This window comes from Echinops telfairi, unplaced genomic scaffold (genome assembly GCF_000313985.2).
Source record: "Echinops telfairi isolate 266 unplaced genomic scaffold, ASM31398v2 ScPeMD7_18;HRSCAF=68, whole genome shotgun sequence".
Lineage (NCBI taxonomy): Eukaryota > Metazoa > Chordata > Mammalia > Afrosoricida > Tenrecidae > Echinops > Echinops telfairi.
This window is the reverse complement of record NW_022103915.1, coordinates 10102187-10172072: the sequence shown is the minus strand read 5'-3', so window position 1 is coordinate 10172072 and position 69886 is coordinate 10102187. Positions and strand designations below refer to the sequence as shown.

General features: G+C 53.9%; 3 protein-coding genes across 3 annotated transcripts in view; all 3 read right to left on the bottom strand.

The window, feature by feature from the left end:
• Nucleotides 1-4879, bottom strand: part of SERPINA10 (serpin family A member 10) — a 10495-nt gene extending 5616 nt beyond the window's left edge. Inside the window, exons 1-2 of the mRNA XM_004699091.2 lie at nucleotides 4820-4879; nucleotides 783-1561 (exon numbers count right to left, since the gene is read on the bottom strand). Of these exons, the coding sequence (XP_004699148.1) occupies nucleotides 783-1464 (682 nt within the window). The 5' untranslated portion in view covers nucleotides 1465-1561; nucleotides 4820-4879. The remainder of the gene's footprint in view (nucleotides 1-782; nucleotides 1562-4819) is intronic.
• A 2690-nt stretch (nucleotides 4880-7569) lies between these two features.
• Nucleotides 7570-13403, bottom strand: SERPINA6 (serpin family A member 6). Its single transcript, XM_004699092.1, is given in 7 exon segments — nucleotides 7570-7678; nucleotides 7754-7797; nucleotides 8816-8963; nucleotides 10811-10997; nucleotides 11000-11080; nucleotides 12804-12941; nucleotides 12944-13403. Coding segments are annotated over 7 exon segments (1167 nt in total).
• Nucleotides 13404-37231: 23828 nt separating this feature from the next.
• Nucleotides 37232-51052, bottom strand: SERPINA1 (serpin family A member 1). The gene is made up of 5 exons (XM_004698779.2): nucleotides 50961-51052; nucleotides 44285-44922; nucleotides 41246-41516; nucleotides 39203-39350; nucleotides 37232-37496 (listed from the first exon to the last, which is right to left on the bottom strand). Exons 2-5 carry the CDS (start codon nucleotides 44916-44918, stop codon nucleotides 37305-37307), a joined length of 1245 nt encoding a protein of 414 aa, XP_004698836.1. The 5' UTR covers nucleotides 44919-44922; nucleotides 50961-51052; the 3' UTR covers nucleotides 37232-37304.
• Between the last annotated feature and the right edge of the window lie 18834 nt (nucleotides 51053-69886).

The window sequence follows — 69886 nt, the reverse complement described above, 5'->3', positions numbered from 1 at the left end:
AGCATGCGCATCCTCCCTTTTTGTTGCTGGCCACTCTGAAGATCAATCACATGATGAGCGTCTTAAAAAGTCGATGGGGAGCTAACAATAACGGCAGGGGAGGAAAACGTCCCAAAATTGATCGTGGTGGCGATCGCTCAAATCTTCTGAATGGGATTGAACGTGAAGGGCAGACCAACTATTTCAGAAAGTTATCATACTTAGTACCTACAGGGTGCCATGCAGGAGTTCTGGTGGCACGGTCGACTAAGCATTGGGGCGCTAACCACAAGGCTGGCAGTTCAAACCCACCAGCCGCTCCACAAGAGGCAAACGAGGCTGTCTGTTCCTGTAAAGATGTACGGTCTCAGAAACCCTAAGAAGGAAGGAGTTCCACTCTGTCCTATAAGGTGAATTGACCTCATGGCTTTGGGGTAAGGGGCAAGACCAAGGAGGCACTGGACACATGACCTCATTTAAGCTTCATAACCGGAGGAAGTGGGCGTGGCCTTATTTTCTAGATTAAGATTAGGGAGACAGAGTACGTCACTTGGCTCAGGCTGCAGATCTGAATGTCTGTGATGACAGAGACCTGGGCGTTGGATGCCCTGGGCTGTGGCCCCACGTGCCTCTGAGCTGTGGAGCGGCCCCTTGGAGGACTTAAAGGACCCATGGCCTGTAGCGCTAGGGCTTCAGGCTCAGCAGGTCGTGTTGCGCAGCATTGCACATTCAGCGAGCGTTCCCATCTCCAGAATTGGAAACCAGGGGACCCAGCTTTAGGGGAGCTGAGGAGCATCACTTACCTCTGAACAGGATGTAATCCATGAGGATTAATTTGGTGTCAGGGTTAATTTTATCAAAGAGCTTGGGGATTTTGCCCTGGGTCTCTTTGCTAATGTAGTGATTCATGAGCCCTCTGGCCTGCGAGGCATTGCGGAAATTCACAGGCACGCATTCGGTATCGAAATACCTCTTGGACAAATTGCGGAAGGTCTCTGTGACATCAAAGTCCTTGTGGATGAAGGCCCAGCTGCCCTGGCTGAGGCCCAGCTCCCGGGTGTGGGTCAGGGTCTTTCGGAGGTGTCCAAAGAGCTCTGGCAGGGGCTGGGTCCTGCTCAGGGTCTGCAGGCCCAGCCCGCTCAGGATCTGGGCGTGGGTGGGCCCCGAGGTCCCCAGCATCAGGGTCCCCATGGCGAAGGACAGGCCCAGTGGTGAGAACATCAAGTTGCCTTCATGCCGGGCAGTCATTTTGCGCAGTAAATCAAACCCCAAGTTGGAAGTCGCCCGAGAAAGTTCGAACCCCCCAGCTACCAGCCGGGCCTCCTCTTCCTCCTCTTCCTGGGGTGGCTGGTTCTGGGGAACCAGGGTCTTCGGAGTGCTGGGCCCTGCCTCAGTCTCTGACTGTGGGGGGCTCAGGGTCGAGCTGGGCACCAGATCCCCCTGGGCTAGGAGGACCGGGAGCAGCAGGCTTATCATCACCTTCATGCTCTCTGTGCACCCCTGGGGGACTCCTCTCGACACAAGAAGAAAGAGAGCTCAGTGGTTCCAAAGGGCTTCCTGGAGTGGGACAGCCCCGGGCAACCTGAAACAGAGAGGGCCCTCATGTTGATGCCAACCTTCTTTCCCCAAGTGTCCTGCCCAGGTAGGCCTGTACTCGGGCACCTGGCCAAGCAGAAGGCCAGGTGAAGAGCCCCGAGCAGAGGCAGCAGAGAGTCATTGGGAGGGTGGAGCACCCTGCTTTGTCCTCGCCCTTTGGGAGGGTGGGTATACCCACCCAGCTGAGCTGTGGATATTCCCTTGAGCTGGGAATTTAGAGGGCCTCCATTGGCCTCACAAGGAGCCCTGGTGGTGTCGTGGGTTAGACGTTGGGCTGCCAACCACTACTAGGTCAGCAGTTTGAAGCCGCCAGCTGCTTTGAAAGAGAAAGATGAGGCTTTCTACTCCCATAAGGATTTATAGTCTCTGAAGCCCTCAGGATTTCCTATCAGGTTGCTGAGACAATTGATGGCAGTGAGTTTGTTTTTGCTTGAGATCAGAAGTTTGAAACCACCAGCCGCTCAGGGGGAGAAAGATGAGGCATTTTTCAGCACCGTAAAGATTTACATCCTCAGAAACCCCCAGGGACAGTTTTAACCCACGCTAGGCATCAGAATTGACTGGATGGCAGTGAGGGTGGTTTGGTTGGCTCTAAGTTGGACTCCTGAAGCCCTGGGTCTATGTGCTGAGCTGCTGGCTGCCAGCTGAAAGGTCAGCAGTTGAAACCCTAAGACAGGTGGTTCTAGGGAACCCTGGTGGCATAGTGGTTATGTGTTTGGCTGCGATCTGCATAGTTGGCAGGTCAAAACCACCAGCGGCTCCAAGAGAGAATGACGGGCCTTTCAATTCCCATAAACAGTTAGTCTTGGTAACCCACAGGGGGTTCCTGTGAGTCAGTTTTGACTCGATGGCAGGGAGTTAGGTCTGGTTTTGAGAGGGGAGGGTTCTACTCTGTCCGACAGGGCTGCTGTGAGTCAGGATCCGCTCACTGGCAGTGAGGTGTGGGTTTTGCTTGGTAGGGAAGGCAAGGAGAAGGGAACTTGCTGCAGTCCCCTGATTTGGGATCAAACTTTCCCCTCTCTGCCCCTCCCCAAACCCTCTCCCACAGCCTGGGCAGAGATGCTTGCTGTTAGGCCTTTCTCCCTTGGCTGCGGCGTCCCTGGAAATTGCAAATGATTCACGCGTCCGGTGACTAACGGAAAAGTTGGCGGTTTGGATCCACCCAGAGGTGCCTCGGAAGAAAGGCCTGGTGATCGGATTCCAAAAGCTCAGCCATGGAGAACCCCGCACAGCACACTTCTACTCTGGACCGGTGACAGAGGCGCCTGGCCCCGGAGCATGCGTTTCTTGGCCGCACGAGCAGCGGGGGCTCAGCCGTCTCCACACTCCGTGCCCAGCTGTGTACGACTGACATGACCAGGCCCCCTGAGGCAGACCCTCACCCTGACCTGCTCTCTTCTGGGCCCAAGGCACCAGGGCGCCTCAGTGCGACAAGATCCCCAGCCCAGTGTAGCCTCAGCCCTCACCACCTTCCTTATCGGCAGACCCCCATCTGAACCAAGGTTGCCCGTGGCAGAAAACGGGCAGGGGAAGTCCAGGCCTCTTCCTCTGTGCTGCGGGCAGCGTGTCCTCCCCTGGGCCCGGTCAGAAGGACACCCGGCCTTAGGACTTGATACCCCAACAGCCAGGACCATGATCTTCACCAGGAACTACTCTGCCATGTCTCCCCACCATCAGCATGTAGGGGATCTTTTCTAATTCTACAAGGAGCCCTTGTGGTACAGGGGGTGAAACGCTGCGCTGTTAGCTGGAGGGTCAGTGGTTCGAGTCCACCAGCTGCTCCTAGGGAAAGAGCCAAGGGCTGTGTGCTCCTGTAAAGATTGACAAACCTGGAACCCTAGAGGTTGGCATCGACTTGGAGGGATGGGTTTGGGTTTTGGTTTTCCAGTTGTGTGTGGCATCCCCGTGTTCAGTAAGTCACGCCAGTACGCTGGGCAAACGCTGCCACTCTGCCAGATGTGACCCCGTTTTATGCCTTCCTTCGTCGTCGTATAACCGTAGGGAGCCAACACCAAACTCCAAAACAAACTCACAGCCATCGAGTCATAGCAACCCCTGAGGACAGAGTGGGTTTCCAAGACTGTACATCATCATGTCCCCAGAAAGCCTCCTCTCTCGCCCATGGAGCAGCTGGTGATTTCGAACTGCTGGCCTTTAGGCTAGCAGCCCAACTGGTACCCCACTATGCTGCCAGGGCTCCTCCTGAACCCACGCCAGTTGCTAGGCAGACAACTTAGACTCCTGGTGATGCTCTGAGCCTTGGAGGAGAACTCTGGCCCCAAGGGTTTCAGTGGCTGACGTTTCAGAGTGGAGCACAGGCCTTGCTTCTGAGGGGCCTCGAGATAGGCTTGAACCTCCAACCTCTCTGTTAACGACCAACAGCATTCATTCTCTGCACCACCGGGGGACGCCCACCTCCAGCAGATGGCTGCCTAATTCAGGGTGGTTTCCTTTCACAAGGATCCCTGGTGGCACAATGAGTTCGACAAAGGTGGGCAGCTAACCCCAAGGTGGGCGGTTCAAACCCACCATCTGCTCCGTGGGACAAAGATGAGGCTATCTCCTCCCGCAAACATTTCCAGCCCCCAGCCGGGAGCCTATAGTTGAGCTGGAGGTGACTCAGTGACAGTGGTGGGTTGGCATTCCCTCTGTCACGGTTGGTGGTCAGGAAATTATACCAGCACATCAAATGCATGGATGGCGCTCCTTCTGAAGGCGGGTCTCAGCCCCGTTCCCTCCTGAGGCTCCTCTTCTGGCTGAAAAGCAGCACCCGGGCCTTCCCCACTGGGTCTGCACACTGTTGGTGGCACACTCTGCCTGTGGCCTCCCTAAGGGGACGGTTCATTACTGGACTGCCCAGATTCCGATGGAGGGGACACTCCCGCAGAGACTGAGGCGCCACCAAGCCCATGCCTTCTCGCCTAGCACCCCGGTGGTAAGGTGGTATGTGTCCAGAAGAGGCCCCACCATGTCCCTTTGCCCCTGGCCCTCAAGAAACCTGGAAAGAGGTGGTTGGCTTGAGAGAGTGGGATGGGGGATGGGGCAGGGCCGAAGTATGACCTGTGGCGTGGAAGGTGATGAGGTCTCAGCTGTAGCGCTCCAGCCCCCCTCTGCCCCCTGCCTCTGTCCTCAGAGGAGGTTTCCTGATTGTCCCGGGCTCTGGGCGCACCCTAGGACAGGGTATCTGCGCTGCCCATGGGCTGAGGCTTTTGACCCCCACCCCTCTTGCACCCCTGCCTCTTACCTGACGGGTCCTCGGTGCCTGGGATGGGTTGTAAGACAAAGGTGAGGGTTTGCAGCTGAAACCCTTCTGCAAATATTTGCTATTCCAAAGTATGGCCCTCTCCCCATGTGCGAGTTACTGATTAACACCCTGCTCGGAGAGGATGGCGTTTCTGGGAAAACCACATGGACCAAAAGAGAGGTGTCCCTCACCCTGCATCTGAAGTCAGGCCAGCCTCAGAGCAGCTGCTGGGCACCCTCAGGCCCTGCCTCGCAGGTCCAGCCCCCACCTTCTGGGAGGTGTGAGGAAGGGGCAGTGCCAGGCCCTAGGAAGGCAAAGATGAGTCAACCCTGCTGTCCACGCAGCTTCCAGGACGCGCCTGTTTCAAGGTGAACTTACTGCTGGATGATGTTCCCTAAGCCAGGAGGCTGGCGTCCTCAGAAGACAAGGACTCACCAGCCTGGCCAGCTCGCTTTCTTATAATAGTTTGTTATGTGCCCCTTGGACATCAGCAGCCATGGCCCCAGCCTCCTCGCTGACCCCTAACTCACGGGACCCCCATGCGTAGCACAGTTGAACTGCTGTGATTTCACAAGTGATCACCAGGACTTTCTTTCTAGTCTCATCTTAGTCTGGAAGCTCTGCTGGAGCTCCTCATCAGAGCACCATATGAGCCCCCACCATCTGATGGGGGCTGGCTGCGAATGAGAGGCATTAGCTTGGAGTCGAACCTGGGTCTTATGCAAGCAAGGCAAGAACCCTACTCCAGAGTACCGGCAGGAGGCACCCTGCTTCTGAGCGCCCCCTCCCAGGTGAGATCCAGGGACTTCTTGTGCAAATGCATCCTGGAACCTGGACCCAACTAGGGGGCAGTGCTTGACATGATCCGTGATCCAAGGGAACTGTGGGAGAGATGGGAGGGCCAGGGGGTTCCCCTGCATGGTGGGGCCATAGCAAAGGCTTCCCAGACATCCCTGAGTGTGCTCCCCTGTCCCCTCTCCCATTGGCCCTTGGCATCCCCGTTTCGGGCCCAGGCTTGCCCTGCTCAGCCTTCCCCAGCTTGAGGGACACCTATATGTCTGCACAAGCTGGACAGTGACAAGGGATGACGGTGCTGATGGAGACACTGGAAGTACCTTGGACTGTCCTGCCAGGAGAACCAACAAGCTGACTCTTGGGCAAAACGACAGCTGGGGGGGCCCTGGGAAGCCAGGACAGCGAGATTTCATCTCATGTGCTTTGGACAAGTTCTCCGGAGGGGCCAATGCTCAGCCAAGAACGTCAAGCTTGATAGAGAACGGGTCAGTGAGAGGAAGGCACTGGGGAGGGAGATGACTCGGCACCATGGCTGTCACCAGGGGCTGAAGCGTAACAAGGGTGAGGATGGTGCAAGACCAGGCAGCGTTGTGGTCCCGACTCCGAAGGCCCCTGACGATGAGGGCACGTGGCACAGAACTGCCCCACGGGATTTCCTAGGGCATCATCTTTCCAGGTGCAGGTCGCCGGCTGGCAGACCCACACCACCCACCTTTCCGTGAGCCGCCAAGAGCTCCACCCTGGCGGGATTTGAGGGGGAGGAGAAGGGAGAGGCTTTTCCTCGGAAGCACAGAGGCTCAGGGAGGCCCGCTAACCTGCTCGACGACCCAGCCTGTAGGCCGAGAGCAGACACGTGAGCCACTGGCTCCAAAGCCGGGCTTCATCTCCTAGTCTCCTGCCTTAACCAGGGCGCCCACCTAGATGGCGCCCTTTGCACTACCCAGGTGGCCCTGCCTGGGGGCGGGGGTAAGGGGAGGCTGGATTTAGAAGGGAGAGGATCCTTCTCAATATGGGGCACATGGTCTGCCTGGGGCTGGCAACTGGGAGCCATTGAATGTTTGGGAGCAGGGGAGAGGCAGGATCAGAGGAGGCCTTAGGAATCTGGAATTCCTAGTATTTCTTTGCGAAGGCCAAGCATCAGGACTTCAGGTTGACATGGGGAGTGGGGAGCGCTTCCTGATTGGGGATCAGCCCCTGGCTGGCAGTGATGAAGGAGAGAGAGGACGGCAGAAAATGCCCTGCCCAGAGGTACCCTTCCCAGCCAGCAGTTCCTCCCGCAAGGATGTGTCACGTCACGTGAGGCGCCTGTGGCCTATGATCCGCCCACCACAGCTGCGCATGCTCGCCGGAGAACATGCCAAGATGCCATTTCCAGGTGCTTCCAAAGCCGCCGTGCCCAGGGGCTGCCGGTTGTCCCTGCAGGGAGGCTGCTGCCCGAGGTTCAGGCACAGGGGAACCCCACCCAGTCCCTCTCATCATGGGGGCCCCCTGGTATACCCACACCAGCAGGGCACCTGCCTCTGTCTGGCCAGTCCCAGCGAGCCCCTAGGATAGCGCAGACCTGCCCCAGGGATTCCAAGCGGTCCTCTCTGCAGAGTGGACGGCCCCGTTTTCTCCCCGTGGGGCGGCTGGTGGGTTTGAATCACTGACCTTTAATAGCCAAGCGCTTAAGCATGGCACCACTAGGGTCCCTGCTGGCCAAATGCCTCTTCCGGATTCTCTCCCGCTCCCCTGCCATCCCTCCCCGCACAGCGCCTGCGCACACACCTTCAGGATGGTTGCAAGGATAGTTGTTTATTAAAGATGCTCACAGTACAAACAACCCTGGCTAGATGGCGGAGGACCAGACGTGTACGGGGGGTGCGCTCCCACTTCCCAGAATGCGTTGGGGGTGGGGCGGGGAGGTTTGCCCTGGGGCTCCCAGTCAGACGGTGCCTGTGTTCAGGGCTGTGATCTCAGGTTGGGCTTGTCACCTTGCCCAGGAAGAGAGTGCTCCAGGTGAAACTGTCGAAGATGCAGATGAGGAGGGGCTGGTTGAATTTGATGACGCTGGGAGGCTGGTCCCTAGGGGGCGCAGGTGTTAGGGCTTCTGCAGGAGCTGCAGCGGGGGTGGTCTTACCCCACCCCACCCCACCCCACCCCACCCCCGCCTCATCCATGTGTAGCACAGTCTTGTGGACCACCTGTGCGAGGGGTACCAGAGACAGGGGTTGACCTGTGCCAGGCTTTGATCAGGTGCTCAGCCAGCCAGCATCACCTTTAGGTCTGTGGGCGGTGCTGGAAGCCGGGGCTCAGAGTTGGCAGTCCCCCTGGGCTAGTGCCTGGGCCTCTTGCTCTGCACTCGAAGCTTTCTGGGACAGGTCTGCACTGTCGAATGGGGAGACTGTGAGCAGGAATCAGCTCAATAGGTCACAACAGCATAAGGCCACAGTGGCATTGACTCAGTTCACTCCCATAGGGCACCACTCAAAAAAGTCAAGGCCACTACCTTCAAATCCATTCCGACTGATAGTGACCCTGTGGGACAGAGGGAACTGCCCCCTGTGAGCTCCAGAGACTGTAACTCTTTAAGGGAGCAGACAGACAGCCTCATCTTTCTCCCACAGAGCAGCTGGTGGGTTTGAGCTGCTGATCTTGCAGTTAGCAGCCCAATGCTTAACCCACTACAGCATCAGGGCTCCTTGTCCAGCACCACAGGAGTCGCTAGGGGTGGCGATCAGCAGCGGTGACCATCATCCCCTGCCCCTTTCTTTGCTTTGTCAGGACTGGAAGGTTGAGAGGGCAGGGCAGTGTCTGTTGGCACAGGCATTAGACAGTCACGCAGCGGTGCTCATTTGTTCTCCAAATGAGTGAATGTCTAACAGCAGCAAACCCAAGGGGAAGACCATGGCTGTTGCTGGCCAGAAAGGTGGCCGGAGGCTTTCCCAGGCTGGGCCTTCAGAGCCCTGCTGTTGCTACTTCATCCTCCTCCAAGACCCCTCTGCCAGGTCTGGAGGGCTAGGGGGCCCAAGACAGGGCTTTCTCCTGTCACTTGCTTCCCATGTGACCTTGGGGAGGCCATGGATTTTTGCCAAGCCCATTAACCCTGTGATCCAGTGGAGAGCTGGCCGCGGCCGGGCTGGGGGTCCCCGGGCACAGTGTTGCTCGCCGTTCTTCAGATTGTGGGTTTGGGGAAATGGGAAAGGGGTTCCTGACACTGACCTTCCACACCTTCAGTGGGGCCTCTCCAGTGATGCCTGAGATGTTCGCCCGCTCAGTGAACAGGTCCAAGATGCCCATGCCTTCCAGGGTGCTCCTGAGCTCATAGGTTCCAGAGATGGGGATCTTCGGGATGGACACTTGAGCCTGGCTGATTGGAGGCAAGTGAGTGGGTTAGCTGGTTCTACACACTGGGGCTGATGCCGAGAGAGGGGCGCCCCCATCTTCCATGTGGTCCCTCCAGGCCTCTGCCCTTTTGGAGCAAGGGAGAGCACTGGACAAAACGCTAAACTCACTCCATCGCGAGCGCATTTCAACTCATAGTGACCTTGTAGGGCAGAGGAGAACTGACCCCGTGGATTTCTGAGACTGTGACTCTTTATAGAAAGCCTCATCTTTCTCCCAAAGAGCCCCCGGTGGTTTTGAACTGCCGACCTAGCGGTTAGCAGTCAGTCCACCACTTAAGGATCAAAACGCAAACACTTTTCTTCTGGCTCTTCCGTTGAGCAGATGTCACCTATGATACACGCAGGTCAAATCACCCTTCAGATGCTGCAGCTGAGTGAGGACTGCTGGGCATTTAGGTCAATGGTCCTCAGAGAAAGTTCCCCGAGTGCCTCCTACTGGAAGCTGGGGCAGAGCAGGGTGGAGGGAGCAGGGGCCTCGGGCTGCAGAATTAGATGGCATTGGGACAAGCTGCCACCAAGCCCCAGCTCTGCACTGAACCCAGGGGCCGCTGCCAGGCTCAGGAGGACAGAGTGCCCTGGGTGGACAGGCTTCCCGGGAACCTGAGGAATGTCAGGGTGTGTAGATGTGCAAGGGTGCTGCTGGGGACAGAGGGGCTTGGTGAGGAAGTACGCAGGGAGGAAGGCTTTGGGACGGAGCTGGAGCTCACCCCCAGTCAGGGAACGCAGCCCAAGGTACAGCCCCCGGATGTGGCAGTCAACCCAGCGGGGCAGTTCTGTTGTGTCCTACAGCATCGTGAGTCAGAGCAGACTCAACTACAGATTGGGGTTTCCAGGTTTTAGATGTACGTTTCACCCCAGATGTCTATCTCTGTAGCCATTTAGGACAAATGGCAGGTGTTAGGGATGAGTGCCATCTGAAGTGCGGCATTTTGCTGAAGAGATTCTTCTGTGTGTGAGTCTGATAATGGCAACAATGTACACATGTGCCTGACACAATGGCTGGATGTATGGATTGTCGGAAGAGGTGTATGAGCCCCCAATAAAATGATTTTAAAGAAAAAGAGAGAGTCCTCATCGCCCGCTTGAACTCAAACCAAACTCTGCCTCCGGGTCCATCTGACTCGCAGTCACCCCGGAGGACCCAGAAAAACTGTGGGTTTCGGAGGCTGTCCATCTTTACGGGAGCAGACAGCCTCATCTGTCTCCTATGCAGTGGCTGGTGGTTTCGAAGTGTTGACTTTATGGTTAGCCTCCCAAGGAGAGTGACTCACTACGCCACCCGGGCTCCTTTTCCAATGAAGGGTGATGTTTGGACTCAAGGTGCATTATCACCACCTGGTGGATCGTGGTTATGTGTCAGGCTGCTAAACACAGGCTCAGCAGTTCCAAACCAACAGCTGCTTCCCCAGGGAAAGACAAGGCTTTCTACTCCCTTAAAGAGTTGGAGTCTCGGAAACCCACAGGGGCAGTTCTACCCTGTCCTCTAGGTCTGCCAATAGTCAGCTTCAATTCAGGGGCAGTGGGTTTGGTTTGGGGTTTAATAGCTAAGTTACAAGCCCCCTTCTGGGAGGATGGGGACAGAGTGGTGGTGAGCTAAATGGAAGGCGTGGCTGGGCAATTGGACCTCTTACACACCAATCCCCGAACATAAGCTCCCCCGTGCACACACGCACCCTCAGAGGCAGGTATGAGCACTTCGAGGACCCCAAGAACGCCTCTCTGTCCCCAGCACAGGTGAGCAGGTGGGGGAGCTTGCTAGAACAATGGGGGTGCACTTGCTGCGACACTGCCTGGCTGGCCCGCGGCTTACCCCAAGCTCAGGGACTTGGACCACCTCTGAATGGTGTCCCTGCTGAGTGCGGCCATGACCTTGTCCATGTGGCCCTGGTGGGGAAGGATGCAGAAGGCCGTTCCATTGTTGGTGTAATCCAGCTGGACCAGCTGGCAGGGCAGCAGCGAGTCATTCAGCTGCTTGACGGCTCCCAGCTGTGACATCATGGCACCTTCACTAAGCTCGCCTCGCTCACCTGAACGTCCTCGTCCAAGGTGCTCTTTGGATCGAAGGGGATCGCCCATGTGCCTGGGGACGGGGACAGGGTCACAAAGCAGGGCCGGCACCCAGGGCAGATTCTCGGCTCAGACAAGCCCGGCTGCAGCCCTCCCAGGTTACCCCTCGAGAGCCGTGCTTCCTGGGAAAGAGCCAAGAGTCCCAAAGGTGTCCAGTGGGCCTGTCTTCCATCCCTGCTGGAGGGCGGGAGGATAGCTGGCTTTGGAGACCGACTTCCAACCTTGGAAGACTTAAGTGCCTTCGGATTCTTGGATGGGGGCACAGGGGCCCATCCTCCCCCTGACTGGGCAGGGTCCTGTGTTTGAAGATGCGGAAGGTGGTTTGGGCAGCCCTGGTGGTGCCAACGGCTCGCTGCTGGGCTCCAATGGAGACATGGGTGGTTCAGACTCACCCACAGACACCTAGGAAGAAAGGCCTGGCACCCCACGGAGCAGGGGGGCTCTGTGACCCAGGGGGAGCGCTGTGAGCCGGCCCTGGATCCCTAGTATTGGGTTTGGGCGTTCATGGTGCTGCGAGGGTCTGAGGGGCTGGGCCATCCATTCTATCCCTTCCCTTAGCATGGGGGTCTCAGGGACCCAGACAGGCAGCCAGACTTGGGAACAATTGCTCCCTTCTGCCTGGAGGCTTCTGACTACAGAGCCTTGCCCCTTGGGTACAAGTCACATTTCCTGTGAGGCCAGTCAGGATGAGAAGAACCCCCTTCAAGGTCACCTCCTCTAACCAGCCCCAGGCCCCATGATTCTCCATGTTGCCAGGCAGCCCACTGGGTTGTGCTGTGTGGAGGCCCATCCCCGCTCCTAGTTCACCTCTGGGGAGGAGACCAGGCTTCCTTGGTAATGCTTACCTGCTGAGTCCCAACCCCCCCCAAAACAAACTCACTGCCATCGATTCGATGCCAACTCACAGTGACAGGGTAGAACTGCCCGCGTGAGTTTCTGAGGCTGTAAATGTTCACAGGGGTACAAAGGCCCAGCTTTCTCCCTCGGAGCCACCAGTGGCTTCAAACTGCCGGCCTTGTGGTTAGCAGCCCAAGGCGTGACCACCATACCACCAGGGCTCCCTACCTGCTGAGCCAGGCCTAGGTTAGTCCCCCAAACCCTTCTTGTTGTCAGGCCCCAACTCACGGTGGTGCGGTCCACAGCAGGAGAGGACCTTTGTGGTCCATGGGAAGGAGTCACCAGGCCTTTCTTCCTAGTCTCTCTTAGTCGGTCAGCTCCATTCAAGTCCAGTCAGCATGACAGCAACCCACAAGCCTCCACGAAGGGACAGCTGGTGGCGGACAGTGGGTGAGGTGCACAGGAGTGTGGGAGGAGAACTCTAGCATTGAACCCCCCACGCCTAAGCCCTCTTAAACTTGGGGACACCGGCTGCAGGCCAAGGTCCCCTCCCTTTCATCCTGGTGCTGACTGAGGAAGCCCAGGTCCCAGGTGTCCGGGGTGAGTCCTTGTGGGGCCCCCACTTCCCAGCTGTGTAAAGGCGGCCAGAGAACAACTCCAGACCCCTTTCCCTCCCACTGCCGATGTCTCAGGATGTCTGGCCTGTGTTCAGAGCCAGCCTCAGACCCTCGGTGACAGAGGGTGACTGATGGACATGAGAGAGGGGGTGCCTGGTGGACGAGGGGAAGGGGCTGTGCCATCACGTGGGCTCTCTGACTCACAGCAAATGAGATAGTCCTCAGAGCTGGGAACCTGCCAGTGGGGCTCCTAACCCCGATGGAGGGGATGGGTAGGGGTACCTTTCAAGGAGATGTTATTAACCAGGGTGAAGGTGGCTGGGGTGTCCGGCTCTGGGAACTGGTCCGGAACCTTCTCCTGCATCTTGTTCTTGACGCACTTGCTAGGACGGCTGCTGCCTCGGACCCAGTCCTGGAAATGGTGGCCAAGGCCTCCGGTGCGTAGTAGCGCCTGGTGTCTGCTGAGAAGGACGCCCGCACGTCCAGATGGCGGTCCAGGAACAAGGTGTTGCCCGTGGTCATCTCCAAGCTGGTGTCCGCCTCCAGCAGCAGGCCTCGGAGGTGCTGGAAGTCCCTGTGGACCACACCCTCCCGGGCCGTCTCTGTGAGGTTGAAGCCCAGGCCCTGGAGAAGCTGGGTCCTCGTGGAGCCCCCGGCGCCCAGGATCAGCATGACCAGGGATATGGAGATGCTGATGGGGGAGATGAAGATGTTCCTGTCCGGGGCCAAGGCCACCAGGTGCTTATACAGGCTGAAGGCAAAGTCAACATTGGCCAGGGCCAGGCCACGGGGGTCCCTCAGACTCATGTCAGGATCGGGGTCCAAAGCCCGAATGCCCCAAAGGCAGGTGGACAGCCAGAGGAGAGAGGCATAGGGTAGCATTGCCCCAGAAAGCCAGGTCCTGCCAAGTCAGGAGTGCTGGTTAGAGGGGGCGACCACCCAGTATGAGGCAGACCTGGTGGGGTGGAGCCGGGCGGAGGGGGGCACAGCACCAGCTGGGGTGCCATTCGGCTGTCCCAATACCCCGGTGACAGGAAACATGGCAGGGCAGAGCTCTGGGCCTCAGGCTCGTCATCTAATGGTGTGACTTCCCACCTGGGGTCCGTGAGGGGTGCAAACACACTCAGCTGGGAATGTAAAGGTTGGCCGTTCAAACCCACCCAGCCTCGCTGCGGGAGGAGAGCCCGGGACCTGGTTCTGCGATGAGGACAGGTGTGTTGTTGTTGTTGTTGTTGTTTTTAAACAGCTCAAGACGCAGTCCTGCTACTCCGTCAGGGCTGGCTGGGGTTGCCACGAGTTGGCGTGGGCCTGATGGTGACACATTGGATTGGCTACATCAACTGCACAAGACCACTTTAAAGCACGTTATGCGTAAGTATGTGGTATGCCCATTCAAAAATTATGGTCTAGTGGGTTTTTTTGGGATGGGTGGGTTGGTTGTCTGTCCTCTCCTGTCCTGGTGCAAAGAACATTGTGGGGGTAAGGTACGGCTCCCAGGACTGAGCAGAACCCCCACTCCAACCTCCCTACCTCCTGCTCCTTCTGCCTTGTTCCTCCCCTCTCTACCCCCCATCCCCCACCCCACCCCTGCCTCCCCTCAGCAGCCCAGAGCAGCTGCCTGAGGTGTCAGTGGGGCCAGACTGGGCAGTAGCCTTTCTCCTGGTGAAAAGCTTCCAGGGACTCCTCACTGTCCACAGCCCAGAGGGAGTCCCCGTACCATGGTCCAAAGGGTCCTCCCTGGTGAGAGCATGCCCCCAGCCTCCACTCTGGCCCCAGCCTCGCCACGCACGCGCTCCCCTGCCCCTGACATCAGACTTTCATCCCAGTGTTTGCTGAGCCCAAGCAGGGCCAGGCTCTGGGTCAGAAGGTGGGGACAAAGGCAGGCTAGCTCCACCAACCCAATGTGGTTCCCAGGCTGGGCCAGCCCTGGTGGAAGTGTGCCCTTCCGCCTTGCCCACCTCACTCCCTCTTGTCCTTTGGGTCCTAGGTCTTGTCCGGGAGAAACTGCCTCTGTGGCCCTGCCCACACTCTCTGGTTCAAGCCGCCACCACCGCCACACCCCAGTGGGCTGTTTGGGGCCACGGGATATAAGACCTCCAGATCCCCTTGGGCAGGGGCAGCTGGGCAGTGGGGTGTGCAGCTCTGCTGAGGGTCCTCTGAGCTCCAGCAGGGACACTGCATGTGCCAGGGCATGGCAGCAGCAGCCTGGAGCCAGGTGGGCCTGTCACAAAGGTGGCTCCTTCCCCTTCCTCCCTCTCTCTTCCTCCCCTCCCCATGGTCTCTGGAGAGATTCTGTTCCTCCTTCCCATCTGTGCCAACTCCCCGGGGAGCCCGATGCTGCAGTGGTTAAGAGGTGGGCTGTCAACAGAAGGGTGGGTGGCTCGTTGGCTTCCTTGGAAGTCCTCTGGGTCCGTTCTCCTGAGTCTTGTGGGGCCCTTTGGGCAATTGGCTTAAAGCTCTGCCACCTTCAACGTTTACTGGGGATGCCAGCCACAGCTGTTATAAATGCTTGGCTCCTGTGGCCTCCTTGAATGTGTCACTGTGCCCATTTTATGGAGGAAGAACCCGAGGTGAGGAGTGAGCCATCCAGAACTGGGTAGACTCGAACTCTGGCATCGGACACCTGCCTGTCTTGCTTCATGCTGACCGAAGCAGCTCCTTGCCAAGGACCCAGCAGGCCAGGCATGCGGAGCATCAGTGCTGGCCACTAGCTGAGTTCAGGCCTGCTCTCTCCTCTCCTTCCAGAAGTTAAACTCCCCTGCCCTGCGTGTTCACAAACACCCCCACGGGCCACGCCAGGTCCTAGGTGGTTGACATGGGCTGTTTGGGGCCACGGGATGTAAGACCTCCAGATCCCCTTGGACAGGGGCAGCTGGGCAGTGGGGTGTGCAGCTCTGCTGAGGGTCCTCTGAGCGCCAGCAGGGAGACTGCATGCGCCAGGCCTGGGATGCTCAGACTTCTGTTCTGAAACAGGGTGGCTGTTTGGCTGGGCTTAGGAGTCTCCGGTGTGGCAATGAATGGGAACTGCTCTTGGTGACAGCTTTTGGGGACAGCCCCCAGTGGGGCAGGCTCCCAGGAGAAAATCTAGGTCTCTGTGGAAATCCTCCCTTGATTGCCGAGACCCCCACTCCCTCCCCCATATCTATATCTATATCTATCTCTATCTATACATTTGCACACTGTTCTTCTATCCATGTTTCTGTCCATCCATCTACCTACCTGCCTGCCTTTGAAACAGAGCAGGCTGCTCTCATCGACTTAATACAGGGTCTTGCCTGGAACAGAAAGGATGGCGGGCCCGGGTGTGGTTACTCACAGCCGGCTGCTCCTGCTGCCTCGGTCTCTCTGTCTTGGCTCCTCAGTCCTGGATTCCCTCAGGGGCATAGTCAGTCAGCTGATGCAGCTGCCAATCAATCCGGTTCCCAGCTTCTTTGCTGGTTAATGGTTAGAGGGTGGTCCATCTGCTGGCCCCCTCCCCCCACCATGAGCCAACGGGAGCCTTTTCTGAGTCAACACGGCGATGCTGTCCACCAGCCTCGTCATGCACACGGCTCCCTGAAGTTTCATGTATTTCATATCAAAATGTGGCTTGGCTTGCGTCGGGGTTTGTAACTGCCCTGTGGCAGCTGGCACAGAAGCCACTAAACCAAAGCCACTGCCATCAAGTCCATTGGACTCGGTGACTCCGCAGGATAGAGCAGGGCTTCCAAAGCTGCCGTCTTTATGGAGGCCGATTGCCACGTCATTCTCCCGAGGATGGCTGATGGCTTTGACTCTCCGTTAGCAGCCCCAGGCTTACTTGCCACCAGAAAACCCCCAGCCAAACTCACTGCCCAAAGGACAAGGTGGAACTGCGCCTGTGGGCTTCTGACACTTTCACTCGAGTACAAAGCCTCATCTTTCTCCCATGGAGCGGCGGGTGGTTTGAACAGCTGACCTTGTGGTTAGTGGCTCGATGCTTAACCACTATGCCACCACGGTTCCCCAACCAACCAACCAACCAACCAACCAACCAACCAACCAACCAACCAACCAACCAACCAACCAACTAACTCACTGTCATCGATAGTTGATGCGGGCTCATGGCGACCCTAGAGGACAGGGTAGAACTGCCTCTGTGGGTTTCTGAGGCTGTAATGCTGTGCGGGAGTAGGAAGCCCTGTGTTTCTTTATTACTAGGTTGACCCCTGCTATGAACCAGATGCATATCTCAGGCTAGGATGAGCCCGGCAAAATGCTGCCTTCAGGGGCCTTGGTCTGTAGGAGAGACAGACAGGGGCGCCTTCAGCGAATCCTACCCTGGATTGGCCTATGGGTCTCCCACTGACCTCAGGCAGTGGGCAGAATGATGCCCGATCTTCTTCAGAGAGAACATGGGACCACAAAGGTGGGGGAGTTCTTTGTTCCCTTGATTCAGATCTCTGACACCCAGGACCATTCGCTTGGCTTCCTCATGGCTGCATTCTTTAGCTCTCTTTGGGTGGCAAGTGACAAACTGCGTGTGTGTGTGTGTGTGTGTGTGTGTGTGTGTGTGTGTGTGTGTAAACAAAACCAGAACCCAAACTGGACTTGAATGGGAGCTCCAACAGGTGGAAGGGGCTTCAGGCATGGCTGTATCCAGCAGCACCAGGGGGTTGTCAGAGCCCTTTCTCCCCCTCTCTGTCTTTCTCTGTTCTCTTTCCTGCTTCATTCTCAAAAGGTCACTGGCGGCCAGCCGCAGCTCCAGGTGGTTGCTTGCTAGTTTTTGAGAGTCTGCGTTAAGAGTACATGTTTCTTTGATTAGTATATTCTCTTGTTCGGTTACTCATTTTTTCCCTTGCATCCTCTACGATACCTTTTCATCTTCAAATGTATTTTACCTGCATGCTTTTCTAACTTTATTTTGGTTCACCTTGGCCTGACTTATCATAGTCCATCATTTTATTTCCAACCTGCTTAAGTGGCTTTGATTCCCAAAACGTCTGTGTGCAGAGCATTTGGGGGCTTTATATTCCTGATATTCCAACATGAGCAATAAGCATCTGCTGCCTTTATGTGGACTATAATGATTATATTAGGATGTATTTATGTCATCTCACCTTTTAGTTGTTTGAAATGAACTCACTTGTCACTAGAGGCTCCGAATCCATTTCAATGTTACTTATTCTCCTTTTCTTAAATAAAAAAAAAAAAAAAAGAATCATCTCACTCAATACTTTTCATTTCCTGTTATTTCTGTTTCTTTTCCTGTCTTTCAGTTAAGGTATCTGAATTATTCTTTTCCATTTATTTTCCTAAGAAGTGTAGAGGTCCTATCAAAAGATAAATGTAAGTACCGATCCAGTTTCATTCTCTTGTAGAGTGATCTTTTATGAAAATATAACCAGAGTATTTTTTTCCTCCCTTGATCCCATATGTTCTTCCCATGAAGTGGAGTTCATTTCCATTCTATGACATCTGACCTCACTTTCTTTCTCTCAGGACACTCACCCCGAGAACCGGCTACAATGCTCTGACAAGAGCCAGGCCAGCCCAGGAAGAGACGTCCATGCAAGAGGAACTGAGGCCCAAGGGCCAGACAGGATCAATTGCCCATAATATGAGCATATGAGCCCTCAGACGAGTCAGTCCCTTGAGCCTTCCAGGGGAGCTCTTGGACACCTTGGGACAGAGACCCACCATTGGCTTGCTGCACCTTTACAAATCCCTGCCCTGAAAAATCCAGAGCAGGCTCAATGCTTGCTGTGAACTCCTACGCTTTGGGATACATTTAGGCAGTCAATTATCGACCTAACTGTATCCCAGAATGACTTGACCACATCCAGGACCCAGGAAGCAGGGTATGCTGTAACAGACCTACAGTTGTGGTAGTGGTTTCTGTGGGAATGGGAAAACCGTGAGGAGATATTAACAGAGGTTTGATGGCCCTGGAATTCCCAACAATGGACCGAGGGTTGTGAAGACGGCATGGGAATGGACAATATTTGATTCTGCTCTGTGTGAGTTCACCATGAGCTGGGTACAACTAGATGTCAACCCCCCCACTCCACCCCAATGACCTTCAGGAGACTGTTGATGAAGGATTAAAGGAAAGTAGGGGAGATACGACTGGAGGCTGAAGAAAAGGGAATTCTCTTTATGCCCCGGCAGAAAGTTTCGCCACACTGTCACCTGTGGGTACCATGACAGTAGGAAACGCAACACCAATGGTTGGCCTCACTGGTGTGAGGACTTGTTGGGATGACGTGGTGTGCGATGTATGAGAAGCTAGACAGGCTCAAAGGAGATGGCTCCATACAAAGAAGCCAGGACTTGGAGGGCTCAGAAATAAGAAGTTTTCTCTTTCTCACTCTCCCCAACCCCAAGTCTCATGGCTGCCGAGTTGATCCAGACGCACAGCCACTGCACAGGATGGGGGTCGAACTCCCCCTGTGGGTTCCTGAGAAGGTAATTCTTTACCGGAGTAGAAAGCTTCATCTTTGGCCCACGTCGCTCCAAGATTCTCCAAATTAAAAAGGACACCCAAGCCCAGTGGAACGGGGTGGCATGGTGAAGGCTGCTCTCGCATGGATGTTGTGGTCGATTGGGCGTCTCTGACACACACACACCAGATCTTTCTAGCGGTAACTCTCCACAGCATCTCTGACAACAACTGCCACGGCAGCACTTCTTCCCTTGACCCTAACCATCTAACTAGAGCTTCTGCCTTAGCATAAATGCTCACGTGTGGTCTGGGACTCCCGCCCGCTGGGGCATGCCCAGGGTTGAGAGAGAATTTCTCAGGATCCAGGCACAAAGACCCAATTTTCTGGACGATGTTAATTGTAGACCCTCCACCAGCTGTGTCACATGGTAGGTTTATATTGAGTTTATCCAAGGACTACTGAAATTGATACTTTCTCATTTTCCTTTCCATTTAGATAGCATCTTGAGAAGTGCCCATCTCCAAAATGCCTATTACTGTGTGTTAGACAGGGTTCTCTAGAGAGACAAAACCAGATTGCTAATAATGTTAGATAGATAGATAGATAGATAGATAGATAGATAGATAGCACAAGAAATAAACAGTTAAATTATAAAGCAGTACAAATGGCTCAGTACAATTCAAACGTGTTAGAGAGTTGTGAGGCACTGGCAGTCCTTCAAGTCTTGAGGGCCGCCAGGTAGTCCTCTGTAGAGAAATTCTGGCTGTCCCAGCACAGGCAGCAAACAGCAAGGCAGGTCACCAACCATCAGCCAGGTCACCAATTGTCAGTCCCAACTCCAGAGATGTACATTCCAATTGTGTGGCAAAGCAGGTCTTGAAGGAACTTCAAATTACAGCAACACAGTCCACAGGTTAGGTGTCCCACAGGTAGTGTAGCTTGCAAATTGAGGCACAGAACAAGCAAGGCAGCCGCACACTGGTCCGATGATCAAAGAGCGAGAAACAAGAAAGGCAAGGCTCGCTGAACCATTTATCTCTCCGCCCTGTAATTAATCCCACATATGTTTATCGGCCAGGGTGGCACAATAAACTACCTCATACTGCTAGTGGGACCTTCTTTATCCACTGGCAGGAATTCAACGTTTCTTTGTAGTATATATATGTATGCGTATTAAAAGACAGTTCTCTGTGGAAGAGGCTTGCCTTGTCATTTTCTTAATGGTGCCCTTTGATGAAGGTTGGCTCATGTTTCAATGAGGTCCAGCTTATTAATTTCTTCTTTTAGAGTTAAAACAAACAAACAAAAAAATCCCCACTGCCATTGACCCAATTCTGACTCATTCTGCTGTAAATCTTAACAGAAGCAGATACTAAAAAAAACAACCAACGAGACTCTCAAATTCACTGTCATTGCGTAGATTCCAACTCACAGTGACCCTACAGAACAGAGTAGAACTGCCCCTTTGGGCTTCCCAGGCTGTAACTCTTCATGGGAGCAGACAGACTCACTTCTCGCCCTTGTACGGCCAGTGGGTTTGAACAGCCACCTCTGTGGTTCGCAGCCCACATGTTACTCCTCCATCACCTGGCTCCTTCATTTAGAGCTAAACGCACTGCCGTGGCATGGCATGGATGCCGACTCACGGTGACCCTGTAGAGTTTTAGTTAGTCCAGTTTAGATCACGTTGCTTACTCCAGTGTTGTGAAACACATTATTTTTTCTTTTAGAGTTTTATTACTTTTATTTAGACCTCCATTTGGATTCAATCTTTGTGCATGGTGTGAGGTAGGAGTCAAATGAATCTCTTCCATCAACTCAATCCTGACTCAGAGCAACCCCATAAACAGAGCAGAACGCCCCCTTTGGGTTTCAAGACTCAATCTTTACGGGAGCAGACAGCCTCATCTTTCTGCCATGGGCTGGCTGGTGGATTCCAACTTCTGACCTTCCAATTAGCAGCCCAATGTGAAAACCACTAAGCCCCCAGGAAACAGAAGAGGAAAAGAGACCATCAAGGAGATGAGTTGACGCAGTGCCTGCAGCAGTGGGCTCCAGCGTGACGATTGTGAGGCTGGTGCAGGAGCAGGCGGTGTTTGCTTCTGCTGGGCGGATAAGGGAGGCAGAATGGTCAAGCGTGACGATTGTGAGGCTGGTGCAGGAGCAGGCGGTGTTTGGTTCTGCTGGGTGGATAAGGGAGGCAGAATGGTCAAGCGTGACGATTGTGAGGCTGGTGCAGGAGCAGGCGGTGTTCGTGACGATTGTGAGGCTGGTGCAGGAGCAGGCGGTGTTCGTGACGATTGTGAGGCTGGTGCAGGAGCAGGCGGTGTTTGCTTCTGCTGGGCGGATAAGGGAGGCAGAGCGGACTTGATGGCACCTAGCCACAGCAGCAATGAGGCGTGACCACGAAATGCAGCACCCGGGACCTTTCCTGGAGGAAAAGTTTCACACGCAAAAATATCACTGCCATGATTCCGATTCATAGAGACCTACAATCTCACAGCAGATAGACTCGGCTCTCTCCCTAGCAGCTGGTGGGTTTGAACTTCCAACCTTGTGGTTAGCAGTCCAACATTGACCTGACTTGTCACCAGGGCTGTAAAAGGCACGATGGTCTCTGGGAGGCTCAGCTTGTGCTCCTCTGCTAGCCTACGTATTGATGCTTGGGGCTCACCCAGGGGCACCGTGGGGGAAAGGGCTAATGATCTACATCGGGAAAGATGACAGCCCCCACACACACTGGATACCCCTCTGGAGCCAGTCCTCCTCGCCAACACTCGGGGCTGGACTGAAGGGCACCGAGCCCCACCCAGTTGAAAGCATTACTGGGCCAGATATCAATCGGGTTATGGACGCTCCATCAGGCACAAGGCTCATGGCAGTGTTGTCTCCTGAAGTTGAGGGCAATCCTAGAGGATGTCCTTGACCTCGGGGGCCACGCAGATTGTGGATCAGAGAGTAACCACTATGCCACGAGGGCGCCTATCAAAGATCGTAATGTAGTTCAATGATTAAAAACGATCTCCAAATGTCCCAATAATTTGTAAATGTACACTGAGGTATTATTTAGGGGCACCTTTAAAACTTATTCTCAGATGATTCTGAGAGACAAGGAGGGACACCCAAGGGGGAGCAAAGGTCAATGAAGGGCACTGCTACCACAGGTGAGTCTGGGTAAGAGGTATGCGGCTGTTCGAGCCTCTGTGTCATCCTTGTCTTCCATCTTTCCCATAAGCTAGGGGTTCTTTCCAAGGAAAGAGCTACCTACATCCAAACACAATCAAAACACATCTTGGACTGGCCTTGGCTCCACCAGTCCCCGCTTCTGAGTTGCTATGGCGACACAGGACTTTTTCTTTCGTCAGCACGCTCTTACCCCTTAAAGTAGAAAATGTGATTATGTTATTTTATATACTATATAATCATAACATATGTACTGGATGGATACTAAGTTAGACTACATACTGTTACATATATATGCATGTCAATACCATGAGTACTTTGGGGTCAAGCATGTCCCTGAACGGGACTGTGCCCACCGGCCAGGCCAGCAGCTCCGAGCAGAGTGGACCTGCCTCCTGCTTGCCCTGGGCGGCCAGCAGCTGCCTCGGAGGCAGGACTTGGTCCCAGACCTGCCTCAGTCTTCGCGGTCTCTGAGTCTGACTGCAGAATGCTGGGTCATCGTGAGTGAACTCCTGGAGGTCGCCCAAAATCTTGAGAGGAGCTTCCTGCCAAAGTCCTCCAAGAGCAACAACCTCCTCACCTGAAATCACCCCAATGGGCAGGCCTTTCTCGGGGTTCCTCTCGGACAGCTCCACCAGCCCCCCGGAAGCCAGGCCCTGCAGGGTGGCTCAGGACTCCTTCCCCAGGAATGCGGGGGCCCAGGCCTTGGCTGGTGTGAGGCAGGGATATGCCAAGCCAGAGCCCTTCAGTAACCCCAGGTTAGACGTGCCAAGGCCAAGCCTTGGCTGGCCGTGCAGCTGTTCACCTGCAGAAGCGTGGGTGATGCTGATGAAGGGGCCTGCCAGCCGATCTCTGTGGCCATGTGGGGGTGGCAGGGGCGGGCCACCAAAGGTCCTTGCGGGCCACTTCTCCTTGGGTGCCATGCAATCAATTCCAGCTTGCCACGCATCCCAGCCACAGCCTCAGTCTTGGACAGTCCTTGGACCCGGCTCAACCCCAACCCTCAGCCCCTCTCCTCCTGGGCAGGCTTGAGCACAATCCCCACCCCCACCCCCACCCCCACCCCATCACTTGGTTTTCCCGCAGAAGGATCTGCAGTGCCCCAGCCTGCCTTTTTATCAACCTTCTCTGGGCCCACCTGCCGATGCCTGGTCTACCTGGGGTCCCACCAGGATGTGCCAAGTCCTGACAATGACAGGGGTTGGCATTTGCTGGTCCCTCCCTGGTGTCAGCTCAGCTGTTTTGTGTGTATTGATCTCACCACAGCCCCAAGGGGTAGATGAAATCACCTGGTCTAGTGTGTGGACTCTGGGCTGCGTCCAGGCCTCTCCCTTAGCTAGGAGTCAGTGGGCAAGGTAGGTGAGCTCTGGGCACCTCTGCAGCTTCCTCGGAAAGACACACACATGGATACCTGGAGTCTCTACAGGTTATGAAACTAAATGAGCGTATGTGTAAGCAGGGAGCGCTGGTGGTGTAGTGGTTCCACCCTGGGAAAGCTCAGCAGTTCAAAACCACCAGCCTCTCGGTGGGAGAAAGACGGGTGGGCTTTCTACTTCCATAAGCAGTTAAAGTCCCGGAGACTCACGGGGCAGTTTTGTCTAGCCACCACTGTGTCAGCCCATCTCATCGAGGGTCTTACTCTTTTTTTGCTGACCAGTGATGTCATCACTCATGACGTCCTTCTCCAAGGACACAGCATCCACTTATCTAGGAGGTAGGCCAGAGCCCTGGAGAAGTTTCCTTGCAAGTAGACCAGGGCTATGACTGGAGTCAGGGGGTTGCGTTGCACCCCAATCTTCTTACAACTGCTTGACTTCTCACAGCAGACCCCATTGGGGACGTGATGACATCGTGCTAGAACACATCACAGGGGACTATTAGGCCTAAATTGCCACACCACTGAGAATCCTGGCCCAGCCAAGTTGACATCAAACCTGGCGACCACAGTTGTTAGACAGAAGGTCACTTGAGTCCACCTACACGCACCCAGGTGAACTTCTTCCCCCCAAAATCCTCCACTGAAAAGTCTATGGAACCCATTTCTACTCTGACACGTGTGGGGTTCCCATGGTCAGAATGGACGAGATTGCCACGGGCACTGATAAATACTAAATGTCCCTGTGACTTGCACCCCTCCATTATTAGGAGGCGCCCTCTCTCTTTGTCTTGTATTCATCTTTGTGTGGTACCAAGATTATGCCTCGTGGGAGTTATCGAATAGTTTGTCAATTGGAGGATTAAGAGTGTAGGGGTAGAGTCTTGCCTGTCAATCAGATTATAGCCAATGAGGCCTCTTATGAGCTTGGACTGGACTGGGTTGGGATGCTTTCTTAATGTACAATCACCCTTTATAGAAAACTCTCTCTTATACACATATGCGTGTCTACCCAGATTAACACATGCCTCCTGGTTTTTTGGGTGTGGCTTTTGTTTTTAATTAAAAAATGTTTTAACAGTTTTATTGGCACTCCATCCACATGTCATACCATTCAATACCTTAATCACATCAAGAAGAGCTGTATGATTATCACCACAATAAATTCTAGAACATTTTCTTCTTCTTTGCATCTATTGTTATTCATGCAATTATATATTTTTAGTTGTGGCAAAGATACAAACAACAAAACATTCTCCAATTCAACAACGTCTACGTGTATAATTCAGAGTCATTGATGATACTCTTCAGCTGTACAACTATTATTGATATCCTTTCTCAATTTATTCTACCACCATTAACATAATCTCAATGCTCCTTAAACAAAAACTCTTCCTCCTTCACCCATGGTAACCATTGGTCAAATTTGGTTTCTTTTTTTTAGTAGTTTTCTTGATATAGTATTCACATATCATAAACTTCCATAGTGAAATTGCTTTTTAAAAGAGTTGTATAGACATCACCACAATCAGTTCTGCTGGATTTTGTGATTTCCTCCCTTGCGTCTTGTATTTCCCTTTGGTGCGTTGCCTTTCTCTCCTCTTTCCTTTCCTCCTTTTTCTGTATTGCTGCCCTCATGTCCTGTATGACTCCAAGCAGCATTCTGAAGCTTTCTTCACATCGTTAGGTCCAGGACTTCTTCAAGCATTGTCTTCTGTTTCTCTTGCTTATTTCGTTGAGGCTGTTGGGGCTGGTTGCTGTTTACACGTTGTGTTAGAGGAGCCTGGCACCATCTTCCAGAGTCAAAGAGCACTGGGCTCTCTCTTGGGGGAATCATATGAGTGCTTCTTTGAACTACCTGCAGGTAGCTGCACTGGGAGGTCAGGCTACCACTATATCTTACTGTGGGTTCACGCTTACCCTAGCCAACCAGTGTTCTGTTATTTAGAATGTGAGTTGGATAGTCCTTTCATGGGATGCTGGTTGGGTGGTTGTGGGCCCAGGAGGATGGCGTTTCACTGGCTGATCTCTCAGGAAGCCCTAGTGGTGTGTGCCATGGGGCTTGGAGTGCCTCAGGCGGCATGTAGGGTTTCCCTCTGCAACTGGAGTGCCTCGGAGGACATGTGGGTGTGCCCTCCTTGGTGTAGAGCACCGTAGATGGCAGGTGGAATTACCCTGGTTGGAGAGATCGCTGTGGAAGTTGGAAGGATGTTCCCATGGCAGCGTGGAGCACCACAAAGTGTGGGCAGGGGTTCCCCCAGTCACTTGTAGGGGTGTAGGTGGGAGCTACCCCAGCCATTTGAAGGGGAGATCCCCCAGCTATTTGGGGTGTAGTGGAGGGCACGCATGATTTCCCCAGCTGAGTGTAAAGTCAACAAATTCAGATGGGAGTTCTACCAGCAGGGCTGCACTACCATCAGTTCTAATGGTCGCTCCCCCTTCTGCATTCATTGTTTGCTCCCCAAATCCCATCCCCTCCCCACCCCCACCCTTCATCCATGTCCCTGATAAACCATTGCATCAGTTATTGTCTGTATGCATCCACTCCTGTGCTTCACACACTGGGAAAACAAACAGAAACAACAAAAAAGAAAAGCAAGAAGAAAATAATAATATAAAGAGAAAAATAAAAACAAACAATAAGAAAGAAAAGACCACCACCAACATTTAAAAAGCCAAAGAAGAAATTTCTGTCTTGGAACAAGTGAGGCATTCTTGAGCCTACAGCAAATTCAGGTTGGGTGAACAAGGAGGCCAACTGGCCAAGTATCCTATAATACCATGATTGGAACCACTGTAATCAGGGTTACAATAATCACTGTCTGATTGTGAAGCTGTTTGAGTCCCTCGCCTGAGGCCAGAGGGGATCTGCCAGAGGCTTAATCTGACTAGATATTCTGCTGATGGATTTGGGGCTCCCACTGTCCCTTAGGCTTCTGAAAATTGGGTGTTCACAATTCAAGCTCTGATACTTTTCCCTTCATCATATTTGGATTTTGTAATTGTCATCTTTGGATCACACAGGCTGGTATGTTTCTTTAATGTGAACTTAGTGGACAGGTCACTGAGATGGCTGCTTGTTTGAATACAAGCTTTTAAGATCCCAGCCACTATTGCGATCAATAGCCGGGCACCATCTGCTTTCTTCACCATGCTTTTCTGTAGCCCTTTATCTTCAGTAATCTTGTCATGAAGGTGAGTGTCGAGCTGAGCCATGTTATGAGAACTAACTGTTCTTGGATTGGGCCTAGAATTAAGGGGGGGAGGGGGCCAGGATCCATCTGCTTGTCCACAGGTTATGAATGACTCTGGTTTACTTTGGCAGTTGAATTATGACAAAAACAAAAACCTACAAGCACAAAAACAAACAAACAAGGCAGAAAAGCAAAAAACCAGAGAAACAAAAAGCAAAAAGGAAAACATTGTCCATCGTTCCCCTGAGGTGTAAGGCGATTGCATTGGTAACACCAATAATCTCCCCAGTGACCTCGACTGTAAGAAACGGGACAGGAGGAGGAGTTTGTGTGAGTATAGTCCAACCATGAGCCGTGAGTTAATGCTTTGCAAAGATTGATTTCTTAATTGATTTGAGCTCTGTTTACACTGAACATGTGGCTTGGTGCTAGGGGGAAATTTCCTGTATCATTTCTTACCAGGGCAGATCCTTGCCTCCCAATTAAAATCTGTCATATTAATGCAAGGGGAGCCCTGAGGTACTAACTGTATAGTGGTTCTGGGTCCCCTTTCATTGGATACCCACTAAGGAAAGGGTCCCACTCAGGGTCCAGTGACTGCCATGTCCACAGTCGTGGGGTGACCCTCCTGTGCTTCCTCTCCCATCAGAGCACCTAAGTCCTGAGTCCAAGGGGGACAGGTGGTTGTGAGGTAGGGCCCACTTCGTTTAGTCAGGCTTGAAGGACATTGAGTTCGTTTGGTGGGGCCTTTAGGGGTGGCCATGTTCCCTGTAAGGCCAGCGTCTGGGGTCCTCACAGTGCTCAGTGCCGGTGCGATTGGATGTGCACTGTCCAGGTACGTGTTCATACCATCGCCTCTGTTCACTGTGTCTGCGCTGTGCTTGCATTTGGTATGCTCAGGTTGAATCTGGGCATCTTAGCAAACCCTCTTAAACAGGTATGTCTCTGTGTTGACCTGGTTGTGGGCACCCACACTCTGTCTGGCTCATGATGTTAGTGCTTCGGTGTGGAGGGCATCATTCAGTGTTGTGCGGTGTTTTCTATGCATCCAGTGGCACTAACTCCCCCTGCATCCACCCCTCCCCCCCACACACACACACCAAGCTTGTCATTGGCTGCTTCATGGGGCTGCTCCTCCACATGCATAGAGGAGCCCTGCTCAAAGCTCGGTGGCAAGAAAATTGGCTGCAGGAGGCCAAGTCCTAAAAGCTGCAAAGGGTGCGGGGCAGGCGGGGCACCACGAGACTTGGGTATTGAGATGCTCATGGGAAGGAAGGTTAGGGATGGAGCAATGGATTTGACCTGTGGTTGTGCAACTGCTCTGTATCTTGCACATTTGTGGAAGGGGGCAGCGGGGGGCGGGTACTAAAAAGCCAGAGGGGCTTTGTGTAGACATCAGAAGACAGGCCCGACACTGTGTGCTTGCGCCCACCCTCTCATGGTCATGGAGTTGCCTTTTCTTCGCGAGTCACGCAGCCTGCATTCAGCATCATTGCCTGTATTGCGTGAGTCTGAAGAGGAATTTACAGACTGGTGTCAGACATATGGGTTAATATCAGACTTATGGACTTGATCTGGACTGGGCTGGCATGTTTTCATAATATATAATTACTCGTTAATACAAAACTCTCTCTTATACACATATGAGTGTCTCTGGATTTGTTAATCAACCCAGACTAACACACCAGGGTTTGAGACTTGCTTAATGCACCTCAAGGACAGCTACCACCCATCTGTCCACGGAGGACTGTGTGTGGTTAGGGTGCTGACTGGGTTTCGGTGGAGCTTCCAGACTGAGATGGACTAGGAAGTCAAGCCTGGAGATCTACTTCCAAAAATCAGCCAAGGAAACTCCTGGGATCACCGTGATCTATCCGATCCACAACCTGCTAAGGGGATAGCGTTGGGCTGAACAGAGTTTGGTTCCATTGTCCTTGGGCTCACCATGAGCTGGGAGCCAGCTGGACAAGCGGTTATGGCAGCATGGATTTACTGTATGTCCATGAAGGACATCATCCCCTGGGACTTTATGCTTGTAAGTGTGTTAGACAGGGTTCTCTAGAGAGATAAAACCAAATTGCTGATAATTTAATATATTTATTTATAAAGATAATTAGATATATAACAAGGAATGAACTGTTAAATCATATACAGATAAATATATAATACAAGAAATAAACAGTTAAATTATAAAGCACTACAAATGGCTCAGTGCAACTCATGTCCGTGAGAGAGAGTTGTGAGAGACTAGCAGTCCTTCAAGCCTAGTCTGCTGCCAGATATTCCTCTATTTATAGAGAGAGCTAGGCTATGTCAGCACAGCAGCTAATCACAAGGCAGGTCACCAACCGCCAGTCCCCAGCTCCAGAGAAGTCTTAAAGGGACCTCAATTTACAGCAACACAGTCCACAGGCTAGGCATCCCACAGGTAGTGTAGCCTTTAAATTGAGGCACAGAACAAGCAAGGCAGCCGCACACTGGTCCGATGATCACAGAGCGAGAGACAAGAAAGGCAAGACTCACCAAGCCATTTATCTCTCTGCCCTTCAGTTAATCCCACTTGTGTTTATCGGCCAGGCTGGCACAATAAACTATCTCAGTAAGCAACGCTGCCCTGATGCTTCCCTCCAGAATGACTTCAGCTTCCTGTAGGGCCAAGAGTGAGGACCTGCCTTCCTCCACCCAGCACTCCATGTCTGCGCCTCAAAGCACACCAGGCGTCCTCCATTGATGCCAGCCCAGATGGCAAGTCCTTGCACCCACAGCCTCAGGGATCGCTGTGCATCAACAATGCACCTTCCCAACTTCCGTCTCCTCCCCACATCAACCACAAGCAAGGAGCTTGCCTAGCAGAAACCTGGCCCAGACAGGAGCCACCTAACCACTCCAGGTGCCTTCTTGTAAAAGTCAAACTTTGAGGCCATGGGCAGCTGGGAGCGTCCACTGCCCTCCATAGGGACAGGCCACTTGGATTGTGTGAGGAAGTTCTGTCAGAAGAAAACTTCAGCTCTTAGCTCTGTGTGGGCCATTACATGTTCAGTCAGACAGGCTTCGAAGGCACTTCAGGAGCCCCCAGTTCCTGGTTCATGGCCCAGAACAGGGGTGACCACCAGAGGTGGTTTCTGCCTCAGACAACATTGTAAGTTGAGGATACTGTTGGTAGGTCACACTCTAGGGTCAGGGGTGTGGAGACCCCTGGAATCAGTGGGGAAGAGGATGCTGCTGAACATCCCATAGTGCATAAGTCAATGATGCCAGATGAGGTGTTAGGCAGGGTTATCTAGAGAAGCAAAACCAGGAAACGTATGATTATAGCTAGATAGACAGATAGATGATAGATATATACAGCATGAGGGAATAGAACAGCCAATTAGTCCACACAGTGGTACAGAGGGCTCAGTTCAACTCACTTCCGTGGAACAGTTAATATGCTGGAAGTCCAATGAACGAGGGCTGCTGGGTCCAAGGTCAATGAAGCAGACAGCTGAATCTTCCCTAGAGCCATGCAGGCAGTCGGACCACGGGCAACAAACAGCAGGGTGGGTCACCAACAGTCAGCAGCTCAGGAGCTTCGTGAAGCAGGCCTGGATGGGATATATAACTTAAGCAATGTAAGACGACAGGATCTGACAGCCTCAAGCTCAAGCCATGTACACACCAGCAGTGTGGTGAAGCAGGTCTCAAAGGAACCTCAAGCTCTAGCCACACGATCCACAGGTTGGCTTGGCCCACTGGTAGTGTAGCTCACAGGGTGAGGCAGAGAACTAGTTAAAGCGGCCACATGCTGGTTCGATCACCAGAGAGCAAGAGAGAGGGGGGCGGGCCATCATCTTTTTGCCCTCCAATCAAACTGTGACCTTATTAATCCCACATGTTCCTATTGGTCAGGTTGGCACAATAAACCTACCTATCACACAAGGGAATGTCAGGCCCCAAATATCCAAACTGTAGAGGTTCAGAAGCCTCCTGGAGAACATGGGTCCAGGACAGGATGAAAGAGCAGGCATCATGGGGTCCTCAGAGCTCAGGAGGTAGATGAAGCTTTCACCATTTGGAATGAATGACTGGGAATTGGGAAAGCTGACCAGGGATTGGGGGATGTTCTTGGAGTTCAGACCAGGACTTCCCCACCTTGAATGTGCACATGGATAGCTGGGTCTTGATAAAATGAAGACTCTGGTTCGGTGGGTCTGGACTGAGGGCTGAGGTGGTGTGTCTGACCCACTCCCAGGGGAAGCCAATGGTGCTGAGCCTCAGGCCACACTTGGCGAAGGCAAGACCCAGAGGCTTTTCCTTGGCTGACTTTTGCAAGCATATCCCCAGGCCTGTCTTCCTGGTCTCTTGGTCTGGAAGCTCTGCCAGAAGCTGTACAGCATCCTGCCCACACACAAGTCTCCACTGACAGACAGGCAGTGTTTGCAGGGGAGACGCATCAGCAAGAATCAGCATTGTATCTCAGTTGGGGTGGGAGCAGGGAGACGGGAGGACAGCTACGTGTGGAGGAAAGATAGGAGCAGGGGGTGGGAGTGGTAGATTCACATTTATGGGGAGGGGGGCTTAAGGAGATACTATTACTGATTTGATGAGATGGGCTGAATTTTTCTTTAGAAACCGAAATGAATGAATGAATGAAGTTAACATGTTAAAGAATGAGAGTGAAGGCTCACAGCCTTAAACCCTCCAGATCTCTCAGCTCTCAGATCTGAAAAAGGAGGAGAGGTAAGACTGAAGTGGGCATGGACTCTTCTGCGATGTACAAGTTCATTTCAAACTTACGTTTGAAACAAACCCCTCGTCCTTCCAAATTGTGTCCCAGGGTGGTAAAGAGACCCACAGACAGTACTCAAGGTCAACTTCTCACCAAGAACTAGCCATCGCGTGTGGACCCCGGCCCCATGAGCACACGTGTGTTTCAGTGTCCGAGCACCAAGGCAAAGGAGCATGGGTCTTCTGCCAGCAAAGGTTGAACACTTAAGTTTGTTCTTCCTCTATTTGAGCCAGGGGGCCTCCACGGTAAGATCCCCTACAAGTCAGCCTGGTGGGTCCTGCATGTTTGGCAGATCCACCTGTTGCCCATTCTCCCTGCCAAGCTGTGTGGCAAACACGGGCCACAGGCCTACAGAGACAGCTGCCCACACAGGAGCTACCTGGGAGCCAGGGAGCAGAGGTGGGGCTGGGAGAAGCAGGTGTTACTTACAGGCCAGGGGCTAGGAGTTGACATGTAAATGGTATCCTTGAGGTCAGCCCCTGTAGGAAACTACCCTGCCTGAGCACACCCAACTGCTGTCTCGGGCATGGAGGCATGCAAAGCAATGCCGCTTCTATGCTTCCTCGGCCACCGTTCCAGCTCTCAACTGCGGCTTCTACACCTTCTCCCCATGTCCACTGGGTGACCCGAGGGGGCCAGAACTGCTGAGCTGGTGTTGTCGTAGAGGGTGGCCATAGTACCACTGCCGGATTAGCTGGGAACATGGCACAGAGGCCACCCTCTGCAGGGAGAAGGTATTTCTATCCACCCCCCCCCCCCCCCCCCCCCCCCCCCCCCCCCCCCCCCCACTCACTCACCCACCGGTCTATTCCCTCCTCTACACAGCCATCAGTCAGCCATCTAACCCCCCCCCCCACCTGTCCATTATACATCTACCCACTTGTCAAGCCCCTGCTATCAGTTTAACCCTCGGCCGACCGACACTGAGCAGGGGTCTCAGGAAGAGTCGACACCACCCTTCAGCAGCCTGTATTGCTTAGGGCGAGCCCCGATGGTGCTGTCTCCGCATAACCACAAGTCTGCCTTTCAAATCCATCAGCAGCCGCGTGGGAGAAAGACAAGGCTGTCTGTTCCCATAAAGATGCACGGGTGCCGAAACCCTGGGTGGGGCCGCTAGGCTCAGAATGGACTGGATGACAGTGGGTTTGTTTGGGGCTGTTGCTTATTCATCTAGTCCCCATGAGGATGATCTTAGTTCTCGCTCCATGCTTTTATCCCCAACTTCTTGACCACCTACTACACTTTGGGCATCACATGCAATAAGTGGGAAGATACGGTTGCCCATGTCTTCTTGAATTAAGAACATTGAGTTCAAGGGGCGTAGCCAAGATGAAGCTCAGGAGTGGTTAGAGCCAGGAACTGAGCCTCAACGCCAACCACTCTTGTGCCATGCCAGATTGCCTGGATTCCTGTGTTGGGTCTTTTAAGCCCTTTCATGACCCATGGGACATATATCAGGGGTATGCCAAAGAAAGCTATGTATTTTTTTTTTAAACAAAACAACCTTATTACCTTCAAAGTGCTTTCCATTGCCCTTAATGCATTTGTCAAATCTGCGATTCCATTCTTGGGAACATTTTTCAAACTCATTGGCTTGGATAGCTGACAGCACCTCCCTCGTTTTTTTCTTCACCTTTTCTACTTTGTCCAATCGTTATCCTTTCATGTCCCTCTTCATTTTTGGAAACAAAAGGAAGTGGCATAGCGTGAGCTCAGGTGAGTCAGGTATGTGGGGCAAGAGAGCATGCTGTTTTCCCCCCTCATTCCTCTTACCCTCCTGGTATTGCTGAGACCGTAACTCACAATGATCTACATATAACCCCCTTCCTGGGGGACGGACAAGAGAAAGTAGGTGAAGGGAGACATTGATCAGTGTACGACATGAAAAAATAATAATTTATAAATTATCAAGGGTTCGTGAGGGAGGGAGGGAGGGAAAAAAATGAGGAGCTGATACCAAGGTCTCAAGTAGAAAGCAAATGTTTTGAGAATGATGATGGCAGCAAATGTACAGATGTGCTTGACACAATAGTTGGATTGTGATAAGAGCTGTATGAGCCCTCAATAAAACGATTAAAAGAAAAAAAGAGCTGCAGTCTCAGAAACCCACAGGGGCAGTTCTACCCTGTCCTGTAGGGTTGCCGTGAGTCGGCATGGCCTCAATGGCTGAGAGTTTGAAACGACAATGGGAGGCTGGAGACTCACACTCATTTGTCCTCCTTGGCACACCAGTGCCCTGGTGCTCTGCCCACCCTGACTGCCCCAAGCTGATCCCACGCGCACCATGCCTTGTGTTCCAGGGGGCTTCTAGCTAGGATGGAGAAGAGGAATGACCGTGCACTGGTCCCTGCCCTCTTCGCCCTCCCTGGAGCCTCGGCATGAGGGCCTGCCTTTCCCTCTGCCCAAGCCCCCACACCCAGAATGCCGAGGGCAGGGGTCTGCGCCTTGTCTGTAGCTGTGCATCTTTAAACACTGGACCACTTGCCCTGGGGACCTCAGAGAGCGCTGGTGACCCTGGGTGAGCCTGATGGGGGAATAAAGCCTAGCACCCAGGGAACATTCTCTTCTGGGGAGAAGGGACCTGCATAAGAGGAGGTGCAGTGAGTGTCCCTGGGCTGGTGGGCCGGGAAGCATCCTGGATATGAACTGTTGGCCACTAATATGCCTCATGTTTCAAGGGGGAATGCAGCGCTGCGGAGCCCTCTGGGGGGGCATGGAGCATAGGCAGAACGTGGCATCCGGGAGCAAATCCATTAGGCTCTCTGCCCTCAGTTTCCTTGTCTGCACAATGGACACTTATGGGCACAGCCATGATACGTGACAGGCATTGCAGGGCTGCTAGGGAAGTTCAGAGGGAGCCACGACAGATGGCTGACCTCAAGGCCAGCAGTTCAAAACCACCAGCTGCTCCTTGGGAGAAAGATGAGGCTGTCTACTCCGGTGAAGAGTTAGTCTCGGACCGCCCACTCAGAGGCAGAGAGTTTGAGGATTCAACAAGGCCATCTTTGGAAAGTTCTTCTCAGACTGCCATGCTCTAAAAGGAGCTCGGGAACTTGGGAAGCCCAAGCAGTCACTGTGCAGCAGCGTCTGGCTCACACCGCCCTGTGTGGGTCACAACAGAACGGCGCTCCGTGGCCTGATTTTGCAAAAGTCCATCACCAGGTATTTCTTCTGTGGCGTCTGGAGTGGACTCCAACCTCCACCATCTGAGCATGTCAACCGTGAGCACTGTCCTGGGTGCCACCCATACAAACCTGTGGCTGCATGCTGTCAGGTCTACAGGGATCACAGGGACACTGGGGGACAGTAGAACTGCCCCCGACAGTGGTCTCAGCTGAAATCTTGACTGGAGTGCCCACCAGGCCTTTCTTCCGTGGGTTAGAAATGCTGACATCTCAGCGATCAGCTGAACAATTAGCCAAGCCCCCCCACTCAAGGGATACTTTTGAGAAGCCTGGTCCCCTGCTTTGACATCTTCGTAAGAAAACGTGTGCTCCCTAGCACACAGGCTCAGAGAGGGCTGGTGACTTCTCCAAGGTCACACAGCGGTAGGAGGCAGAACCTGACCTTGAATTCAGATCCCCTGACCATCATCCTCAGTGGTCAAGTTTGCCTGCCCCGTGAATGTGTTGGGGTGGGCCAGAGGTGCCTGGCCTGAGGGCACTTGGGAAGGCGTGGGGTCTGTGGGGGACTGCTGAAACCGTTCTCTCTCTGACAGAGTCCCCAGGGACTGCTGTTTGATCACTGGGGGCCTCACTGGGCACCTTTCCAAGACTCAACCTAATCCTTGAGGTGACTGGATTAGCATGGGATGATGGACAGTGTGGTACATAATCTGGTGTCAATTTGGGATTTGAGAGGATTAAGAGTGAAGGGAGGAGTCTAGTCTGTCAATCGGGTCATAGCCAATGAGATCTTTGTGTGGGCATGGCCTTCCCCTGAGAATTCTGGGTAATTCCTATTTTTCCTCCTTGGAGGCAGGAGACTCTCTGTCTCTGCTCACTCCCTGAGAGACGCTCTACTGACAAGACAGATGTTACTATACTGATAGACCCCGTACCCTGGGAGCTGGAGGAGCCACATGGAGACCCCTGCCAGCACTGAGATGCTTCTACCACCACTGGATCCACAAGACTTTGAACCCACTGACCTGTGATCGTCCTGCATTTGGCGTCATTGCCTGTGTTTTGTGAGTCTGAAGAGGACTTTATAGACTGGGATTGGATGTAGGGGTTAACATCAGAGTTATGGCCTTGATCTGGACTGGGCTGGGATGTTTTCTCAATATTCCATTGCTCTTGTATAGACAGCTCTTTCTATGAGTGTTTATAAATTTGTTTCGCTGGTCTACCCAGACTCACACAGACAGTGAATTCCACAGGTCGGACACATTTCTGGGAGCCAAGCAAGGAGTGAACACCTCCCGGAAGGTGGGTCTCCAGGGTCCCTGCTCGGTAGCCCTCCAGCAGGGCCTTGAGGCTGGGAATCACTGGGCAGTCCTCACTGGGCAGGGCCCATCCTCTGGACAACCTCCAGTGCTGGCACTGAGCTGGGGTTATTCCTGAAGACCGTGGAGGTGGTGGTGCCCAGAGACAGGGCACTGACAGCCAAAGGGAGGGTGGGAGCAGAAAGGGGGAGCAGGCAGGAGTCCTCCTTCACCCCCAGTGACAAAGAGGCAGGGACTGTCCTGAGCCGGGGGGCCATCTCGGCACCAGGCTAGGGAGGGGCAGAGGACACAGGGCGAGTGTGCAGGTGGGAGCCCCGGCGTCAGGTGAGGAGGTCTGGGGGCAGCATGACAAGGTGGAGTAAAGACTAAGACCCAGGGCCATTTCTCATTCCCGGGTGTTTCTAAGACAGTGGTTCTCAACCTCCCTAAGGCCACGACCCTTTAATACAGTTCCTCATGTTGTGGTGACCACCCCCAAACCATAAAATTGTTTTCGTTGCTACTTCATCACTGTAATTTTGCTCCTGTTATGAATCAGGTGACCCTTGCAAAAGGATTATTCGACCCCTAAAGGGGTCGCGACCCACAGGTTGAGAAGCACTGTTGTAAGAGGTGATGGCCTGGGGCTGGAGTGCCTGACTGTCCTAATGGTCAGGTTGGTGGTTCAAATCCCCCCCAGTGGTGTCTTGGAAATGTCTGTTGCTTGATCCCTTGGGAGTCCTATGGGCCATGCTCTGCTCTGTCCCCCCACCCCCTGCTGTCACTGACTCCACAAATCAGACTCTCTGGTCTGGGGTGGAGCGGGGATGGCAGAAGAAGAACCCAGCCCGTGTGCCCTGGCCAGTCCCACGGGGAAAGACCCGAGGGAGGAACCTGGAGGTGTGTCTGCGGGACAGACTCTGTGAGACGCAGGGACCCACACGTGGCTCAATGAGATCAGAGGCATGGCTTCTGCCAACAGCTTCCAGGGACGCAGCAGCTGCAGGCACCCGGGTGGGAGCCCCGGCATCAGGTGGGCAGGGCTGGGGGCTCTCCCATGACGGAGCAGTGAGCGATGGGGAGCACAGAGGATATGGCAGATGGTGGGTGTAGCGAGTCCCAGACGGGTCGGGGAGTCTGCACGTCTGCAGCAGCAGGCTCGGGCAACCGCCCGTGTAGTGTGTGGGCTTCAGCCGGTGCCTCCTCTTCACTTCCCTGTGCCCAGCCCCGAGCCTGGCACACAGCAAGCACTTAACAATACGTCAGTGGGATTCCTGTGACCCGGAATCCACACTGGTCCTTCGGAAGGACAGGGACCCTTGGGGACGGGTGGGGGGGGACTGAAGCACCCATACTCAAGTTTGGTTAGGCAGCCCTTTTATTGCTTCACCAGGAGACCTGCCCTGGGTGTGGGGGCTGGGCGAGGGTGGTAGTTACTTTTGTAAGGGGTTCCCCACCCTGCCTATGAAAAGAGGGCTCTTGGTTTCCTTGCTGTGGATGATCAGGAGGAAGGGACGGTTGAATGAGACCGTGGGGGGCATAGACATGGGAATAGCTTCCAAGACCGTGGCCCCGGCAGCTTCCGTCCCTCTCTCGTCGATGGTCAGCATGGCCTTGTGCACCGCCTGAGGGACCAAAGCAGAGAAGCTGCTTGCAGGGGTGGGGGCAGAGTGGGCAGCACCATCCTGCCCAGCCCTGGTATGGGACCAGCTGCAGAGGCACTGCTCACCATGACCACCTCTCAGGAGCTTGGTCTTCTTGCTAGGCAAGGGCCAGCCCCTGAGAGGGTCGCAGGCAATTGCCACAGGGTGGTGGAGGGGAAGGAACCTGCCAGCACAGGGACCTGGCTTCTGGTCCACTTCTCCGGCTGAGTGTGTCCCAGCAGGGAGAGGACCTAGCTTCTCAAAGCCTCCGTTTCCTAAGTGGGGGCAGCCCAGCTGTTCAACAGATGCTGTGGTTATTCACATAATAGGCCAACATCATGCAGGCACTCAAGACATGTGTGCATGCATGAACACACATCCACATGTGTGTGTGAGTATATTCTGCATGCACACGTGTACATTTATGTGGTCATGTCTGTATGCAGGTGTGTGCCTATGACTCTGTGCTTACCTGTGTGCATGGTTGTGTGTGTGTGCGCGCCTATATACATTTTGTGCCTGCATGTGTGTGTATCCTACATGCACACGTGTACATGTATATTATCATATCTGCATGTTCATGAATTTCCCTTGGTGTATGCCCATCCAGGCATTAGTATCTGTACCTGTGGGGCATTGCTGTGTGTGCCTGTGTGTATTCGTATGCGTGCATGCATGTGTATATATGTGTTTATAGGCGTGTGATCACGTGTGTGCATTCACATGTGTATGTGTATGGATTTATATGTGTGCAATCATAGGTACATCTGTGTAATTTTTGTGTGTATCTGTGTATCTTTATATGTGTAGAATAATGGGTGTGTGTATGCATGCATATTTGTTAGGACGTATGTGGGCTTGTATGTATGTGAGTGTGTGTGTGTGAGTTTGAGTGTGCGTGTGTGAGTTTGAGTGTGTGTGTGGGGGGGGGGGCAGGATATCATTGAAATCTTCGGTCTGGCACCTGTGGGCCCCATCATTTGGTCACAGGCTGTGTACCCAAAACCCCCACCCCCACCCCACCCCCGTCCAGCTCCACCCGCCCTCTCCCCTCCCCAGGCTGGGTCCTTCTTAGGTCCCCTCACCTGGCTGAGCTCTCCTCCTGATCGGCGTCTGTCCCTCGCCTACCTTGACCTCCCCATACTGGACCTCTGTCTGCTCTCCCTACCTGGCCTCTCTTGACCTTATGGGACAGGATGGGGACAGTCACCTCCCTTTCGGTCTGCCTTGCAGGCCTGTCTTTTTCTGCCACTAGGCTCTTTGAGGCCAGGACTTTGACAGTGACCTTCAAAGGTCACGCCAGGCGTCTAGGCCACAGGAGCAACGGGGCGTCGTTGGTTCTTCAATGGCCTCTCACTGCCTCAGTGACCTTCCTGCCCAGCTGACACCCCCACCCTCCGCGATGGACCTCTGTCTCCGTGACTTGACACCGGAACACCCAGCAAGTTGAGTCACAGTGGCAGAAAGGTGGGACAGAAGGTGTCTCATGAGGGAGGGTGCAGCCCAGGTCACTGGCCTGCCAGAGGCACATGATGGCTTCCCCTCCCATCAGCCAACTGGCCACATGCCAGGCCACGATGCCGTGGACTTCTCAGGGGATCTGTAGCCCCTGACCCCCTGTAGCCCCGAGTTTGTGAACACGGTAGCCCCCGACGCAAGGCCCCGGTGCTCCCTGGGGGTGCTCTCACCTTGGACACCTTCAGGGGTGCCATCTCAGTGATACCCGAAAGGTTGGCTGCATTGCTGAAGACGTGAGTCATGCCCAGTTTGCCCATGATCTCCACCAGGTCGTAGGTTCCGGAAATGGACAGCTTGGGGAGAGACACACTGGCCGATCTGTCAAACAGGAAAAACCATGAAAGAGGCTGTCATCTCAGCGCAGGTCCGCACTCAGCAGAGGGTAAAAGCCATCTCTTGATGCTCCCCCACCCCCACACAAGGAGCCCCTCCAGCCCCAACCAGTGTGTCCTCGGCAAAGCAGGTCTTATTCTGAGGGCCCCTGAGCCTCCGTGTGGCCCTCGGGACCTGGTGATGTTTGGGGTGAGGTCCCATCTCTGGGTCGCTCAGTGATCTTCTTTCAAGAGGAGAGACGGGGACCGAGAGGGGGACCGACAGGAGTAAGAAGATGGCTCTTCAAGATTCTCCAATACACTCCAGGTGCTTTGCACTTGGCCATCTCTTGGGGTTCAGGGACAAGAGTGGGGTAGGGCCGGAGGTGGGTGGGTAGTTGTGGCAGTTACATCATCTCCTGTCAACTTAAGCAAAGGGGTGGAATCTAGCCTGTCAATCAGATCGCAGCTTGATGGCCTCATTTGGAGGCAAAATGGAGATAAGCAGCTCACCGGAGGCCAGACCCAGTCTCTCTGCCTTCCCTTTCCTGCTGTGGAGACCCTCAGAGAGCCGGAGGAGACACGTGGAGACCTGTGCCTGCGTCGAGATGCTTCCACTGCCACTGGATCCACAAGACCTTCTACCCCCTGGCCTGTGATCTTCCTGCATTTGGCATCATTGCATGTGCTGTGTGACTCTAAAGAGGGACTTGCAGACTAGTATCTGACATATGGGCTAATAACAGACTTATGGACTTGATCTGGACTGGGCTGAGATAGTTTCTCAATATATAATTTCTCTTTGATATAAAGCTCTTTCTTAGCCACATAGCAGTGTCTATGTATTTGTTTCTGTAGTCAACCCGGACTCATACAGGGGTCACCCACTTGAAGGCATTAAAACCTCTATGAACGTGTCCCTCCGTCGTTTAGCTGTTAGTACCTCGGCTCTGGAATGGGAAGAAGGAACTAGTGCCACAGAACACGGATGCATATACGGATGAGTGAATACATGGGCAGACCTGGAGGGCATGTGGGCTCCACTTGCAGCCAAGAAAGCACGTTCCAGGGATTTAGATGTTCCAGTACATATGGAAATTAGGTTGGCCCCACACTGTTGTTTACTCAGTGTGTGTCAGTACAGTGTGGTCATGTCTCCATGTGTATGTGTGTGTATGCCTGTGCCTCTAGGCATACCTGTGTGCATGGTTGTGTGCATGGGAGTGGCTGTATGTATTTGTGCCTGGATGCGTGTGAGTGTGTCCCACACGCATGTGTATACATGTATGTTATTGTATCTGCATGCTTGTGGGGAATACAATGGGCATGACCAACAGGTGACATGGAGACACGGAGCACCAACGGACCTGCTGGATGCAGGGTGGCTGTAAACTCTCAAGGTGTTACACTCGCCACACCTGCGCTGTACCCCTGAAGGAGGTCCACCTGCACCCTTGAAGGAGGTGTGTGCGCAAGTATCTTTGTACCCCCAGGATGCCCAGTAACGCCCCGAGATGTAGTGCCAGGGGGCCCTACTGCCCTCCACGGACAGTCTCAGCTCCAGACTCTCTGCCATCTCAGGTCTTCTCCAAGCAGGCTCCTGTAGTCAACCGGCTTGTTGTCAGTCTACCCTGAACTTCAACTCCATCGCCCTCCTGGCCTACCCGGTGGTCATGGGTCTCCCATAACAACCTGTAGGCTCTCCTCTCCTTGCCCCAGAAGGACTGGCCATTGGGAAGGGTCAGCCTCAGAGCATTTATCTGGTGCTGAGGAGCTGATCCCGGGGCTCCAGCTGCAGGCAGAAGGACACCATGGCCTCTGTGGCCCCCAGGGGTGTGGTGTCTACGCTGCCCAGCCCTCTGGCTGGTCCTGATGGGGCCCGGTTCCTGCGTGGGGGCTCACCTTGGGTATCTATCCTCCAGCCACGTGGAGAGGGTCTTCTGGGTGAGCTGGTCCTCCACCTGCCTCAGTTTACCCTGTTCGGGCAGGATGAAGATGGCGGTGGCATTGCCCAAGTACTCCATGAGCAGCACCCAGCTGGACAGCTCCGTGTGGTAGTGGACGTTGAACATGCCCAGGCGGCTCATCATGGGCACTGTGACTGTGGTCGTCTCATCCACGTGGAAGCCCCCATCCTCGGTGTGCTCCTCCTCAAAGGGCTTCTTCCACTTGCCTGGAGACAGAGGGAGCGACATTAGTCAGGGCCAGCACCAGGGTCAGGTCAGGGTGGTGGGCCTGGGGCTCAAGGTAAACTCGGAGGCTCCTGGTGAGACACTGCCCACTACCAGTTGAATCACCTTATGCCCCAGGGTGGTGATATATAATGTTCTGTAATGAGGATGATGTCTGTGTTCGTCTGGGTAAACTAGGGAAACCAATCCACAGAAACTCATACGTATAAGAGAGAGTTTTATATAAAGGGTAAGTGCACATTCAGAAAGCATCCCAACCCAGTGCTGCCCAAGCCCATAAGTCCAACATTAGCCTATATGTCCGACACCGATCCACAAAGTCCTCCTCCATCTCACAAAACAGAAGCAATGATGCCGGCTGCAGGAGGAAAGCTGAATCAGTGAGCATGTAAATATCTCAGCGCTGGCAGGGGTCTCCACACGGCTGCTCCAGCACCCAGGGCTCATCGGGGTAGGTCCATGTGGCTTCTTCTCAGGGATGTCTTGCAGGAAGTGAGCCTTGCCAGCTGAAGCAGGGAACAGGCTAAGGCAGCTGTACCCTGGTCTGACCATCAGAGAGCAAGAGACCCGAGAACCAAAAGGCGAGGCTCATTGAGCCATTTATCTCTCTGTCCTTCAGTTAATCCCACGTGTTTATCAGCCAGGTCGGCACAATAAACCTTAACTATCTCAATGTCTCTAAAGTGAACCAGAGTCATATATAAATCATAGATCTATGAATGAGTTCTTATGACAGGACCTCACTCAATACTCGCCCTCATGGAGAGATCACTGAAGATAAGGGTGCTAGAGCAAAGTGTGGTAAAGAAACTGGATGGTGCCGGGCTATCAGAAAGAATGCTGTCTGGGGTCTTAAAGGCTTGTCTTCAAATAAGCAGCCATCTAAGCGAGGCACCAACTCAGTTTAATCTTAACCTTGCAGATTAAGTTATTCGAGGTGAGCTTTGTGTTCACCGGAGATTGGCTTGGGGTGGGTCAGGGTGGTGCTGAGCAGTCACAATTATTGGAGAGGTCTGAAGACCCCTAACTCATAATAAACAAGTGGTTCAGCCAACCCTCAAAGGGAAGTCCTTGTAGCCATGCAAAAGGTCTTTTCCTGAACCCAACACAGGAGATGCAAGTCCCTGGGGTGGGCTGTTCTCCATGACACCAGTAGGGGGTGGTGTAGCAGGGGCATCACCATCATGGCAGGCCAGAGTGGGGGTATACTCTGAGGACCACAGAGCCCAACACACTGTCTGGGGTTGGAGAGGGGATGAGGCCTGCCTGCGGTCACACTGGTCTCTGATCCACATGGCCCACTCTGCCTCCAGAGGCAGAGAGCCAGACGTGTGAAGCACGCAGCCCTGGGTTTTGGACTTGGGATCCCCAAGTGGATTCCTGTGGGGCACCCCAACCATTGCCATCATGCTGAGCGCTCTCTGAGGCCTGCGGGCTCCCTCCCTGCATATTGCACACATAGAAGCAGAGCAGCAGGCTCCGGTGCGACCTTAGCTGTGTGCCCACAATGGACAGTCTCTGTGCTTTCTAACTTCTTAGAACTCTGAGCTAGTTGCTAGTTGACATCCGGCTGCAACCATGGGCTCAGGCGGAGGAAGGAGGGTGAGGCCGGTGTAGCCGTGCAGGGTTTCATTCTGTTGGGTGCAGGGTCGCTGTGGGCCGGGACTGCCTCGGTGGCACCTCACAGCCACCACGACAGCTGCTGATGAGGCCCTTCCGAGCCATGGCAGCCCCGCCGTGTCAGACTGTCACCGGACACCCTCTCTGCAGGGTTCAGCTGAGGGTTTGGAGGTAGACCCCAGCTTTGTCCGAGATGCCTCTACGTAGACTTGAACCACCCACCTGCCGGTTAGCAACCCAATGTGTTCGTCATTGGCAACACCCAGGGGTTCCCTAACTTGTCTGGGCCTTATAGCCCGCGTGGTGGCAAGAGTTTCCTTATTCCGTGATTATTCACGAAAACTGGAACCCCAGAGAGGCCAAGGGGCTGACTCATGCCTGGTCTTGCAGCTCATAACCAGTGGAGTCAGGATTTAAACCCAGGCCTCTCTGACGGCAACGCCAACGCTCCTTCCACCACAACAGAGGCCACCAAGGTCTATTCCATAAAACGCAATTCCCTTCAGGTTGACTCAGGAATCGAACTCGCTCCCACGGGGCTGATGCTGGCTCATAGGGACCCTACAGGATAGGGAAGACCTGGCCTGGTGGGTTTCCGAGGCTGTAACTCTTTAAAACCCACTGCTATAGAGCCAATTCTGACTCATGGTGAGAACTGTAGGACAGGGTAGAACTGTCTCGATGGGTTTCTGAGACTGTAACTCTTGACGGGAGTAGAGAGCCTCATCTTTCTCCCTTGGAGAGGCTGGCGGTTTTGAACTGCTGACCTTGCAGCTAGCAACCCAATGCAGGACCCACTGTGCTGCCAGGAATCCCCTCCCTTTAGAAACACTTCTAAAAAAATGTCTGAGTCAATATTTTAGGAAACACGACACCTTCTGCCCCCTCTCTCTCCCTGGGAGAGGCTGACCGGTAAACGCTCGGAAAAGTCCTGCCCAGAAGACAACTGGAATCTGCCGGCCCAGCATTCCCACGCTGTTCCCCAACAGAAGCCCTGCTGGCCCGTACTGAGGTACACTGGCAGGCCCAAGGTGGCCTCTCCGAAGGGAGTGGGAGAGCAGAATGGAGGGATGGAGGCAGGTTAGGGATGTTCCCAGGGAGACGAGTTGGGGTGGGCGGCGCCACGTACCTCTGAAGAAGATGAAGTTCACCAGAGCCAAGACCGTGTCTTCGTCCAGCTCTTTGATCAGATCCACGATTTTCCCCTGGGTGCCCTTCTCCACGTAGTCGTTGATCAGCTTCTTGGTGGCGGCGCTGTCCTTGAAGTTGACGGAGAAGGCTTCGGAGTGGTACAGCTTCTTAGAATCCTCCAGGAACTTCTCCACCAGCTTCAGGCTCTGGTTGACGAAGATCCCGTTGCCGGTGGTCAGCTGCAGCTGGCTGTTGGGCTGGTTGAGGGTGTGCAGGAGGTGTTGGAAGCCCTCTTGGATCTGGGCCTCACGCGTGTCTGTGAGGTTGAACTTCAGGGCCTCCAGGATCTGCTTGTGGGTGTCGGACTTGGCTCCTGTGGAGAGCAACGCGAAGGCTACGGCGATGCTGACCGGGGAGAAGAAGATGTTGGTGGTGTTGGACTTCTGAGCCACCTGGTGGTACATGCTGAAGGCGAAGTCGACCAGGTTCGGGGCGATCTTGTGGCATGCTGGGTGCTGGTCATGCTCATGCTTGGACTCCTCTGTGTCCTGGGTGGTGTCGCCCAGGGAGCCGGGGACCAGGCAGCATAGACCTGCCAGCAGGAGGAGGCCCCAAGAAATGGAAGATGGCATTGTCCTGCCAGAGAGAAAGAGGATACGAGCTTTCAGAGTCTGGCCACGGGGACCTCCCACTGCCACTGGCCAATGCCGGGCACGGGGGCACATGGCTCCTTAGGTGCTGGCTGTGTGCCGAGCTCCGACCTGAGCGGCCCCTGGCATGACAGCATCCCTCCCGATTGAACCCAAAGACCAGCAAGAGGGGACCTGGGGACTGTTCTCACCACTCTCCTCCTTTCCACTCATGGAAGCCTTCTGCCCGCCCCAGGGAGGACGTAATATTACCACCCCCAACTTACAGATTGGGACGTCAAGGCCCAGGCAGGTAGAGGAGCTACCTGTCCAGGGTCACAGAACAAGTAAAAAACGCAGGTCCAGAACCACAAGGTCACGCAGCCTGGGTCCCGAGCATACTTTCTGAACTCCTCGGCTGACAGCTCCACCGGGGCCCAAACTCACTGCCAGCCAGCACATTCGCCTCACAGCACCCCTAGAGGGCAGTGTAGGAACTGCCTCTGTGGGTTTCTGAGACAGTAACTCTTGACCTGAGTAAAAAGCCTCATTTTTGCTCCCAACGGAGTTGACCATGGGGCTAGCAGCCTCGTGCATTAACGAATCCGCCGCCCAGGTCTCCACCCAATCAGAGTCCATATTCAAGCTCAGGGTCACTTGCGGCCACCACCTCCTCTCTGGCCCTTGAGCCTTTAAAGAAACCAGGAGGGCTAAACAGACATCACGTAACCCCTGCTCACGTGCTTCTGAAACTAGCTAGGGCGTCAGGGCAGGAGAAGCTGCTCAAATTAGCCGTACATTTCCACTCTCCTAGGGCCTGTTGCCTCCCTAGGCTGGACTTCAGGCCAGCCCTCCCAGGCTGATGGAAATTCCCCATCTGTCCAGGTCTCCGAGATCAGAAGGGGTTTGGGCCTCAGCCAGGGTGGGGATGCTAAATACACTGAGTAGCCTCAGGCCAGGTCTGCCAACCTGGACAGGGCTGCTACTGTCCACTGACCCTGTTCAAACTCCCTCTGAATTTGGAAATTGTCACATTCATTTCTCCAAGTGTTTGCTTGTTAGTTATTTCACCCTCGACTGGGGGCTACGGTAGATTAAGCGCCGCTAACAGCCAAGCTAGGGGTTCAAACCCACCAACCAGCCCAGCTAAGAAAGGATGCTGCTGTCTGGTCCCACAAAGATTCTCAGTCTTGGAAACCCTAAGGAACAGTTCTACCCCATCCTGCCGGGTTGCTGTGAGTTGGGTGTGACTTGGCAGGGTTTGAACCCTGTACTAAAGCCAACCTCCCCTGTACTAAAGCCAACTAAAGTCTGCCTCATGGCATTGGTGCCACCACTGCTGTCAATGCATTTCTGTTCTGTTCACTCTTCTCTCCGAGAGGGAAGGACTGTGAGTGGCCTCAGTTTACTGATGGAGAAATCAAGGCACAAAGCCGTCATGGCGCTTCCTGCAAACCACTGAGCTGGGAGGTTACAGAACTGGCTGTTGACCTAGGCATTTGCTTCCAGAATCGCCTGTAGTGATACATCACCCTTCTCTGCCTTTCTGTCTCTGCCTCTCTCATTGAATCCTTCTCTCTTTGTGTACAAAGGAGCCCTGGTGGCATGGTGGGCACACATTGGGCCGCTAACTAAAAGGTCAGTAGTTTGAAACCACCAGCCACGCCGTAGGAGAAAGATGGGGCTTTCTACTCCCGTAAGGAGTGACAGTCTTGGAAACTCACAGAGGCAGCTCTACCCTGTCCTATAAGGCGCCGCGAGTCGGCACTGACTTCATGGCAGTTTGGTTGGTTGGTTTTCCGGAGCCCCCAGGCAGTGTAAGCCGTAAACATGCCCAGCGGCGAGCTGCATGGTTGAAGGTTTGTCTCCACCCTAAGGTGCCTCAGAAGAAAGGCCTGGCTGTCTAAGCCCAGAAACGCCAGCTCTGGAAAATGCTAGAGAGCACAGTTCTACTTTGACATGCATGGGGTCACCTGGGTTTGGAAGCGACTGCAGCGGCCATCATCTGGACGTGCAAAACCGGAGCCAACAGCCTTGGGACAGGGCAAGGGACATGGTGGTCTGGTGGGGTGGGGCTGGGTGGGGAGGGGGCACAGCCCTTCGTGACTGGGGTCTGGATGGATGTCAGCTTACCTGATTTAACTGGCTATTCGCTGTGTGACCCCAGACGAGTCACTCCACACCTCTGAACCCCATGTCATCCCTTGGAAAGGACCCAGAGGGTGGATGAAATGCATCCAGAGTGCTGAGCAGCGCTGGCCCGAGGAAGCTCTCCAGAAAGCTAGGGAGCTGCCCTGATGCTGCTGGTGACCTATCCGAGCCAGCCCAGCCCGGGCCACCTTCCGGGGCCCATCTCCAGAACATGCCAGAGCACCAGGACCATGGGGGGTGAGGAGGCAGAGGTGCAGGGCAAAGGCTGTCTACACTTTGCACAAGAAGAGAGTTGAACTTCTGCCGACCGTCCCTGAGCACCAGAGAGAGGGCCCAGGGAAAGGCCAGGCTCTGGGTCCCTGGCTGAGACCCTGGTGTCTGAGACCCAGGCGGCCTAAGTGTGAATCCTGGCTGCTGTGAGATGTAGGGCAAGCTTTCAGCCTCTCTGTCCCCAGTGTCCTCCTCCAGGGTCATCCTAGTAGCCTCCCCAGAGTGTGTGGCCAGACGCCAATGTGCTCATTAGTGAAATGAGCTTAGCAGCTGCCAGCCCAGAGTGTGCACTCAGGATGTTCACCTGGAGCCCTCTGCCTGAGAGGTGCTCAGGGGTCCCTGTGCAGGTAGCGGGGACCCATATGCAGCCGAGGCCACACTTCTGTTCTCAGGTATGTCTGGAGGGATGGATGCCCAGATAACCAGGGGGAAGGGTCTGGACTGAGTCCCTAGTGTCCCCGCCCTGAGCAAGAAGACCTCATCTCTAGAGAGGTTGGAAGGTGTAAACCCCAGCACTAGGAGAGACGGTGTCAGACCCCAGAGCCAGGCAAAGAGAAGCCTGCTCTAATGGCTGCAGCCTGGTCATCTGCCTCCGGAGCCCAGGACAGTGGATGCAGCACCGACCCCCACGTCTTCCTATAGAGGCCAGGCTGACATCTTCTTGTATAGACTGTAGCTAACCTTTGCCCTCCCTCCCCTGCCTCCTCATGAGCATTCACTGGTGGGCCTGGGGACCCCTGGGCTGGCTTAGGGGCAAAGAGGGATGTCCTAGGGTAACAGGGGGCCAAGGCCCAGCAGGCTCTGTCCTCCTGGGGCCTCTGGCTGGCCCCTCACCCACCCGGAGGCTCTCCCCATCAGGATACTTACAACCAACTGTCCCCAGGCCGAATGGCGGAGGAGACTGAGTTCTGGCCCCGTCTGTATTTAAGCAGTGGGCAACCGGGGACGAGGAGGGGGTGGGGGGCTGCTGGTGATGATTAACCAAGGTCATTGCTGTTATCAGAGGGACAAATACGAACAAAGTCCACTGCTGGACATGGAATCCCCACCCCCTCTGGCCCTGCATAACCCCCCACAGTCCCAGGAGGACTGAGATGGGCCAGGCCTACCCCACTCTGACTCCTCGTGGTAGCAGGACCTGTCAAGGCCTGAGCCGACTCCAGGGCTGGGCTGAAGTAGCCACTGCCCCATCTGAGAGGTGGGGAAACTGAGTCCCGGAAGGAGAGGGCCCCTCCCCTGAAGCCGCAAAGCCAGTCTGACCTACAGAGAGGCCGTGGGCTTCCCTGAGGGGAAGGCAGGGCAGGACCAAGGCCTGGGAAGGCCTGGGAAGGCCTGACACAAGGTCTCCTGCACAAAGAGTCTGGCTTTGGAGTCAGGTGGACTCTGCTCCGTCCACTCTTGCCTGGAGCTGCCCGGGAAGAACGGGGAGGTCTCAGGAAAGGTGCTTCACCTCTCTGAGCCAGGAAGTATTTCCATCTGTATGGGCATCGCTGCCCCCGTGCCTGGGCCACAGAAAAAAAACGAGCTTACAGGGCACACAGTAGGGTCTTTAGCTCCAGGCTGCTCGGAGCCAAAGGAGGCTCAGTTCCAGCTCCAAGGCGCCCACGTGTGCAGAGGAGAACTGCCCCCCAAGGGTCTTGAGGCTGTGACCGTTGGGAAGCAGGTCACCAGGCCTGCTGCTTAAGTCACTAGAAGAGCAGTGGTCCACCACCTGTGCCCCGGGCCTGCTCGTGTGCCCTGGGGAATGTGCTCCTACCGTCGTCCCAGGAGAGGTGGTTGGGCATTGAGCCCCAAGTTCAGTCCCGTCCAACTGTGGCCTCTTGGAAGACGGAAGTCCACTCACCCTCTCTCTGCCTGAGCCCCCATCCCCTCCCCCCGTGGCTCCCACTTGCCCAGAGCAAAGGCCACCGCCCTGGCTGTGACAACCCCTCCCCGCTACAACAGGCTTGCTCCTGGACCAACCTGCTTTCATTGCCACTAGCTGGCTGTCCCTCTGCCCAAAACGCCACCCCTCCCTCTTCCCCACCCCCCTCCTTCAGTCATCTGCTCACCCTCCACCTGCATCAAACAGGTTGTGCCCCACCAATTCAGGACCCACCACCGCAGATCCAGCACCCACCCTCCCCACTCGATTCTCCTGAGTGTCTCTCCACTTGTTACAGAGTCTCCCGCACGGCCCTGGGCATGGATACAAAGTATCCTTCGTCACTCCTTCCCTTGGGTCTGCTGTCTTCCGTACAGTCTCCTCCTCTCTGAGCAATCCTACTGAGACAGAGTAGCACTGGGCACGCTTCTCACTCTGTACAGACCCGCCCTGCTGAGCACCCACCGCCTTCCCTGGCCTCTGCAGGCACCTAACGTAGCTGTGCATATCCTCCGTGTGGCGCACCTGCTCTGCTTTGTCCTGACCCGGAGCCGGGCGCTGACGCTGGTGGAGTACAGCGTTGCTCCATCAGCCCCCACCCGCCTCCTCCTTGGGACTCCACAGGCCAGTGTCTCTGAGGTCCTCTGGGAAGGCGTCAGACTGGGGAGGAGTCCGAGCTCCACTGCCCTTGCTGTGGGGGGCCTCAGACCAGCCCTCGGCCCCTCGGTGCTGGCTTCCTCAGCTGTGAAACAGGCTGTGACCCCACTGGCTGTGGGGCCCTAAGCTAGTGGTTGGATCGCCCCGTGCCTCAGTTTCCCCATCTGTCGAGTGAGAACCAGATGGGACCCACCTCACTGGGCAGCTTCGAGGACTAACTGGAGCTGGTCAAGCTGTCCCCCTCTGACACAGCCCAGGGCAGGAGGACCCCCAACTGGCAGTGGAGGTGGGGCTTGGGGTGGCTGCCAGAGAGAGGGCCTTAGGATGGCAGGTTAGGTGGAGGTCTTGGGTGGCAGCGTGTGTTTGGGTTTTCAGGGTGGCTGGTGGGGGTGGGGATCTTGGGTGTCTGTCGGGTGGGGTTTCGAAGTGACTCTGAGGTATCTTGGGGTGGTCGTGGGGTGGGGGCTTGTAGATGGCTTTAGGGTGGGGGCCTGAGGCAGTTGTAGGGTAGAGTCTGGGGTGACTGTAGTTTGGGGTCTGGGGTGGCTTTGGGGTGAGCGGCCTGGGATGCATGGTGGGTGGGGTCTGGGGTGGTTGTGGGGTGGGGCCTGGGGTACTATGGGGTGGTGTCTCAGGTGGTTGGTGGGGTTAAGGGTCCTCGGGATGGCTAGGGGATGGGGGAACCGCCTAGGCAGCTGGACCCTGTGTCAGGCATTTTCTCTCTCAGCACTTCAGTACCCCTGAGAGGTGGTATGAATCCCTGGCTTTACAGAAGTGGGAAAGTGAGACTCAGAGAGGACTCGTCACTATTGTCTGGTCCCAGGGCCCCTGGTCTGTCTCCTTAGTCAGCCTCCCCACCCCACACCAGGTGCTGACCCTCAGGATTTCACACCTGCCTCGCTGAGATATGCCCTAAGTACCGCCTGGGTAGGAGTCTGCCTCTCCCTGGGCTTCAGTCTCCTCTCTGTACAGCAGTCTCGAAGCCCAGAGCCCCTCTCCCTCCAACTCTTGCATAGGGTGGGCGACACGTTCTGGGCAGGCGTCCCACTCTCCTCATATTTGCCCGAGGGCCTGGGGACTAGCTGGCGGGTGCCGCCCCGTACCTTGACTGCTCAGAGGCTGTGACACACCTCCCAGGTTGGTCCAATCCCTCCTTCTCCTCAGCTCAGGGCTCAGAGGGCTGCTGCCTGCCGGGAGCTCCTGGTCATCTGCTGGCCCGCAGGAAGGAGGAGCGGGTGGCAGAGGAGGCCGTGGGTCGGGGAGGGCGGAGGCTCAGGGGCAGGAAGCACCCTTGCACAAAGCTGTTATTGCCAGCCAGGTGGACGCCAGACCCGCCCTTCCTGGCCCTGGCAAGCCTGAGTGCCTGCTGGGGCTGGTGTTATAGCTCAGGGCAAGCCACCAGCTCACCTTCTGTGGGCCCCACCTGCTCAGGGTTAAGAGATGACGGACATCCCCACCCCACCCCCCAATCCCATCCAAGGTGTCTGGCAGGACGCTGGGCAACTGTAGAGGGATGAAGGCAGGCACCCTAACAAGAATCCCTGTGGAGGCTGGGACAGGAGTGTAGGGGAGAGGTGGCAGGGAGCAGGAGTGGGGCAGGAAGGGAATGAAGGAATATCAGGGGTGTGAGGGGCCCAGGGCTAGCAGCTGGACCCTGACCCTTCCTATTTCCTCCTCCTCAAACCCCACTCTCCTTCCTCCCTAAGCGGCCCATGCAGAGGAGAAGGGGTGTGGCGATCTGGAAAAACGAGCAAGGACAGAGTCCACAGGGGCCCCAGTGGCTGGTCTTCAGGGTAATGTACCTCAAAAAACAAGGGCCATGGGGGGTGGGGACCCTAGTCCATGCGGCGACTTTTAGAAGTGGCTCTTACAGCATCCGGGAGTAAATGCATCGTGGGAAGCCATGTGGGCAGGTTGGAAATAAGGTCAATCTGGGGAGACCCTGGCCCTCCACCAAACCAACCAACCAACCCACCCACCCACCAACACCCCAAACAATCCAGTCATCTTCGAGCCCATCGCTACTCACGTGCACTGAGCAGACCTGACCTCCACGCGGCTTCCCGTGGCTGAGTTTACACAAGTAGGTCACCAGGCCTTTCTTCCCAGGTGCCTCTGGGTAAAGTTGCATCACCAACGCTTCAGTGAGAAAATAACTATTTCTGCACGTTCCCCAGGGACACGCCAATAGGGCCTTTCCAAGGGACGGGAGCCCCCTAGTTTGGGACAGGAAGAGGTGGGAGAGCTGAGGCTGGGGTGCCGTCTACCCCAAGGAGGAGATGGGCGTGGTGGTGGTGGGGCTTGCCAGAGAAAGGCCAAGTGGACCAAGGGTTGAGGTTCAGGGGTCAGAAGTGTCCTGGTTTTCAGCCCTGCTGTGGTAAAGTGAGCTGCGCTTTGGAAGGTCAGCAGCTTAAACCGCCCGAGGCTCTTGGGGAGAAAGATGAGACTTTCTACTCCCATGCAGATTTGTGGCCTCAGGACCCCACAGGCACAACTCTGCCCCCTCAGGTAGGGCTTTGATGAGTCAGAATCAACTTGATGGCAGGGAGTTTGGTTCTGGGACGGAACTCAGGAGCCCTGGTGGAGGAGTGGGTCATGCATTGCCTTGCTAACCCCAAGGTCAGCAGTTCAAAACCACCAGTTGCCCTGTGGGAGGAAATATGAGGTCCCTTTACTTCTGTAAAGGGAGTCACTCTTGGAAACCCATGGGGGCAATTCTCCCCTGTCCTATGGGTTTGCTGTGAGCGGGATCCCCCTCGATCGATGGCTTTGAGTTTATTTAGAATCAAACAGTCCCCGGCCCCGGTTGCTCCCCTAACCTCAGCTCCCAGCTCGTGTCTTGTACCAGCTCCCGTCTTTGGGGGCAGTGGGGGCCAATGGCTACAGTGTGGGCGCTAACTGCACCCTCTCTTTTCCTGCATGACTGCAGAGAAGCCACTTAACCGCCCATGCCGCAGTTTCCCTCACCTGTCAAATGGGCACATGAACAGTGCTGCCCAGAAAGCATTCAGGGCCACCTTGTCTCCCAGCCTTGAGCCAACACCAGCCGGACTGCTGTAGCCCATGGGCAGAAGCCCTGGATCTGGGCCACCTGTCAGGGTGGGGCCAGTGGGTCTCAGTGAGAGAGGGTCCACTACATTTGGTCCTCAGCTTGGGGGGCAGCTCTTGCAAATGAGGGGCACCTCTTCAGACCCAGGCCCTGGTGGTCAAGAAGACCCCATCCTTCCTGCAGGGGTCTATGCCCTTGTTGCTTATTGGGGGTGCAGGGCCAGATGCAACCTGAGCCGCAGAGGGGCCCCCTGCACCTGGGCAGCGGGAACTGGGCAGATTGCGAGGAATCCGGGTGAGTTTCCTCTTCTGACTCCCCGCCCCCCCTCTGCTCCTCCCCGCCCCCCCTCCCTTCCCGTGAGCCCAGAGGCACACGCACTCTGGGCTGCCTCCTCCGGGCACTCTGACCAATCCGCCCAGTTTTGACACCCAGGCGGACTCTCGCCCCTCCAGGCTGCGTCCTCTGCTTGGTTAGGCAGCATACCGGAAGTGTTTGACTCATTTTTTTTCTTTCCCTTGTTTTCTTTCCCTCCTGGGCCCACACTCAGAGAAGAGCCCAGGTGCTCCGTGCTGGAAGGGCCACGACAGTCAGCAGGAGGCCTGAACCAGGCTCCAAGGCTCTGCCCACCCACGAAAATGACCAGAATGGACGGGGTGTCAGAGTTAACCTTCGGGACCCTTGGGGCAAAGCCATGTACTCACTACTGTAGGAGACTGCCCTGTCTAGCCCTGGTGGTATAGTGGTGGCCGTTAGGGCTGTAATCCGCATGGTTGGAAGTTCAAAATCAGCAGCAGCTCCCTGGGAGAAAGATGGGGCTTTCTACTCCCGTTAAGTCAGCAGCGAGTGAATCCTGTCCAGCTGTCGTTAACACCCTGGGGTGTTGCCATGGTGGTTGTAGTAAAATAAGCCCGTTTAAGCTCTCTCCCCCCCTCTTGGTGGTCCCTGGGGACGCATGCGCTCACACAGGGCTTTACAATGTCAGCGCTCCATTCTCACGACCCCACCCAGCCCCAGGACACTGCCCTTGATCCTCTCTGAGACACCCGGCTGCAAGGGGAGGGGGACAGGTGGCCAGCCTCAGCCCTTTGGGGGACCCAGCAGGACGTTGGACTTGTTTTTCAGAACAAGGGGGTGTGGGGGGCTCAGATCACGGGGAGCAATAGGGCTTCTGGCTCTTGCCTCATGTGGACCTTGGGCTTAGCTCTGTTGACTTCTGGTCTTATTGACTCAGCAGTGTTTCTGTTTGCTGGGTCGCATCAGATCTCTGGCCCCTCTAACTTGGAGCTTCCGCGGTGCCTGCGGCGGGTCAGGCACTGCTGTAAACGCACAGAGCCACGCGGTGGGCACCCTAGTGTGGGCAGGGAAGCTGAGGCACAGAGAGCTACCACAACGCTGAAAATGCAGCCAGTCTGCCTCCTTCTTCCCCTCCTCCCTGCCCTCCTCCCCCTCTCCCCACCCATCTACAGCCAGCTCCTGGCTTCCTCTCTCTCAAGCCTCCTGCGGCTGCTCTTCATCCGGGCACCCACTAAACACCAGAGAGCCATGGCTGAGTCCACGCAGGCAAAGGTGAAAAACTGAGGTCCTTGCTGTCTAGACGTCACACTCTGGGGTCTGTGCAGGTCCTTTCAGACGTTCAGGGTGGGGAGGTGGTTCCAAGCAGACACCAGAAGCAGGGCCGCAGATGTGGGGTATCAACTGGAAGTGAAGAGTCAGGGAGGCCCTGGGGTTCTTCCTGCCTCCTTGGGTAGGACTCCAGGCTCTCCCTCCCCCTTGCTGGGAAGGAGCAGTTTCTCCAAAACCAGGTGACATAGTGCCCTGATGGGTGACCTTGAACCATGGTTTCTGTGACTTGCTCCTGGCTGCCCAGCTCTGCTTCAGGCTCAGGGCCCGAGCACCCTCTGCCTGCCTCCTCCCAGGCACTGGCTGGGTTGGTGGGGAGAGCCAGTCCCTCGGGGAAACAAGCTTCTCCTGTAGCCCTTCCCAGAGGACCGCCTGACCTCCAGTTTCCCGGGTCTGGTCCGAAGCACCTGGCTGCCCCCTCGTCCAGCCTCACCCTTGACACCCACCCGGTTATTCCTGATGATTGTGTCATGTCTGATTTATGGCCTCCTCATCCCTGAGCTCATCAGAACACAACGCTATTCAGTCCCAAGGGCCTCCTCCCCCGGCACCACGTCCAGCAGCACCCTGCTGTCACCCATAGGGTGTTCACTATCTGGTTTTCAGACATAGACCTCCAGTCCTTTCTTCCAAGCCTCTCTTAGGCTGGAAGCGCTGCTGAAAGCTGTCCACCACAGTGACCGACGGCGTCCCCTTCAGCATGACCAGCCACAGCAGCACAACAGACGGGCTCACAGGCGGTGGGATCACCCTAAGCCACTGAGCACGGAGTCTGACCCCCACCCCGGTCTTCTCTGCATCACTCAGCCTCCTCGTGGGTGGCCCTCCAAGCTGCTGGCTCCTCACCTTCTGTCCACTTGCTCTCCAGGTCTGCTCCTTCCCCAGTTGAGGGACAGAGTAATATCCCCACCGCCTCAGAATGGTTCACACAGGAACTCCTGGGACCTGGGAGCCCTTCACCTTAACTGGCAAAGGGGACTTTGTAGAAATGGTCAGGTTTGGGGATCTTGAAGTGGGAGCTTTTCCTGGGCCAGCCACGGGGCTTCGAGGTAACCGTCCACTGTGCAGCTTGTAGGGAAGATGGAGGGGCCAGCGTCGGAGAAGGAGTGTGATGCCTGCAGCAGGAAGGGTCATGAGCAGAAGGACACAGTGACCTTGAGAAGGTGGAAGTGCAGGGAAAGGGGACCCCCTCAAGGTCCCCAGAAGGAACACAGCCCGGTTTCTAGAACCGTGAGGGAACAACTTGTGGTAAGTGTGTGGTGCTTGTTACAGCAGCAAGAGGAAGTGCATATGGTTCCCAAGCCCTCGCTCCATTTCCTTGGGGCCCACCCAGTGCAGCTCTAACCCCAGGTCAGTCTGGCCACCCTCTGGGTCCCACCTTCCCTGGCCTGGGGCAGAGGGTCCCTCCTGGCTTCTCATTGCTGTCGGAATGTGGTCTCGGTGTCCTAGCACAGCACGCAGTGTCCTCCAGCCCAATGTCCTCTCCCAGACTCATCTGGACCGGTACTCCGCACCCCTGACTCAGGCTGATCACTTCAAAACCCAAAACTGAACTCACTGCCGTCAAGGAGATGCCAACTCACAGAAACCCTATAGGGCAGGGTAGAACTACCCCTGTGGGTTTCCACGGCTCTAACTTTATGGGAGTAGACTACCCCGTCTTTCTCCCTCCAAGTAGCTAGCGGTCTTGAACTGCTGACCTTGTGATAGTTGTCCAGCGCTTATCCACTAGGTCACCAGGGATCCTCAGTGGCTGGTAAATGCAGCCCAGGTGCCCATGACCAATCAAAATTGCATCCCTACTTCCTCTGTCCCCTGGGAGGACAGCAGAGCCAGCTGGAATGCCCAATGTCCACAGCCTTCCCGTGTAAGCCTCCTCTCCCTAGTCCAGGACAGGAACTGCTTCAGTCCCCACCCTGTCCCTTCCCACTGCACTCTGCCAGTCATGCGGCTTCACCTGAGAGTACGTACTGCTTGGCACTTTGCTAGGCCTCCTTGCCAGGACAGGACAGAGTCCCCTTCCCCTCTCCCAACCACTCAGGGTACAATCAATCCCAGCCAAAGCAAAGCTGTTTTCTGATTGGCTTCCAGGTGCCACTCTGCCCTCTGTCTACAAAAACTGGTCTCTTCCTAAGGGCTGGGCAAGGAGGTGTCATTTTACCATTGGGCAGGCGAGGCTCTGGGACGAGAGAACTCTGGACTCCTCTCTGGAGTCCCCCTGCCTTCCCACACTTGCGTGCCCCTAATCTACCTGGCATCCCCTCTTCCCCCACCTTCACGTTGTTTGTACAGATGAGAGGTTTGCATGCCACGGACCCGGAAGTCGTGATGCTCAGTTCAGTCCTTCTGCGCACGCCTGCGCATCTGTGTGGCTGCCACCCCAACCCAGAGGGCGAGCTTGTCCTTCCAGCCCCCCTCAGTCCATCGCAAGCTCATTCCAATTCTGACTTCTTACCCCGGGGGCTGGTGTCACTTCTTCTACAACAGGGGTCCTCAACCTTCCTAACGCCGCAACCCTTTCATACAGTTCCTCATGTGGTGGTGACCCCCAACCATTAAATTATTTTCGTTGCTACTTCATCACTGTCATTTTGCTACTGTGATGAATCAGGCAACCTCTGTGAAAGGGCCATTCGACCCCCAAGGGGGTCGCCACCCACAGGTTGAGAACTGCTGTTCTAGAACATTCCGTCAATATAGACTAGATATTTTGGTTGGATGCTGGGCTGCAAACCAAAAGGTCAGTGGTTTGAACCCACTAACAGCTCCATAAGAGAGAGATGAGGTGCAGTTTCCAAAAAGATCGTTATTGTCCCTGTGTGCAGATGGCTGTGGATGTCAGTGGAAACCCCAAATGCATTTTACAGGGTCCGCACTGGGTGAAGGCTCCAGTGGTCCCCTGACCATCTCCCAGGCCTGTGACCGGCCTTGCTGTCAGGCAGAGAGCACAGTCAAGTCCATGGTGGCAGAGGTCGTCGGGTTAAAATGTATCACCTGATCTCTGCTCTCCCTTCGGACCCATTTTAAAGTGGTTTCCGGTTTTATTGTTTATTGCAGCTTTCTTTGTGATTGCGGTTTGTTTCCCTGTTTTGTCTCCTCACTGTTTGGTGCTGGTTCATTCCGGTTTGGTGTGATTTTCTGTTCATGAAATTCAGGAGCGGGGCTACGAGATGATCTTGACTTAGGGGCATGGAGGGGGAGGGGGCGGGGGAATGGGGAGCCAAGGACCACGAGGACGAGAAGACAGTGTTCTGGAATGGATTGTGGTGCTGACGGCACATCTCTCCTTGGTGGGCATGAACGACATTGAATGAGATGAGAAGTCAATGCCCAGAAAAGTCTTTAAAAAGAGGAGTTGCTGTTAGAAGCTGTGAAGTTGGTTCCGACTCCTCCCAGGCCTGCACACCCCAGAACGAAACACTGCCCGCACCTGCGCCACCCCACAGCATGGCGAGGGTCCCGCCTGGGCTGCAGCCACTGTGTCCATCCATCTTGTGGAGGGTCTCCCTCTTTTTCGCTGACCAGACATGACGTCTTTTCCCAGGGGCTCATCTCTCCCGAGAACCTGCCCCGAGCCTGTGGGAGGAAGTCTTGCCATTCTTTATACGGAGAAGCATCCGGGGTTCCGCCTCCTGAGATGGGTGTGCTCATTCCTCTGCAGTCCGTGGGCAGCCTGGATGTCCTTCTTCCACAGAGAGGGCAGCTTTGGAAGCCTTCTGAGTACAGCCACGTGGCAAAGGGGTTGAGGTCTTTTGGTGCCTAGACTTTCAACATGGTGTGTTTGAAGCTTCGCCACATGTGGCTGCATAGGCCCACAGTTGGTGCCTGCTTCTTGCCGAGAACTGTTGTGTGGTAGGAGCATGTAACAACCAGTGTATCTGTTCATCAGTGACGGGCATCGGAGTTGTTTCCGATGTTGATTTGAATAAAGCTTCTGTGGGCATTCCCGTCCGTCCGTCCGTGGGTGGCTGTGTTTGTATTTCTCTCTGGGCGGATGCCTAGGTAAAGGGGAAGCAATGCCAAACTTGGTAAGAAACTTCTCTCCTCTCCACTAGCCTCTCCCTGCTGACTGTGAAGCCTTTGGGGGAAATAGAGTGGAGTTGCAACCGGGCGGACGTAGTTCAAATCCCGATCTACCATTGGTGGTGTTTGGTGCCGCAGTCAGTCCTGGTGCAGTGACCCATGTGCGAAACACTGTCCACTGCTGCGCCGCCCCCACACTCGCTCCTGTGTTTGAGCCACGGCTGTAGTCCCCGTGCCACTCCATCTCCTTGAGGGTCTTGCTCTTTTCCAAGTGCCCTCAAGGACACCCTCAAGATGTCCTTCCCTGGGGCTGCTCCCTCCTGATCACATGCCCCAAGTACAGGAGACCCAGTCTCACACCCTCCTTGCTGAGAAGCTTTCTGGCTGGACTTCTTCCAAGACAAAGAGGCTCGTTCTTCCGGCCGTCCACGCTAAGGTCAGGGTTCTTCGCCAACACTGGACATCATACGCACCAGTTCCTTTCTGGTCTTCCTCATTCACTGTCCAGCCTTTGCACCCACGAGACAATGGAAAAAACAACAAAACAGAAACCCTGTGGCTTGGATCAGACCCATCGTAGGGCTCAAAGGGACATCTTGGTTCTTTAACGCTGGAGAGAGGGCCGTGCTGCAGATTTGCCCAACAAAACACCCGTCTGATCTTTTTTGATGATTGCTTTCATGGTCTTTGATCTTAGAGTCAAGTAAGGCTTATCATTGCTAACTTTGATCGTTCTCCCCATTTCTCGTGAAGTTGTTTGTTGGCCCAGTTGGGAGCATGTTTAGATCTTTCTGTTGGGAGCATTTTTAGATATCTTTCTGTTGGGAGCATTTTATATTTCTATGATGGGAGCGTTTTCAGATCTCTTTATGCGGTATTTTCACATCTCTTTCTGTTGAGGTCCAATCCATATTGAAGGCTCTCATCTTGGATCTTCACCAGGAAGCATGTCTCGACGTCACCCTCGCTTTCAGCAAGCAAGGCCGTACCTGCATGTGGCAGGTTGTCCGGGGGTGTTCCTCCAATCCTGATGCGACGTGTGCTCCATTTAGCCCAGCCCTTGAAGGAGAGGCTCTGCATGCAAATTAAACAAGGATGGGGAAAAGATAGAAGCCTGCCATGCATCATCCCCGTTCGGTCTGAAGGATAGTCCCTTGGTCTACGGGCAGCATGTCCCCTTCTTCCCATTCCCATGATGTGTTCGGATCCAGACAGTGGCTCTGCCATTTCCTGCTGGGGACTTGGAGCATCAGTGACTTAACTCGCTCTGCGGAGTAGGCAGACAGATGATCTTTATGTCAGGGGGTCCAGGGAGGCTACCACGAGATTCTAATCACGACATGTTGAGCCCGCAAGAGAATCTTTCCTTCCCGTTTCTTTGGCCCCCTGGAACTGTGTGGTTGTTTATTTCTAAGGCAGGCAAACAGAAATTAAATCATTCACGGAAATGGCTCAGAACAACACACACACACAAACAAGATTGCCACAGAATTCAGGGAGTGATCAATGGTTTCCATTCTACTGAAGTGGGTTGGCGGTGACTCACTGTCCACCCTCTGCCGCGCCGGGTATGAGGAAAGGAGCGCAAACACAAAACACAAGCTGGGTCAATACTGCTTTCCATGGTGAAGGTCTGCGCAGAACAAACAGTGCTTTCTGGGGCTCCTGCTGCCCCCTTCCTAACACTCTGCCTTCCATTGAGGCCACGTGGGAAGCAGGCAGGGACCCCCTAAAGCCAAAGAGGTTGAGAAAAGCCCAACCCCACACTCATTGTCACTCAGTTGATTTCAAATCAAGCAAACCTAGGTGGAACTGCTCCAGAGGGGTTCTTGGCTGTCATCTTTAGGAAGACTGGCCACCAGGTCTTCCTGCCTGGGTGGGTTTGAACCACCAGCCTTGGTATCTGCTGCCTGAGAAATCATGTATGCCAACCCAGGACCTGAGGCCTGGTACCAACTATATAAAAATGTGAACCTATTGTTTCTCAAGGTTTGAAATGACTCGGGGGCTCTTGGAGAAGTGTCTCTCTTCCATGGGCGGGGGCCCCATTCAGGTCCACTGAGTGGTGGGACCATTCCGAGGATTGAAGACAAAAGTGGGCACACAGCAAGATGACATGCTATGGCTTCCATGTGGGACACGTGAGGTTCACTTTCACTGAGTGAAGATCTCGGTGAGGCGCATGACGGTTCTGACACTACGTGATACGGGTGGACTTTGGCGAGATCAGGGGATCTGGAGACAATCGGAGCTAGGACAAGTTCTCTGTGGACAAGTGGCCCAGCCCCTCCTAGTTTCAATGTCCTTGCCAGGAAGTGGGATTCCTTGGGTCGTGTCCATGGTTAATGCACTCGGCTGCTAACTGAGAGGTTGACAGTTCAAGCCTGAGGTGCCCTGAGGTGCCGCTGAAGAAAGCCGTGGTGATCTTGTTAGATCTCTCTGGAACTTGATATAGCTCGGTCCTTGGCTCCGCATGAGAAAGAATCCATGCCAAAGCCTGGTTTGTGATCCTAGTGAGTTGTATGAGAGTTAGGAGAAGTTTCAGGTTTACACGGCAATCGAGGGGCTCCTCCCGAGCATACAGCTCGTCTGGAAACTGCTCGGCATCACGCAAAAGTGTCTCAAAGTTCCTCCAAAGTTCTCCCAAAGTTCCTCCAAAGTTCTGCCGCTCAACTCAGGGCTCCTGCCTTTTCAATGATTTTGCAGGGAGGCGTGGTGGTCGACCCCATTGGCTGAATTGAATTCACCTGGCCTAGGTGGGCCAATCCAGTTTCAGCGCCCACCCATGCCTACCGGCGGGAAACCTAAACCTCTGAGCATGTGCAGTGCGCCACTCCTTTGTTTCCGTGGCTTGGCCCTCTGGGCATGCGTTACCGGACATCCCCCAGCCCTACGCTAACCTGCCTAACAATCTGCTTCCCCCCAAAATCAATTGTTGAAGATCTAACGGGTCGGTTTCAACTTTACTGTATGGGGGTGGGGGTGGGGCTGCCAAGCGTGAGAGTGGGCTGATGTCAAGTGGAATCTTCAGCGAAGATGATGGTTCCTAGGGCTCAAGATAGCTGTTAGGATAAAATCCATGGCTGTACGTCAAGGATGCACCCACAGTGCATGATGCTGGGTCAGGTACCGGTCGGAGGACATTAGACAAAGCCTGCCTGCCCCTATCGGACCAAGAAGGATAACTTCAAAGGGCCCCAGATCAATGAGCCATCTGCCTGGGCACCGAGGGAGGCGATCAAGGCACCATCCTACCGTGGAATTTTTATGGATGGAGGTGGCTTACAGCCCTGCAGCTGTAACTCCTTCCCCTTCCCCCTGGTTTGCCCACCTGCGGGCTTCTACCCACTCCCTTTATTATTTACCCTTCTGACCAGTCTAAAACTTGATCTCCACCACAGATGAGCACAACTTCTTAGGCCCCCCCACACACACCCCACCATTGGGGGCCCGTGGAGTTCGCCCGGGAGTTCAGGGCGCCCATATCTCTCCCTTGCCCTTCTCTCCTCTCCCCTCCTGGCAGCATGGCTCCTCTGACTCCTTGCTGGACTCGGTGAATCCCACCCAGGAAGCGCAGAATAAACTCCTTTTCCTTCTCTCTGGCCTGGCCTCGGTTTATCTTTGCGGCGAACTTAATACCTAACCCACGTTGGTTCCCAGGCTCTGCCATTACACTATAGATCAGTAGTCCTCAACCTTCCTAATGCCACCACCCTTTAATACAGTTCCTCATGCTGTGGTGACCCCCATCCCCAACCATAAAATTATTTTCGTGACTACTTCATAACTGTCAGGTTGCTACTGTTATGAATCGGGTGACCCCTGTAAAAGGGTCATTCAACCCCCAGAGGGGTCGCGCCCACAGGTTGAAAACCGCTGCTATAGATCGTAAGAACAAAGGGAGTCCAGGCAGTAAGCAAGGTAAGCACAGGTGTACTTGGGCTTACTCATCTATAGTGGTCAATCTCACATGGTATGTGCTGAAAAAGCAGGTGAAGCTCTTAATCACAGATTAAGAAGGAAGCACAAATCAGCCTGTGCTTTCCTGGCTGGCTGGGGCTTCCGTCTCTGTCAGAGATTGTGCATTTGCAAGGAGGCTTTGAGGCTGTAGGAAGAGGAAGTGAGGTTGGCCAGAGACAGGGATCAGCTAGACCTGGAGGCAAATCCTTGGTGTGTGTGTGAGTTTGGGGTTGGGGGGCAGCACAGGATGTGAAACTATCCATTACCGATTAGTGAGTCAGCACAAGTGAGCCTGTCTTACTTGCTTACTGGGTGACCAGCCATTGGGTAAAGGCTATCTATGGACACTGCATCCAAGGCCCTGGGAGAATCAGCAAGCTGGTGATTAAGCTGGAATGCTGACGGGCCAGCTGGATGGAGTGAGGCTCACTTCCAGTTCACACTCCTCATTCCGGGTGGTGCTCACATCCCCGCAACAGGATGGGAGGCTGCATAAGAAAGCAGGTGAGGTTTCTCAGGTGGGAAATACTCAATGACAGAGCAGATGGGCACTACCCTTAAAATGCTCACGGTACATTCCCAAGAACTTCAGGTCTTTTGCGCATTTCTTTATAACATCGTTTACATTCATTGGAAAAGAGCCAAGAGAGGGCGCTCTGCGCCGAGCAGCCAGACGACATCGTGACTGGTAGAGATGAGGGTCCGTGCCAAACAGCAAGACCTTGGGAAGGAGATGGATTGACACCGTGGCTGCAGCCATGAGCTCAAACGTTACAGAGTTAGTGAGGGCGGCGCAGGGCCGGGCGGGCTTCCTTCTGTTCCTCAACAATAACAACATCAGCAAACTACCCAGACCAAATGAGACTTGGAGAGAAATGTAACGCTTACATCCAACCAGCCAAAGGTAGCACTTGTCACGGTAATAAACTTTAAGAGTGGTCTCCATTCCTGTCCTGGGAAATGGCTATATCACCCTGGATCCCAAGTACGAGGGTCAGTCAAAAACCAGTGCTACAAAACCATAGCACCCTTATTAAACAATAATATACAAATGTGAAGCTAATGTTTCTCAACATACCTTCCATGAAGCCTTATACAAATGTGAGGGCCGTGTCGCCATCTCCCGAACCCTTCTCCACCAGGCTGGTGAAGCACTGGAAGCACTCATTTGTCTATGCTGGGACATTTGGAAGACAGCTAGTCGTACACCCGACTTGAAGGGATTCATGTTTGTATCCGTTCTGAAGAAAGGTGGTCCAACAGAATTCATAAATTATATAGAACGATATAATTGATGTCACATGCAAATAAAATGTTGCTGATGGCCCTTCAACAACTATTTCAGCAGTACATTTGCAAGAAGCTGCCAGAGATTCAGGCTGGATTCAGAAGAGGCCATGGAACAAGGGGTGTCATTGCTGATGTCAGATGAATCCTGACTGAATCAAGAGAGCGTCAGAGAGATGGTTACTTGTGTTTCATTGTACAAAGGCTATGGATCATAAGCCATGGGTAGCCTTGAGAAGAATGGGAATTCCAGAACACGTAATTGTGCTCATGTGGAACCTGTACAGGGATCAAGAGGCAGTTGTATCGACAGAACAAGGGAATACTGTATTGTTTAGAATCAAGAAAGGTGTGCACCAGGGTTGTATCCTCTCACTATCCTTATTCAGTCTGAGACAATAGAGAAGTTGGATTATATGAATAATGAGACACTAGGATTGGAGGAAGGTTTATTAACCTACAATACACAGGTGGCCCACCCTTGCTTGCTGGAAGTGAGGAGGACTTGAAATACTTGTTGATGAAGATCAAGGATCCACCATCTCTCTGACATTCTCTTCATTTAGTCAATAGACCCGGGAAGAGGGTGTATGCGGACAAACTCTCGATGTTCATATGTTAAGGAGTCTGGGAGGTCAAGGCTCCGTGGAGGAATCCTTCACGTTCCTGGGTTGGAGATGCTGTGCCCCACTCACATTCTCCTAAGTAAAAGTTCTTCCCCACGATGTCCCCCCAGAATAATGCCAAATCTAAGGTGCTGTCTGCAAACACATGGTTGCTTTCGATACACTTGAAGGTCAACTGCTTGAAGGTCATCTGCCTAAAGGATGTCTGCCATCAAAAGCAATCAGACTGTTGGTTCTACCCTAAGTAGGGCCCACTTCCTTCCAATAAGGATCATAGCTTGTTCTCTTGGAGATCCCTAGCTCAGAGACAACCAAGGTTAGGCTTCCTCTTGACTCTAGAGCCAGCCCATATTGGTACGTATGTACCTTCCTGTCACATGTGTGCCCCTAGTCCAAGCCCTTCCTATTGCGTGCACATGTCTAGCCTGCCCCCCCTCCTGTTACATGTGTGCCACTTGTACAACCCCTTCCTGTTACGTATGTGCTTACTGTGGCCTGCATGCCTGAGATTATATCAACTTGTGAGATTACATTACAGTCAATCTCTCTGCATGGACCTGGCTCCCGAAGTCTTCGCTGTGGAGGTGAGCCCTTGCATGCTTTATCTTGTCTGATGTCTCTTTAATTTACCCCTCAATTACACAAGTGCCCCTCGGGCCCTTGTGGTTGTGAGGAGGCTGTTCCCCCACAGATTGCAGCTTTCAGTATGGCTTGCAATTTAATGTAAAGAAAACAAAATCACTCACGCCTGGTCCAATAGGTGACATCATGATGAATTCAAGAAAAGATTGAAGTTGTCAAGGGTTTTATCTTGCTTTGATCCACAGTCAGTGCTCATGGACATAACAGTCGGGAGAGCAGATGGCTCATTGCATTGGGTCAACAACCCGATCAGACCTCTTCAAAGTGTCGGAAAGCAAAGGTGTTCCTTTGAGGACTACGGTGCGCCTCACCCAAGCCAGGGTGTTTTCAGTACCTTCGTGTGATAAGTTGGACATTGGGTGAGGAAGAGTGAAGGATGTATGGCTGTGACTGATGGGGCTGATGAAGGATATGGAAATACCTTGGACTGATCAAAAACCACATCTGTCTTGGTAGACATACGGCCATCAGGCTCTGTGAGGGCGAGGATGGCAAGACTTTGTCTCACGTACTTTCGACATGTTGTCAGGAGAGACCAGACCCCAGAGAAGGACATCACGCTTGGGGCAGGGAAGAAGAGGAAGGCCCTTAGGGAGATGGACACAGTGGCTGCCGCCATGGGCTCAAACACGAACGGTGAGGATGCGCCAGGCCGGGCAGAGTTTTGCGCTGTTGTCCGTAGCTGGATGACAGGCAGCAGAAGAATCCTTCCCTCTTGCCCCCGGACCACATCAGCATGGCGGCTTGGGCATTCCCAGGGATCTCAATCGTGTTCCTTTTCCATGTTCTTTGAGTTCAGGGAACAAAAAAGAAAAGAAAAAAACAGCCTGAAGAGGCAAGACTGGGGTTGTTGGGTGGGTGGAGTCAAATTTCCCAATGAGTGCCTCTTAGGACAGCTCTGACTACGCTGGATGCGTGAGCAGGCGTATTGTCCTGATGGAACTGAATTCCTCGGCACCACTTTGCTGGTCTATTTCTCACCAACGAAGTGTCTTGCTTTCTTAAAACCTCCTCTTCATAAGCCCCCCTGATGACCCTGTGTCTTTCGAGAAAATCTATCAAATGTACCCCTTTGGAACCCTCTTCCCCCTCCCCACCAGAGAGTCACCATAACCTTCTGAGTTGGTCGCTTTGCCTTGGATTTAATGGACCCAGCAGATCCCTTCAGAAGCCACTGTTTTGACTGGACTTTTTTTTTTTGGGGGTGGGGGTGCATCCTAAAAAGACAAAGATAAGTTGTCTGTAGCCATCCACCGATGCCAGAGGTTTAAACACCTTTTGTGGGGATAATCCTGTGCAGGTATGCACCAAAACCGTATTGGCAATCGATTTCCACAGACCCTCCTATCTGGTGGACCTCTTTGATCTCCCCTGGCTGTATCCTACGTGGTTAGTTTTTGTCTTTGGAAGTATCCACCCCCCAGTGCACCCTCAACGCCTTTCCTCTCTGCTCTTATCCACAGCCAATGCCTTGCTGGCATCCTCTCGTGCTCAGATCTAATGCCCATTCTTCTGTGGTCTCTCATCTAGAAAAGATCCCACCAGCCTCTGAAATCTGAGCAGTCTCAGGCCATATTGTTCTTTGTGTAATCAGATGTTCTGTGTGTTCAAGATTAAGATGTCCATTAAATCCCTGGCATGTTCCCAACATCTGTCTCACCTAATCCAGATGTTCGTGGGCTTCTGTTCTCTCCTGTGCACTTAGGAGTCACCGCAGTGCTGCCCCCTCACCCCATGGCATGAGAAGGCTCCCCTTTGAGTTGGGTTGGCTCACTTTTCCTGGTGGAGGACGTCCAGTTTCTGAAGGAACAGTGGTCAGGAGAGGCCCAAGATTGAAATCACACACAGCATTTCATCTGTCTTGTGTGTTCCCACTTGTGGCTGTATATCCAGCTTCCAGGCTCCACCCCCCATCACACCATCGAGAGAACAGAGGTCTTCTTTGTCTCCTGTCACAGAAAGGTAACGCCTTGGACCTGCTTGTTCACCTTTGTGCATGGGGTCTGGCAAGGATGAGCTATGCTTGTTGGCAGAGGGGACTGACAAAGCAGGGAGGGGGAGATGGAGAGTTGCTGGAACATTGTGAAGAGGTGGATCTGGCTCACACGCAGAGGGGTTGGCTTTGGCTGGGAGCATGGATCCTTCATCCAAGCACAGAAGAGAAGATAGGGGGTAAGGACAGACTCCTTGTCTGTCTTTCCATTATTTTTGAGTTCCATTTCACCGTGAGCTTTTGGAAGCCCTGTCGTATTTACAGGAAAGTAGAAGAAGGCCCAGCTGAAAGCTGGTGATTTTTCTTCAAATTGCTTTCATTTTCTCCACACAGCAAGAAATGAATTCACCAGCTGGGAATCAAAACAAGGGGGAGGTGAGGAGCCTCTGAGGAGAGAGGACAAAACAAGGAATTGCCATCAAGGAGAACGGGAGAGAGTGGATTAAGCAAGCATCATATGACTGGGATGCCTTAGGGTTCGCCTGTCATGGTGGTGTGGTTACACGTCACTGGGTCACTTCCCACTCGCAGTGACCACAGGTGCAGCAGAAGGGGGCACTGCGTGGGCTGGCACCGTCCACACAGTGGTTGTTATGTTTGAGCCCGGTGTCAACCCTTCTCACTGAGCAGTCTTCCTCCCTTGCCAAGTAGGAGGTCCTTTTGCAGGAAGTGATCCCACTGGGTGACACATCCAAAGTGCACGAGAGGAAGTCAGGGAAACTATAGGTGAAGAGGGACCTAGATCGTTATCTACAAGCTGAAGCAGAAAGGTGAGAACAGGCCAGTCCTCAGACTCGACTCGATGCCACGTGTAAACGCCCTACAGCAGAGAGAGCGCATTCCGGATACACAGGAAGACTGACACGTGAGTACGTGGAGAATTGACTGGTAATACTGATGGATGGAGGAGATTCCGACAGACAGGAACAGTACAAGCTGTTGGTGTCATATCTAATTGTTGGCTAAGCATTGGACTGCTAACTGCAAGGTCAGGGGTTCAATCCTACTGCTTAGCTACTCCACAGAAAGTGAGGCTATCTGTTCCTATAAAGACAGGCAGTCTTCCACATGGAAGAAGCACACCAGCCTGTGCGATCACGAGGTGTCGAAGGGATCAGGGACCAGGCATCATCAGACCAAAAAAATCTTACCACAGTGAATGAGGGGGGGAGTGCGGAGTGGAGACCCAAAGCCCATTTGTAGGCCACTGGAGATCCCCTTGCAGAGGGGTCTCAGGGAGGAGATGAGCCAGTCAGGGTGCGATGTAGCAACAATGAAAAATACAACTTTCCTCTAGTTCCTAAATGCTTCCCCCGCCCACCCCCTCACTATCATGATCCGAATTCTACCTTGCAAGTCTGGCTAGACCAGAGGATATACACTGGTACAGATAGGAACTGGAAACACAGGGAATCCAGGGTGGATGATCCCTTCAGGACCAGTGGTGTGAGTGGCGATACTGGGGCCGTAGAGGGAGAGTGGGTTGGAAGGGGGGAACCAATTACAAGGATCTACATGTGACCTCCTCCCTGGGGGACAGACAACAGAAAAGTGGGTGAAGGGAGACCTCAGACAGGGCAAGATATGACAAAATAATAATTTATAAATTATCAAGGGTTCATGAGGGAGGGGGCAGCGGGGAGGGAGGGGAAAAAAGAGGACCTGATGCCAGGGGCTTAAGTGGGGAGCGAATGTTTTGAGAATGATGAGGGCAATATGTGCTTTACACAATTGATGTATGTATGGATTGTGGTAAGAGTTGTATGAGCCCCTAATAAAATGATTAAAAAAAAAAAAAAAGACAGGCAGTCTTGGGAACCTGCTACTGAGTTGGCATGAGTCGAAGTTGGCTTGGTGGCGGCATTGGGTTATGACTTAGTCTAGGATCACAAAAATGTTTACCTATGTGTCTTCTAAGGGTCTTACAGATCTTACATTTAGATCTTTGACACACTTTGAGTTAATTTTTACATGGTGTGAGGTAGGGTTCCAATTTCATTCTTTTCACGTGTGGATACGCAGTTGTCCAGCACCATTTGTTGGAAATATTATCTTATTCCCATTGTATTTTTTGCACTATTGTTGAAAAACAATTTACCATGAAAATATGGATTTATTTCTGGACTCTTCATTCTATTCCATTGATCTATATATCCACCATTATGTGAGTGCCACACACTCTTCTTTTTTTTACCATTTTATTGGGGGCTCGTACAACTCTTATCTCCACCCTCCCGGTATTGCCACTCTCAGCACTGGTCCTGAAGGGATTATCTGTCCTGGATTCCCTGTGTTTCCAGTTCTTATCTTTACCAGTGTACATCCTCTGGTCTAGATGGATTTCTAAGGTAGAATTCGGGTGATGATAGTGGAGGGGTGGGGAGGGAATGAAGCATTTGAGAACTAGAGGAAAGTTGTATGTTTCATCATTGCTACACCGCACCCTGACTGGCTCATCTAACTCCCTGCGACCCTTCTGTAAGGGATGTCCAGTTGTCTACAGATGGGCTTTGGGTCCCCGTGCCACACTGCCTTTCATTCACAATGATATGATTTTTTTGTTCTTTGATACCTGATACCTGATCCCATCGACACCTCGTGGTCACACAGGCTGGTGTCCTTCTTCCATGTGGGCTTTGTTGCTTCTCAGGTAGGTGGCCACTTGTTTACCTTCAAGCCTTTAAGACTCCAGATGCTATATCTTTTGATAGCTGAGCACCATCAGCTTTCTTCACCACATTTGCTTATGCACCTGCTTTGTCTTCAGCGATCGTGTAGGGAAGGTGAACATCATAGAATTCCAGTTTAATAGAACAAAGTGTTCTTGCA

Excerpts from the sequence above, each read along its gene's own strand:
- SERPINA1 (XM_004698779.2), bottom strand. The coding sequence starts at position 44,918 with ATGCCATCTTCCATTTCTTGGGGCCTCCTCCTGCTGGCAGGTCTATGC. Across the intron at positions 39,351-41,245 it reads CTGGAGGATAGATACCCAAG|ATCGGCCAGTGTGTCTCTCC; the intron begins GTGAGCCCCCAC and ends CCTGTTTGACAG. Across the intron at positions 37,497-39,202 it reads CACCCCTGAAGGTGTCCAAG|GCGGTGCACAAGGCCATGCT; the intron begins GTGAGAGCACCC and ends TTGGTCCCTCAG.